Source organism: Benincasa hispida, chromosome 11, assembly GCF_027475165.1.
Source record: "Benincasa hispida cultivar pf3 chromosome 11, pf3_genome.v1.1, whole genome shotgun sequence".
In the NCBI taxonomy this organism is placed as follows: domain Eukaryota; kingdom Viridiplantae; phylum Streptophyta; class Magnoliopsida; order Cucurbitales; family Cucurbitaceae; genus Benincasa; species Benincasa hispida.
In genome coordinates, this window is record NC_143488.1 from 5,499,498 (window position 1) to 5,571,586 (window position 72,089).

The window sequence follows — 72,089 nt, forward strand, 5'->3', positions numbered from 1 at the left end:
AACAAGTTCAAGTAGTCACATTTAAACACTTTCATGGACTGTCCTTAACTTGCACGCATGCATCAAATCTATCTAATTCACCTTTCCAGGTAAGTTCCCAGGTAGGGGTGTTACGTTTCTATCAACTTAAATACCCCAGCCTAGACAGAACCTCGCTTTAGACAAAAGGTCTCTTATAGATAAATTTGCTACACTTTAACCTTTTATTAGCCAATTTAATCCTATTAAACTAATTAAAATATTAAAGCCTTAGGGTTGCTAATCATATTAGAATCGTGATCTTAGGTCTATGTTATCCAAGTTTTAAACACTTTAAAACCATGAATTAAACCTTAGTGAGCATGTATGTCTTTCCTATTTCTTTGTTCTAATTTCTTTTTAGCTTTTAAAAAGAAACAACTAAAACCATTGCGTACAACGAGGCATTTATAACATTTATAAAGTAACCTATGTGTCATGCTTCATGCAATTTCCAATCATTAAACTAAAATCATTGCGTATAACGAGGCATTTATAACATTTATAAAGTAACCTATGTGTCATGCTTTATGCAATTTCCGGTCATTACTATATATAACTTTTATATAATGCGTAACAACCAAACAAACATGCTATCATTCACCCTTATACAATAACAATTATAATATAAAGATGATGTATGTCAATGCTTTTTATGCATGCATAAATATAACTCTTATATTATATGATGCATGAGCATACTCTTACATAATTAAATCATGCTTCTCTAAATTAAAACAATTACAATAAAGAGATGATGCATGATCATTGCATAACCTATGGTCGGATTTACTATATGTGCATACCATATGACATATAAAAATATACATCGCATGTAATAAATAAAGGATTAATGGACCGAGATGAGCCTTTACAAAAACCGGAATGAAATAACCCTATCTATTACATTTTTCATCCAGCAAACTGGTTCACGGGCGAACCGGGTCTTGAACCATCAGGAGGACTCCATCGTGTAGTAAACGTCATGGGTAAATGATCGTCCAGCACGCACTAGATGATAGAAGCAAATTAAACGATTGTGTAGACTACAACGAGGCTGCGAAGCCTGATCATCTATGCGATCGCTTAACGCGACGAAAGGTAAACGATTTACCTTGCGTTACTAAGCGATCATTTATCAGTTACTAAGAAATGAAGCTTTCTGACTTAAACGATCGTCTAATGCGCACGCACGTTAAACGATACACAAGCATCCCATCGTCTACACAACCCAATACTCTACGGTCGCATACCCGATCATCAATACTATTCGATCAACTCTTGATCGCATACCCCATCTTATAACCGATGCGCAATAGCGATCACGTACCCCATTCGTCCGCACAATACGATCAACCGCGATCGTGTACTCTATCGTCTGTATGATTCGATCAACTCTTGATCGCCTCCTTCCTCGAAGAACCACACACTTGCTCAGATCTTCTTCTTCGAACGACTCAAAACTTCAAACAAACTTTAAATACAGACTCGATAATGATTATTAATGCCCAAAAATGCAGGGGTCTTTACAAACAACTGCAAATGTAAAATATTTAAATCAAACCGAGGCTAATCATCCACGAAAACATCCATTAATCCGCATATCCACATCAATTTAACAATTAAACAATGTAGAAATGCACCCACCAAGAACGTAAATGTCATTTCGTTGCAACATATGAAATCGGAGTATTATAATTTGGCTCTGATACCAATTGGAAGATCTCTTACTGAAGAGTTCCATGAGCGTGTTCGGATCGCTCCAATTTCACAGTGATCAAAATATATCAAATAAGTTCAAATGCACAGTTATGCCAAGGAACAGTCAATTAAAGACAAGCTTTGAACAAAAATAAACAAGGGAGAGAGTTCACATACCAGTTGAAGACGGTCTTCAAACTTTGGAACTCCACGTAGCGGATGACCTCTACCCAATCAACCAATGCCCAACAGATGTGACGACTATAGTAGCACGAACAACCGCAAACTCACGTATGCAATGGGGACACCACCAAAAAAGAGCCACAGGTATTCTCGGAGTGAGAAACCAAAGTGTGATCCTTGGTGAATTTGGTAGAGGTAGAAGAAAGAACAGATCCTGTAGATGATAAGCAAGTGGGAGGGAAACGACGCTATCGTATAGCAAGATGCTTATCGTTTAGGAGAAACTACACGATCGTGTTGAGTTTACCGAACGATCGTTTAGGAAAAAAATATATGATTGTTTAGCAAACTCGACACACTATACGATCATTTAGGAAAGCTAACCGATCGTTAGGACTTAGTGTGCGATCATTTAGGTGCTAGGTAGACGATCATTTAGGTGGAGAGCGACTATCGTATAAGCTCTCGATTTTAAACGATCGATTACGATTTCACCAACGCGCTCTTCGATCTTTTTTTTTTTCTGGACCTTCAATTCAAAATGAAACAAATTTCATTTTAATTCATCGGTTACAATAACCGACACTCTTCCCACTATGTACGTCCGAACGTGATTTTGGGTAAATTTCGATAGAATTAACCAATTAAAATATTAATAAATATAATCGTATTATATTTTTAACCTATAGTTTGATATCACATATCTACAATAGTAATTTCTCCTCTACTTGATATAAATCATATTTATATCTAATTTCCTCCAAAATAATGTATCTTATACATTTAGCCAATTATATCATATATAATTAACTAGTCCAATTATATCATATACAATCAAACTTTCTCCTGTCAATTTGAACATTTCAAATTAAACCAAACATTGATTCTCGACTTTATCCAAGCTACTCAGGGGACCTAATGGACGTATGGCTTGAAGGTCCAACAGCCCGTGAATACCTGACTAAACTCTTTAGCCACGAGATCCACCATCCGTTAACTATCAGGCCTTCCACTAAAGACCAACAACTAAACTCTTCTTACCACAGATATATTTCTATGTTCATCGGATATAACCAATCATTCTTTTGGCCCAGTTGTGCTCGTAAGTACAGTTAGGCCAAAATACCGTTTTGCCCCTGTAGTTACATCTCACTCCTTAAGTACCACTGATTTCTTTAATGAACAATACAACATAGTCCAACTATGTTTGAACACCTCTCAAGCCAAGAAATGGTGTGTGGAACCACATCATTGAAGCCCCGGAATCAGCCCTTAATGAAGCTATCTATCTACTTACCCCTGTCTTGGAGAGGGAGTGAATTCCATCTTGTGTAGTTGAGTTACCAGCTCCCAAATCAGACGAATCTCCAAAATGGTAGGTTTGAATCGGCGACTTGGCCACTCGCACCCATACAGATCAAAGAACCGCCCTCTATGGCAGGAGTTCTTAACTCACTCAGAATTTAGGTCATGTTACCCATGGTCATCCTAGTGCAGTGAAGTCTCTGTCATGAACGGTGTTATATAACGAGACTTTAACACTTTGTGGTCAGGTCTTATACAAACTCTTTGTATAGGACGTCCTGCTCGCATGTCTCTAACATAAATGATTAGGATCAGATCATCTGTGATAAGCAACACTTGTGACCATTCCACAAAGCGGGCCGCATCTATAAAGTTACCAAGATAAGGTTTCCTTCCTATATTCATATACTACAGACCATTTTGGTTATCACTCAAGACATGATCCACTTGTATGTAATCACATACATGCTTGAGTCACATATAGATAACCAGGGATTTGATGTTTATTAGTTTGTGGTAAAGTAAATAAAACAAGCAATTGAGTAAAATACAAGATGTGAAGTAAAATATCATATATTATACAACACAAGCGTTCGTACAAACGGTTTATAAACTACAGGATATGAGACTTTAGGGCATCAACCTCAACAAGTATAAGTGTTATATAAAAGGTAGAACTGAATGAATAATGCATGAAGCATGACATTTATGCTGTTTGTAAGCGTTATGAATGCCTTGTATGTGCTTGCTTTGCGTTGTGAATGGTTTTGGTTCTTTCTGTTATAAGCGTTATAATAGAAATTAGAACAAAAATTGACAAGAAAGAGTTGCATGCGGACTTAGGCGAACTCATGTTTTAAAAAGGTTTTAAAATTGGATTGAGATAGACCTAAGTTCAAGGTTCTAATGGGATTAGCAACCTAGTTTAATCTTTTTAAATCAGTTTAATAGGATTAAATGTATTGGCATAATAGATTAAAATTATATTAAATCTATCTATAAGGGACCTTTTGTCTAAGGCAGGTTCTGTCTAGGTTGGGGTACTTAAGCTAACGGAAACGTAACACCCCTACCTGGGAACCTACCTGGAAGGTGAATTAGATATATTTTCTACAAGCATGTGACAGTTGGTCAAAGACTCTATTAAAGAGTTTAATGGATGATGATCAAAAGTTGTTCAACTATCCAAGGTAAAAGTTACTCTTAGACGAACCTGAATGTTCACGCCGTGAGATTCATGTTTAGCTAAAAAGTCACTTAGTTAAAATTCTTAGTCGTGTTTTTTCTAAGTAAACTAAACCCTAGATTATAAAATACTCAGTGGGAGGAAGAGATATATATGATATGTCAATGATTTCACTCACGTTTCTCCCTGAATGTTCACGCCGTGAGATTCATGTTTGGCCTCGTGGTGCCCTGGGAGAATCTCCTTTGGATGGTGTTTGCATGAGTCAATAACAAGGTGGACGAAGAGAGTGTTTATAGTAAGTGGGTGAAGGGTGTGTGTCAACACGTCCTATGGTCTCCTTCATTGGTTCGCACCGTGAGATCATTCTTGCACTCCCTTGTGGCACTCTGGGAGTGTCCCCCTTCGGATGGGTTTTGTGTATTTGGTCAATATCAAGGTGAACTCCAGAAATGGATAGGGTCACTTTAGTTTTTGCCCCAATTAGAATTTTTCCCTTTAGGTTGGCAACTTGGGGCGAAACTCTAGGGCCTAAAATGGCGGGTAACACTTACGGGAAATTGTTAAATAAGTTAATGATTTCTTGACCAAATCAATGATGGCTAGTCGTTATAGGAGCAAAAGTTTTTCTGGTATTAATAACTGGTTGAGAATGTCTCAAATCAGAGGAGGGATAATTTGACCACCCTTCGGCGGCTTTTGTCCTAAACCATTAGAGCATCATTCTGAAACTAGATGCCACACAGGGTTCATGTTAATTTTGCTAAACTGTATTGGATGTTGTATGTTTTTCAACGAGTATTTGCTTAAAACCTAACGTAGGTCAATGTGTTTTTTTTTTCAGCAACATGTTTGATTTTTCATTAAATTCTCTAGTTTGACCGATTTCATATAGTGGAAAGAGTCCTGTAAAATGTATTTCGTGGATGACCTCCAGTTTGTCTGGTTAAGGAGTGTCCTCAAGTCCCGACCCTTCATGCACTGTAAAGTTTTTGTAATGCATATAAGGTGTGTATGAATGCTAATTCATTGGCTTGATTTCACATTTTGGCTAGCATACCTGATGTTTTGGCCAAAAGGGTTGAGAACATGGTCATTGGACATGAGATCATGGACTCGTTACAAGAATTTTTTGAACGTCAGTTCTTACTTTTTGAGCACAAAGGAATGGATGACAAAACCTGTAGTATCAGTTCTTAGGTTAAACTCCAAGAAGAGAAAGCAAGTGTTGCTCACTCTATTAAAGTTCATAGAAGAGAAGTGTTCTTTGAAATGGAACTTAGAGCTTATTTAGGTTCTAATACTGATCCCACTACTCTCCAAAAGAGAAGGATGTCTAAAGATAGTAAATATGATTTATTTGTCTTGGAGACTGATGATAGGAAATTAGATGTCAATTTACTCGACAATTAAAATCCCTTGGACGCAATATGCGCTGCATGTTCTTAAGGTATGCGTTGATAGTCATGCGTCGATGGTCATGCGTTGGAGTGACTATGCATCAACAAATGTATGCAATGACTATGCGTCCTGTCACAAGTTTTCTTGTACTCACGCCAAGTATAACGCGAACACAAGTTTCTCGGGTGATCTGAGGTCAAACTTAGGGACTTGTAGCAAAATGAATGTGGTAATGTGCATGCAGCGGTTTGAATAAAAGAATGATTGAGGGGTTTCTACACTAACACTACTTCTACTCTTAGCTAATAGACAACGCAATGAGAATATGAATGAGAGGTAGAGACATAACAACTCTTGACATGAAACAAATGGATGGGAAAAATAGATAAAATGCAGAGATGTTTTCATTGAAATACTTAAGCGTGACCGCAAGGGCAACCGTAGTCAACGCAAGCCATGCTGTCATGCCACACACACTTAAGCCTAACTATAGTACGTATGCGGTGGGGATGCATAAGTGTCGAGATGACCGCATACACCCACCATATCCTACTTCCTGGACGCATGTAATATCCTATCCGTAGGGTGCATACGCTGTGTGATAGCAAACAGAGCTTATCTCTAAGTTTCCTATTCTTGTCTATGCGTTCCAATCCGCTCTCTCGAGTCTTAGATTTGGATTTTAGACTACTCTCTCAAGTATGCCTAAATGATGAATGATGCGCTTATAGGACAAGGTAACCGCATGAACTTTGCTGACATAAGATTATTTCTATCTCTAGTGAACAATGACTTACATTGCTTAATGCGACCAACCACTTACCCTCCCAGGCAGTTGGTTGTTGCTGACTTTACTCATAGACAAGCAATGCATTAGCCTATAGACAGGTGTTGCCACAACTTTACACTAAGCAAATAAGGTTTTCTCACATACTCACACAACGCACAACTCTCGGTGGTTTGCTACATGCTTCATATTCTTGATCCACATGACTAAGTATGCGATACTCAAACAATCTCACTAAATGATGCAATGAAAGTTAGAGATGCTAAGTAGAGAAGATGGAAATGGAATCGAAGGAAACATAGAAATGTATTGAAAACAAAATGTATTAATTCCTTAATCATAAAATGTCATACAATACAATATAAGAAAAGATAGGAAAATAAAATGACCAACTAGAAGCAAAAACTTACTTCCAGCGGATGTGCGTCAAGGCTACCGGTGGTGCCATGGATGGGCAGTGGAGCTGACTTTCTCGAGATCTAGCTCCGGTCGAAGGCTCCGGTCGTGACTCGGAATGGAGGAAAAAGGTGAAAAACTCTCAAGGGTCTTCTCACGCATTTGTATGGATCACAAGGATCTGCCCTAGGCGAACCTCAGGGAAAACCTTAGATTCAACCTTGGGCGAAAACCCTGGATAACATGAATTTTCGCTAAACGACTTCTCTATATAGAGCCTGGATCACCAACAGCATTAATGGACTGCTCTGATTTTGACATTCGACACGTTTAGTCCTTTCTGAACCTCTGCTGCCAACGACGTGGTAGGTGAAATGTCAACATCATCTTTTGATTTTCTCGAGGTAGATGCGTTGACGTGTTTATTCCACCAACCTTTCATTGATCCTTTTATCATGCGTTATCGTGTAGCCGCAATCATGTAGTGATCGCATTCACTTAATACTGCAACTCTACACGATGACCGCAATCGATTGGCGAGCGCAACTCCCATGTGATGGACGTATGCGGCTGACTACCGCAACATCCATGCGTTGATCGAATGCGTTCGACTTTGCGATGGAGAGTTTCTCCACATGCGAACGTCTATGCTGTGGTCTGGTTTCTGCGTTTGTGTCCACTTCCTGCGTTAGCTACAAAAATAGAACATTGAACACATAATAACACATAATATTGGGTTAGCCGAGATTCTTAATGCTAAACAACGCAAACTCATTTTCTCATGAATTCCCAACATAATTGCTGCATATTTGTCTTATCAGCCCTCATAATTCTAAGTAAAAGGCCTAAGATGACATGCATTTCTGCATGTCATTAGAGACGTATTTGGTAAAGAATGATGATTCTGCCTGGATCTTTAATTCGGGTGCTACTAATCACGTTAGTTCCTTTTACCAAGGATTTGGCAAACATTGCCACAGGGAGAGATGACTTTTCGAGTCGGTACTAGTGAGGTTGTTTCAGTTTTTGTTGTAGGCAAACTGATGTTATTTTTGGACAAGAAGCTTTATTTGTTATTGGATCATGTTTTCGTAGTTCATCATATCAAGAGGAATTTAATTTCGGTTTCTTGTCTTATTGAACAAGGTTAGACTGTCTCCTTTTTTTAGAGTAAAATGTTTATTTTCAAGAATGGGATGGAGATTGGTTTTGGTTCAATGGAAAGTAACTAATATTTACTTAGGTCGTTAGTCATAAAAGCCTTGTTTAACACTAAAATGTTTAGTATGGCGACAACAGCTAAAAGACCAAAGGTTTCTCCTAACTAAAACGCCCATATTTGGCATCTAAGGTTAGGTCACAGCAACCTCAATGGAATTGAACAGTTGGTGAAATGTGGACTTCTAAAGAGTTTAGAAGAAAACTTCTTGCCGGTGTGTGAATCATGCCTCGAAGGCAAGATGACCAAACGACCTTTTACTGTAAAAGGTTACAGAGCCAAGGAAGCCTTGGAGCTTGTACATTATGACCTGTGTGGTCTGATGAGTGTTAGAGCTCAAGGTGGGTATAAATATTGAATCTCTTTCGTAGATGATTATTCAAGGTACGGGTATCTATACCTAATGCAACGTAAGTCTGAAGCCCTTATCAAGTTCAAGGAGTTGAAGGCTGAAGTTAAAAACTTGTTAGAAAAGAAGATAAAAACACTACGATCTGATCATGGTAGAGAGTATATGGATCTCCAATTCCATAACTAGATGATAGAACATGGAATTACTTCCCAACTCTCAGCCCTAGGTACACCTGAGCAGAATGGTGTATCAGAAAGGAGAAACAGAACCTAGTTGGACATGGTTCGGTCTATGATGACTATGCTCATCTTCCAGACTCGTTTTGGGGTTTTACAGTGAAGATTGCATATTATATTTTGAACAACGTTCCCTCAAAAAGTGTTTCTAAAACACCTTTTGAGCTTTGGAGAGACCGTAAAGGTAGTTTACGCCACTTTAGGATTTGGGGATGTCCAGCCCATGTGCTTGTCACTAACCCAAAGAAGTTGGAATCGCGTTTGAAAGTTTTCCTCTTTGTAGGCTACCCTAGAGAAACGAGGGGTGGACACTTTTATGATCTTAGTGAGAACAAAGTGTTTGTTTCTACAAATGCTATCTACTTGGAAGAAGACCACATCAGGGATCATAACCACGAAGTAAGCTTGTTTTACGTGAGATTTCTATTGAGACTAAGACTACTGAAGGTTCAACAAGAGTTGTTAAACATACTGACAGATCAATAAGAGTTGCTGAGGTCAGTACATCTAGTCAACCATCTTAAGAGTTGAGATTGTTTCGATGAAGTGGAAGGGTTATGAACCCACCGGATCACTATATGGGTTGGACTGAAGTCTAGAACGTCATTTCTAATGATGGGGTCGAGGATCCATTGTCTTTTAAGCAAGAAATGGAGGATGTTGACAAAGATGAGTGGATTAAGACCATGAACCATGAGATGGGGTCTATGTACTTCAATCAAGTTTGGGAGCTTGTGGATCAGCCTGATGGGGTAAAACTATAGGATGTAAGTGGATCTATAAGCAAAAACGAGGTGTAGATGGAAAGGTGCAAACCTTTAAGGCTAGACTCGTGGCAAAATATTATACCCAGGTCGAGGGAGTGGACTATGAGGAAACTTTCTTACTTGTTGTCATGTTAAAGTCTATCAGGATACTCTTGTCCATAGCCACATTTTATGATTATGAAATATGAAAAATGGACGTCAAGACTGCCTTACTTAATGGTAAACTTGAGGAGACCATCTACATGGCTCAACCAGAGGGGTTCGTAGTTCCAGATCAAGAACAAAGAGTTTGCAAGCTTAATAAGTCCATTTATGGGCTGAAACAAGCGCTTAGATCATAGAACATTAGATTTGACAGTGCGATCAAATCGTTTGGCTTTAATCAGAATGTTGATGATCTTTGTGTCTACAAGAAGATCATCAACATCTCAATAGCGTTCCTTGTATTGTATGTGGATGATATTCTACTCATTGGGAATGGTGTAGGATTTCTGACTGATATTAAAAAGTCGCTAGCCGCCCAGTTTCAAATGAAAGATTTGGGTGAGGCACAGTATGTTCTAGGGATCCAGATCATTCGAGATTGTAATAACAAGAGGTTAACCTTGTCTTAGGCATCGTACATTGATCTTGATGAGGTATAGGATGCGGGATTCCAAGAGGGGTTTATTACCCTTCAGGCATGGAATCGTCTTGTCTAAGGATCAATGTCCTAGGACACCTCAAGAAGTTGAGGAGATGAGATGGATTCCCTATGCTTCAGCTGTTTGGAGCATAATGTAAGCAATGTTGGGTACCAGACCAACATTTGCTATGCAGTAGGGATTGCCAGTCGTTATCAGTCCAATCTAGAATTAGGTCATTGAATGGCGGTCAAGACGATCCTCAACTATCTTCGAAGAACGAGGGACTACATGCTTGTGTATGGAGATAAGGATTTGATCCTTACAGGATACACAAACTCTGACTTTCAGACTAATAGAGATTCTTGTAAATTGACATCGGGGTCAGTGTCACTTTGAATGGAGGGGCTGTAGTATGGCAAAACATCAAGCAAGGATACATCACAGTCTCCACTATGGAAGCTGAGTATGTAGCCGCTTGTGAAACAACTAAGAAAGCTGTTTGGCTGAGGAAATTCCTTACAGATTTGGAAGTTCTTTCAAATATGGATATGTCGATCACTCTTTATTGTGATAACAGCGGGGCTGTAGCAAATTCAAAGAAACCTTGGAGTCATCATCGAGGCAAGCATATAAAACGAAAATATCACCTGATCAGGGAGATTGTGCATCACAGTGATATGATAGTCACGAAGATCGCGTCAGAACACAACATTGCTAATCTGTTTACAAAAGCTCTGATGGCTAAAGTGTTCGAAGGTCATCTGGAGAGTCTGGATCTATGGAACATGCGACATCTTGTCTAGAGCAAGTGGGAGATGATACTGGGGTATAGAGTATGCCCAGTTTATTGTATATTTTACTTGTATTTATCATGTATTGTACATTAATATCCCGAGGTATTAGAACCAGTGGAAGATTGTTGGGATTGGTGTTCTAATTCTCCTGGAGTCTCATAGTTTGTAAACTGTACACATTGTTATGAATAAAATAAGAGTTATTTTATATGACATTTACTCAGATCCAATAAATAAAGGTCCGTGGTTATTGTATGTAAACTTAAACATGTATATGAGATATACAAGTGGATCATGCCTTATGTGATAACCTAAAAAGGTCTGTAATATAAGGATTACGGAGGGATACCTGATCCTGGTGACACTATGGATACGACTCGCTTTGTAGAGGATTGCAAGTATTGTGAACTACTATAGATGGTATATCCTAACCATTCATGTGTAGACATGCGAGCGGGGGTGTCCTATACAAAGAGTTTGTATAAGACCGGACCACGAGATGGTTCGTCTCTTTATATAACGCCGTTGATACTTGAGACTTACATCTTACCTAAACGACCATAGGTGACATGACCTCAATCCTGAGTGTTTTGGGAACTCCTGCCTTTGAGGGTGGTCCTTTGATTAGTACGGGTAAGAGTGGCTAGATTGCCAACTCAACATGCCTACCTTTTTAGGGATTTTTCTGATTTGGGAGCTGGGAACTCAGTTACACAAGATGGAATTCACTCCTTCCCCAAAGTAGAGGTAAGTAGATAGATTGCTCCCTTAAAGACTGACTCCGGGTCTTGAACATAGTGGCCACAACTTCTCTTTGGAAGAGAGGACTCAGTCATAGTAGGACTATGAATTATGTTCATAAGAGGGATCAATGGTACTTAATGAGTTAGATGTAACTACGAGGGCATAATGATTATTGGCCCAGCTATACTTATGAGCGATCTGTGAAGGGTTATCGTGCTGTTGATTGGTTGATATGAACACAAAATATATCTGTAGTAAAAAGCGGTCAATTGCTGGTCTATAATGGAGTGCCTGACAGTTAACGGATGGTGGATCCTGTGACTAATGAGTTTAGTTAGTTATTCACGTACTGTTGGAGCTTAAAACTACAGGTCTATAAGGTCCCCTTGGTAGCTTAATGGATTCAAGTTGAGAATCAATTCTTGGTGTTGATTTTAAATGTTGAAATTGATAAGAGGAAATTCGATTATATATGATATAATCGGTGTGATGTATTAAATACATCAAGTGGAGGATTAATGTAAATGAGATTTACATTAAGTACCATAGAAAAAGGGATATGGTTTATATGTTTCATGAGATGAAATATTAAAACTATAGGCTACAAATATAATATGGTAAGTTGGTTATCATATATATTTATAATAATATTAATTATTAGATAATTATATCTTTTTCTCTAATAACCAGTTGAGTGGATTGTTATTCTTGGAAAGAAACTCACAGTTTGCTGTCATACGAATTGGATTCATTAAACGATAGCTGAAAGAGAGACTAGATGATTGTGGAGTGACACTATACGATAGTTCACTCAGCTGGTCGTAGCTAAACGATCGCATGGCATTTGCTATATGATAGTTTGCCTTCTTGTACACGATTGAGCATTCGTCTATATGATATACTATTCTCATCTCCCACTTGCTCAATTGTTTACATGATTATTATTCTTCTAGTCTCTTCCTCTGACCAAGTCCACACAGAGCCCACACGTCTGGATTCTCACATGAGAATACCAAGGTAGCCATTGTGGTGGTGTCCTCACTCAACTCGACTGAGTTCGAGGTTTTGGAGGTCGTTCATTGGGTTCATGATCTTGAAGATCGTTGAGTTCGTGTCCGCTGTGATTGTGCTGTTTTGCAGTCATTGTGTTTGAGCGTTTGTGTGTTGTTGTCTTGGAGATTGAACGAGCATTCGTGATCGAGGGAGTTTGAAGCATAAGTCTTCAAAGGTATGATATTCTTATCCTTTGATCTTATTGTAAAGCATGCTATAATTTCATATTGTGCATGACCTGTAAGTTTTTGTTTCTTGACTGTAATTGTTAGTGTTCAATTTCGAATGGAATTTGGAACAATCATTCCGCTACTCATGGAAATCCTCATGTTTGATTTCCTTCAGGTGAGTATAGTTCGAATGAGTTCAAGTATTATTGTTCACAACATGGAATTAGACATGAGAAGACATAGCCTGACACACCACAACACAATGGGATTGTTGAGAGGGTGAATAGAACCATTGTGGAGAAGGTGAGAAGTATGCTTAAAATGTCTAATCTTCCTAAGAAATTTTGGGGTGAAGTAATGCAATATGTCGTGTATTTGATTAATTGATCTCATCAATTCCTCTTGGTTTAGACATTCCAGAGAGAGCATAGAAGGAACATGATTCCACTTATTTGCATCTCAAAGTTTTTGGCAGCAAGGCATACATGCATATGCTTAAAGAAAAAAGGTCAAAGCTTGATTTTAAGACTAATCAATATATTTTTGTTGGATATGGAGATGAAGAGTATGGTTATAAGCTCTACGATCCAGAAAAGAAAAAGGTAGTGAGAAGCAGAGATGTAGTATTCTTTGAGCACGAGAAAGGTGCATATATTCTTAGTATAGGGTACACTTCTACTTCAAAGTTGTGTTTTGATACTACTAATGATTCTACTACTCCTCCTTCTATTATTCAGCCGACAAATGAGAATGTTGATGATGTAACATTGGTGAGTTATAATACGGTGGTAATGTACCAGATCATGTTGATGATGATGATCTTGACGAGTTTTCATCTGATGAAGAAATTCATGAGGAAGATGCATATAAGGAAATGATTCATGGAGAAGTTCATAAGGGGAGGGAGTAATCTATTCCCCAAGTGAAAGATACTCAGGCTTGAAAGTCCACCAGAGTGCGTAAACCTTCAACAAGGCAAGCTTAGAGTTCATTCTAATTAGTGAAGATGTAGAGCTAGAAAACTATCAAGAGGTTTTGTCTCATGATGAAAAAGACCAGTGGCTCAATGAAATGAAGAAGGAGATAAATTCCCTAGAAAAGAACCTATGAGCTAATGAAGCCTCCAAAGGGCAACAAAGTATTGAAAAACAGATGGGTTTCAAGTACAAGAAGGATAGTGAGAAGATAGTGAGGTACAAAGCTAGATTAGTGGTTAAGGAATACAAAAAAAAAAGGACATTAACTTTAATGAGATCTTCTCTCTAGTGGTCAAAATGACATCTATCAGAACAGTGTTGGGATTAGCAGCTATTCTTGATCTTGAGATAAAGAAACTTGATGTAAAAACCACTTTTTTACATGGTGACTTGCATAAAGAGATCTACATGGAGCAAATTGAAGGGAAGAAAAAGGGAAAGATAAACTTATTTGCAAGTTGAAGAAGAGTCTTTATGGGCTTAGACAGGCACCAAGGCAGTGGTACAAGAAATTTGATTCGTTTATGATAAGCAATGATTATAAATGAACTACAACTGATTCTTGTGTGTATTTTAAAAAGTTCCATGTAAGCAACTTCATCATTCTTCTTTTATATGTAGATGATATGTTATAGTTGGACAAGATATAGATATGATTCAAAATTTGAAGAAAGATTTCTTAAGACATTTGACATGAAAAATTTGAGTCCTACAAAGCAAATCTTAGGTATAAAGATTGCTCGTGACAGGAAAGTTGGGAAATTGTAGTTATCTCAAGAGAAGTATATTGAATGGGTGTTGGGAGGATTCAATATGAAGCATGCTAAGCCTATCAGTACACCGCCAACAACTCATTTTAAGCTAAGTAAGAGAGCTTGCCCTACGGTAGAGAAAGAGGAAGAAGTTATGTCATCCATTCCTTACTCTTCTGTTGTTGGTTATTTGATGTATATTATGGTGTGTACTAGACCTGGTATTACACATGCAGTTAGTCTAATGAATCGTTTTCTAACTAATCTAGGTATAACTCACTAGGAAGTAGTGAAGTGGATCTTCAGATACTTGCATGGCACCTCCAAATTGAGTTTGTGTTTTGGAGGTGGCAAACCTATGCTTGGAGGTTATACTGATACAGACATGGCAGGTGATCTTGATAACAGAAAGTCTACCTCAAGTTATGATTTACATTTTTAGGGGGAGCCATCTCATAGCAATCCAAACTAAAAAAATGCATAGCATTGACCATAACTGAGGCATATTATATTGCAGTAGTGGAAGCAAGCAAGGAGATGTTATAGCTTAAAATGTTCCTTCAAGAGTTGGGTTGAAGCAAGGTGAGTATGTAATATTTTGTGATAGTTAGAGTGTTATGGATTTGAGCAAGAATCCAATGTATCATTCTCGTACTAACCACATTTATATTAGATATCATTGGCTACGAGATGTAATTGAAGAGAAGAGATTGAATCTTAAGAAAGTTCACACTGATAAGAATAGTGCAGATATATTAACTAAGACAGTTCCTAGAAGCAAGATTAAGCTTTGTACTAAGCTTTCCGGGATGAGGTTCAAGTGATCATGGATGTAATTGAGTCTGCCCCATGTTGGGTTGGAAGGGGAGATTGTTGTAGGCATCCAGCCCACTTGTTGCACAAGTAAGACTTTATTTTAAATCTGTGTTTTGTGAGTCCAATTGGTACTTGCCCCATCTTGAAAGCCCTAGGCTTTCTTTTATGTGATATGAGGATGACATAAGGGAAAAAAGAGTGAAAATGAGGCAGAAAATTGAAGAGAAAGATAGCAGTTCAATTTTTCAATGGCAACCTCCACAAAGTTGTCAATTTCCAAAGTTTGAATCGTTGGATTGTGCTGACATTTGGTCAGCCTATTCAAGACACATAGGGTGCGTTTTGAATGGTTAGATTGTTATTGAGAGCTTTGGTTTGTTTGTAATTCCTAGCAATCAGAATCTGGTTAATTGGGTGATTTTCATTCATTATTTATTTATTTATTTATTGTATCTCTCAAATGTTGATCTTTTATGTATGATAGTATTGATGAGTAGTGAATCTTTGTATGACTGATTTGAGTTATTTTTCGCTCAATTTTATCATAATAAGAGAAGTTGATAAGGGTGGACTTCTCACAAGTTCCATGATTTTTATTCTTCACGTTGAAGGGGCTTTCCATGTATAATTCATGTGTGCACTTTGTTTTTAGTCTTCCATAGTTTTGTTATTTATTTCTATCCATTGTTGGTTGATTGCTTAGCGAATATTTTATGATTTACTTGTGGTGTTTTGGAGAACAATTATTTAGTTGATTATTTTAAATAGATCCTAGTGGGTTGTTGTTATATTGTTTGGGTCCTATCACATTTGACGAACTACTACATATGTGGCAAGAAGCGATGGTTCTGAAATGTAGATGTGTGATGATAGAGTTAAGAAGAATATTCATTAACAATCCCTAAGCAAATATATAAATTATGTGTTCAAGCACTGCACTCGAAATTATAACTTACACTTCTCAGTATACATAGCTACAGTATCCTATCTCTATGATGTATATGATGAGTGTATAATGCAAAAGATGTTACTTATTTCTAAGGAACTTCTCATCTTGTTTTATGAGTTCTAAATTTTGAGTTCTTTCAAACCGAGATTTAATCTACTTATAGTAATCTTTCGAGTTATCCAAGTATTTCATCAGGTGTACATAAAACAAATAAAATGGATGGTTTAAATATTGCTTAGTTCATGTTAACTAGATGCTTCTCAACCCATAAATAAATTAGCTGCTCATAATAAAAATGGAGAAAATGGATAGATGATGAAATGAGTATGTATTCATATCGAAGAAATGAGTCTTTTCAATGTTTAAACAATACAAATACACTTAAGGAATAGGAATAGAGAATCAAGTCATGGTGCACAATTTCTTGTTTCCTCCGACTTTCTCAATGACTGTTTCACTGCAAGTGTTGAAAGATGGAGTTCCTCTTCTACTTCCATGGGAAATGAAGCTCTCATTAAGGTGTTTTTTTTAATTGTTGTAAGAGAAGAATTTTTTACATAGTTTAATTTTTTCTGCTATGAAAATTTGTATTTTGCATGGCGATTTCATAGCTATATATAGGCGTCCAAGGATAGCTTTTCTTCTCTCTCTCATGATTATGCTAATAAAGTGCATTAAATTCCATACCCTGATGTGTCGCCTGCTGCGCGTTAGACGTTCATTGGCTCTGTAGCAAAGCTTTCTTATCAACCACCAACTAAATCTTTGATTTGACCTCCACCGCTCATGTGTCATTACATGTCTCGTCACATGGAGTAATCGACTCGGTTAGCTATGCAATCATGTGTTAGCATTGAGAATTCTCCTTCGGTCGCATCAGCAGATGTTCTTCACTTAAACAAATTGATTTCAAATTTAAAATAGATATATTAGGCATTGAGTATGTGTGATCGCATGCTGCAATTATTTTTATGAATTTCTTAGCAAATTGTGGCATTTTTAGAGTTTTTTCCTAATTTTTTTTAGATAAAAGAGGCAGAATAACTTGTATTTCTACAAGTTATTATTAATCCTTGATGAGCTTGTTTATGTGTGTCCACATACCAGTAATTGATCTAGTCTCATCCCAAATGTTGTTTGAGCTTTTGTAATGGTCTTGATTCTATTAGTCCCTGAGGTTTGAGGGTAGTGTCTATTTGGTCCCTGAAGTTTCAAAAGATATACTTTAGTCTCTGAGGTTTTGAACATTGTTCTAAGAGGTTCCTCAAGACAATTTGACCGTTAGTTGACTAATGAAAAAATGACATGACATGTTGAAGTGTCAAATTTAAATCACGACCTTTTTTAATTATTTTTTTAACAACTTTACTATTACTTTTTTTTCTGCATCCTTTCATCTTCTTCTCAAACTTTTTGCTTCTCCTCTTCTCTAGTGGAATCATCATACTTCTTCATCCTCCTTCTCTTTTCTTTTCTCTTTTTCTTCTCTACGATTGACGTTTCACTACAAGAATTTTGGGCTTTAATGTCGGTTGGAAAAAGTGAAATCGGATGTATAATGTAAGTTTTATTTTTTTTAAAAAAAATGGATCTTTAATGTTGGTTTTAAACTGACATTAAAGACCCACTTAATTTATCTCACTTCTATTTCCCTTTTTTTTTTTCATTTCCCTCTTCACTCTCCCCCTATTTTTTTTTCCTCTCATTCTCACACTTCCCTTTTCAGACCCTCTTCTTTCTCACTTCTCTCTTCCAAACCCTTGCCATTCGTCCATCGATCGTAGGTGAAGAGGTTGTCGTGGTGCTGATCTGGCCTCTCTGTTCGTCGTGCAACCCACGCCGCTGCACCGAATCGCCTGCGTCTCATCAATCGCCCGAATCTGCTGCGTGCCACCAGGTCCATTCTTGGCCTAGATCTGCTTCGCGTCACATCAGTCGCCCGAATCTGCCACGCGCCACCAGGTCCGTTCTTGGCCCAGATCTGTTTCGTGTTTCATCAGTCGCCCGCGTTTCATCAGTCGCCTAGATCTATTGTGCATCGCCGCACCTAATTGCCCATGTCTCATTCATCGATCGCGTGTCTTTGCCATGTGCATCACCAGGTCCTTTCTTGGCCAGCTGCCGCCAACCCATGTCTGTGCCACCAAGTTCAAGTAGATTGCATTTTATTTTTCTCTTAATTCTTGTTTAAAAAAAATATGAATTGTCTCTCGGTGAAGCTTCTATACAATCTTGAAGCCATCTCTTGTCAGAAGTTTTAATGATTTTTGCCTCAACATTGAGAAACTGAAATAGAAGGGCATCCTGGTTCATGGAAATGCTCTTACGTGTAACCATGTGTTGAAGATCAGTGACTGAACTTGAAAAAAATACAAAGTAACCTTGAATGTAAATATTTTGCGTGGTATTACAAATTCCCTAAATTTATATAGCATGATCTTCAGTTTCTGTGGAAAATTGTGCCAAATGAACCTCTAGCATGTTTCTTTGAGTGGCAATGTTAAGTCTAACAAAGGGGGAAAAATCGAATTATATAAGAAAATACATTAAAAAATAGTTCATATTGTTTTGTTTGCTTTCTTGATTTTCTTCTGCTTTCAAATATATCTTTTATTTTCAAATTTATAAGTTTGGCTATTATATTAAGATGAACCAGGAACTGCAGCTGTTAAAACTGTGGAGCTTGATGCTTCTCTTGGAGGACGTGTAGTGCAACACAGAGAAATTCAAGGCCACGAATCAGAAAAATTCTTGTCATACTTCAAACCTTATATCATACCATTGGAGGTAGGTGTTGCATTTGGATTTAAGAAACCTGAGGAAGAACAATTTGAAACACAGTTGTATGTTTGTAAAGGAAAGCGAGTTGTCCAAATGAAACAGGCACTTAATTTTTCTTTCCAGGAGTTTGTGAATTCAACAGTGTTTCTTCCAGTGACATGGAGTTTTGATGTTTATTTTTGCATTTGGCTATCCAGGTTCCTTTTGTTCGCTCATCACTAAATCATGATGTTGTGTTCATCTTAGACACCAAGGGCAAGATATTTCAATTCGATGGTGCGAATTCTAATATCCAGAAGAGGGCAAAAGATTTGGAAGTGGTCCAATTCTTGAAGGATAAAAATCATGAGGGGAAGTGCGATGTTGAAATTGTTGGTAGGAATAAAAGGTACACTGTTGTTCTAACCCTCTTCTGTTTCAGTCATTCTTTGCCCCTTTCAAAATGAGCCAAGCCATAGTTACAATAGTAGATTTTCTTATATAACTTTTCTTTCTTTTTTGGAAGTTTATAGATTATAAGTATTGTTTTTTAATGTTTGAAGATATCTTGTCTTAGTCTTCTTTTTGTATATGTGTACTGATATTTGCTAACACAGTTGTTATTTTCTCCCTAATACATCCAGGTATTACTTTAAAGCAAGCAAAGGATGGAACAGAGAGTTTAACCTTCTGGTTTGCACTTGGAGGAAAACAAAGTTACAATAGTAAAAAAGTATCTAAGGTTATTGTCAGGGATCCCCACTTGTATGCATTTTCATTCACTAGAGGTGACATGTGTTATCTTTTTAAGTTACAAAAAAATTCTCATTTGGCATTTAACTATTACCATTACTGATTTTTCATTTTGACTGCTTCCATTTTGATGGTTGATCTTCACATTTGTCCTTACAGGAAATTTCCAGGTGAAGATTTGAATTATTGTTAATGAAGAAGTTAAACCAGATGCAGTGTTATGATCTTATATTTATCATGCGTAGGTAGAGGAAATTAATAACTTCTCTCAAGATGATCTATTGACAGAGGATATCTTGATACTTGACACTCAAGCTGAAGTGTTTATATGGATTGGTCAATCTGTTGACCCCAAAGAAAAGAAAAAATGCATGGGAAATTGGTCAAGTAGAAGTTGAGAATTATATTTTGTACACTTCAAAGTTCAATTTTCATTCATGTTGTTTTCGTTTTTTTTGAAAATATGTGGAGATGGCTGCATCTCTAGAGGGATTGTCTCCAAATGTGCCGTTATATAAAGTCTCTGAAGGAAATGAACTATGCTTCTTCACAACATAATTTTTGTGGGATTATACTAAGGCTGTTGTATGTGCTCAAACTATGATTACTCTTTTATTGCCTAATCCTATAAATCTTAAAAACTTTAATAAATTTTATGCTCGGGTAAGTTTTTTAAAAAAAAATAGTAGTTTGAATACTTTAGTGTTGGCCATGAAATTTTGATAAAATGATCACTTCCATTCACTTGTAATTACACACTCCATACACGGTTATGCGAAAGCTAGAGGCCCTATAATCACCGGAAATGAGCACATTAAGATACTTCATATTTAAAAGAATACATTGATATATGAATTATATAAAAGCCCCCCCCCCCACAAAAAAAAAAAAAAAAAAAACACGGAGAGATAGAGAAGAAAAAATAGGCAATCTCCAGTCATAACAAATAAATTTCAAAGAGTAGAAGCATCTAATACACCCTTTATCTTTTAGGTGCAAAATGAAAATTTGGCATGTGCAGAGAATTCATAAAATGATGTCAATGGAACGATTTATTTGAGTTGTCATATGTGAAAAACACTTTTCTCCCTACAAATGGAAATGAAAGAAAATGTTTATATCATGTGGTTAATCTCCTTATCTTTGGATGGAATGCAGGTTGAAGGGAACTCATTCCAAAAAAAGGTGACTTTAGTCTTTGACATTGGACATATTGTGGAGGTAAATCAACTTTCTCTAACTTCAACTCAAGGAAGATTTTGTTCTTGGTATAAGATCAAGAAGTTTAGATTTTGTTCTTTGGACCATATTGGATTAGAATGTAATACTCATTTATGACTCATGGATACTATTTATTTGTAGTTTAGATTTGATTGAAGGTGCTTGAGTTTGTGGGTTGCACTATGGTAGTTTGTGGGTTATTCATGCTCTATGGTAGTTTTTGTGACAACTTTTGAGATTTGAAGTACATTGTGAGCTAAATTTTCTTATTGTTGTATGTGTTCTTGAATATTCATTTTTTGAGAATTCGGATAGTTCTGTTGAGAACAAGTGGGTGTGAAATATTTTTGGGAGTGTGTTTCTTTGAACAAGTTCAAGGTAAATTTTTGGTTTTATTGTGGTAGTATCGTTATGCTGCCAAAAATTTTCCATCGTCTTCGTATCTCATATCTACGTAACCAAGCTTCTTTTCTTCAAGATCTTGAGAAAGAAGATTCTCTCATTTATTCAACTATTGAGTTTTCTTGTTTTGTAGGTGCAACAAAGGAGTAAAGATTTAGTATCGCAACCACTTTATACTTTTTCTTGGGGAACTCTAGATCCAACACATTCAATACAAGAATTTTTCCTTGAACGTACCATTTATGCACATTCCCAATAAACACGGTTAGCTGTATATAAATTTTGATCACATTTTCACTTTTAATCCTTTGTCTTAAACCTTTATTGTTAGTGATCCTTTGAACAACAGTGGTCAGACAAAGATGCTTATAACCAGACATTGCTGAAGTTGGGGGGTCTGTTCAAGAAGAATTATGAAAGGATCCATACTTACTAAGTGGAGAGGGACAGTAAACTCATAATGTTTGTATTACTTGTAATTTGTGTTTTTAAGGCCTGAATTAGTACAACCTTTTAAATTATATTTTTATAGCAGAATTTGCGGATTAAATATAATAGATTTACAATCCATATATGAATAATATGTCATAGCCACAACATTCGTTGATGATGTGTCATGTTATACTTTTTGACCGAAAAATGGACTTGGCAATGGAATTTAAAAAAAAACGGACAATATTTGATAAAACGGACAGATTCTAGGCTTCAATGTCGGTTTAAAGGGCTTCATTTGATTCTTTGGCTTAAGTTGCGATTGACGTTAAAGGGCTTTAATGTCGGTTTCAAATTTCGTTAAAGGGCTTTAATGTCGGTTGCAACTGACATTAAAGACAGTATTATTAAAGCCACTTAATGTCAGTTTAAAACCGACATTAAAGACAACCGATATTAAAGGGCTTTAATAACACTATCTTTAATATCGGTTGTCAACCGACATTAAAGTTTGAAATTCTTCTAGTATTTTTTGGTGATTTCGAGTCGTTAATTTTCTACACTTAGGAGAATCCTAAGGGCTTAGGTGAGTATTAATTTAGAATTTAGGGCAAGATAAAGAATTTAAGGAATTGGTAAAAGAAAACTTCCACTTGTGGTTTGTACAAATAAAGATTGTTCCATAAAAATGGCACACAAAAGGAAATAAAACAATATTGGATAAAATTGCAACTTACAGAAATGGCTTTGCTCATTGCCCCATTATGTGGTTCCACTTCTAGAATTTCTTCCAAACCTCATCTTCCTCTTCCTTTATCCTTTTCCAGACTTCCAAATTCTTCTCTTTTGTTTGTTCTTTAAATCTTCCATTCATAAAATTTTAGATCCAGTTTGGTAACAATTTTATTTTTTATTTTTATTTTTATTTTTTAAAATCAAGTCTATATCATTCACATTTATCACCATGATTTGCATCCTTCTTAAGTACAATGTATGAATTCTTAGCCAAATTTCATAAACAAAAAGAACTTTTTGAAAGCTACATTTTAGTTCCAAAATTTTGGCTCGATTTTTTAAACCATTGGTGAAAAGTAGATAAAAAAAAAAAGAAATTTGAAGGTGGAAGTAGTGTCTATAGGCTTAATTTATAAAAATAAAAATGAAAAACAAAATAGTTACCGAACGGAGCCTTAACAATTATACTTCTTAGTTTTAACATTCATGCAATTAACGAGTTGCAACATTTTTGGAGTTAGGACATGATCTTCAAACTTTCACTGAAACACAATTAATGATAGGATTAGAACCTTTGACCCCATTACAGATATACATTTTTTTTTCCATTTTTGGTTGATTTTAAATTGAGTTACTTGATTTTGTGTGTTCAATAATGCAATTTAATTCAAAGAAGCTGCATCTAATGCACACACATAAAGTTCAAGTAATGCCATAGTTTTAGGTTTTGGTGGAGTTAAATTGTATGGGTAGCTATGAGAATCACAAGCCACAATGGACAAAAAGAGAAAAGGAAAGGATGGAGAAAGAGAATGTAGAAGCCACAATAGATCTTCACATTAATAATCACAATACACTCAGTTATAATGGTTGATAACAATTCAAGAGTCAGGGGAGATAGAATGTAGAAGCTTGAAAATCCTTCTGTCGTTTACCAAAAGGTTGCACGATCATGTATACGATGCACCAAGAACTAAACGATAAGTCAATTAAGTAAACGATAGGAGAAAACGTTAAACGATCGTGTAGATAAAAGTTGACTGAAGTTAGACGATCGTATAGATGACAGCTGAGGAGCGAAATGATCATATAGACGATTGAGCGCGGAGCTAAACGATCGTGTACACGATGCGATAAGAACTATACAATCGTGTAAACGATACTTTAGCAAAATCTAAACGATTGTAGAGGTAAGAAAAAAAGATACAGGAATTTAAGTGATTCAGCCAAAGGCCTACGTCCACTGTGAAAACTGGGAGGTTTTCTTTTATTACTCTTCAAAGTACTATAGAACGAATGCCTTACCCTCTCGACTTCTTATTCACTCTTACATTAATCTCACATTCAATTTCGTTTATATATGTGCAGGCGATTTGGTCAACAATGAAGCTCTGGTGGTTACAACACTTAACAGAAAGAGTTTGACAACCGTTCAACTGCCAACTGCACTATTCTACTTCTTGATTTCGAGTCTTTCTGTAACAGTCTCCACCTTTGTAAGCATCCAGAGTTCCTTCCCTCTTTTCTTCACTGAGTTGACTTGAGTTAACCTTTTTCATGTAACTCGAACCTGAGAAGGTCCAAGCATCTGCCGAACAGGATTTTTTTTTCATTCTTGAGAAAAGAGAAGCCCGCAGATCTGGTGCTAATGGCTTCTTCAATCAAGTGATGTTGTTGTAGCCAAACAACAAAAGAAAGCTTGTTTAATGGAACAATTTTGGTTAGCATATCAACTACATTATCAGAGGTATAAATCTTCACTACCTCGACTTCCCCTTTCTCAATCTCTTGTCTGATGAAATGATATTTGATATCAATATGCTTGGTTCTGTTGTGAAACTACTGATTCTTAGATAGGTATATTGTGTCACACCTCGCCCCGAGCCCGCACTCTTGAGCCTGAGGAGAGGTGTGAGGGACCACAGATGCCACCCTTTTGTGATACCTACTGCCCAACTGAACCTCTTTACTATCATCAGTAAACTTTAAGTCAAGGAGATAACAACAACTGATTAAGTAGGACCATTTTATTACAATGATGTAATGTTTATACAACTCCAAGACTTAACTACAAAGTTTACAACAACCACTCGTAAAACCCTCCGAAAGTGTAAGTGTGGCTTGTGGAAGACCTTGACCTTAGCAGCACCTTGGAACTCTTCAATCTCCGCAAGACATAAAACATGGAAAACATGAGCTACAAAGCTCAGTGAGTGGTAGCTTTAAACAAACATAAGTTTGATTTTAGAAATTCATCTTTGGAAAAACAATTCCACAATCAACAATAATCACATAGCAAAATGTAATCTCCCCAGCCTGTCACCTGGACAACCCTGGCATGATTATGTATTTTTCTCGGGTATTCTTCATGAATAACCTGTGATGACCAACATGGACTCAGGCTCAATACCCTATAACCCGTCGACTGTGCACATGTCGACATTTTTTGTTAGCCATGTTTGGGTACATTGACAATCCCAGTCAGATACTCTGAAAATCCCAGCCAAGCGTCCCACCAAGCATGCTAACAATATCTCGGGTATGAATCCCATTTCCTAATGCAAATATACACGCATTGTGATAACAACACAAATAAAATATCCAGACAAACATATTTCCCGATCATATCAATATTTCAAATACAACCTATATATATATTCATATATATATAGAAATCAACCATACAAACGATGGAACAACCACTCACCTTGGTTGGTTAGGAACTTTCCTCTCTGAAATTCCTTAGGTTTCCTTGGTTTCCCTTTTAAACCCTAAATTCCAAATTCAATTATCAACTTAGATTACACATAGTTCCAGAACTTATATTAAGATACTTCCTTCTGTAGACATGTTCTAAATTGTCTCAGGAAGCTTACCCTAAAATATTAGCTCATAACATCTCATGATTTAGCTGGAATCATCAAAACATCAAGACTGGCCCAAGCTTACCTGACAGCTCGACCCTTCTGTCTTTTCCTCATTCCCCAGCCCGATTCCTTGGAGCTTTTTCTCCAGCCCTACCCTGGAAACTAGACTCTCATAGCTTTCAGGTGGCATTAGAATATCTCCAAAGCACGGGTATTCTGGGAGATATCGTCGTCCTAAGTTGATGCTACTTCCAGACTTCACTGTCCGACAGCATCTCCTCCTCTTGGAACTTCATGACCGACGCATGGTTTTGTTACCAACGCATGCGTTCTTTCATCAACGCATAGTTTCCTCACAATCGGCCCTCACACACTCTTCTTAATGTCCTTTGAAGATAATTCGAGTTATGATCTGAAGAGAAGTCTTTGGCCCTATTTATAAGCATCCTAAATCTCTCCAAGGCTGACACCTCCTGCTTGGCCGCATGTCCAGGTGTCCTTTCTTCACTAAGCCAACGCAACTCCTTGCCACATCAAGGTTGAAGTATTAGCTTCTCTTTAAACCAGCGCAACTTAATTGGTTTTCAAGCTCTTTGGTTCATCCACCTCATTTGCTTGAAGCCCAAGATTTCGCCCTAACAAGTCACATGTCCGGATGATTTGGTATCACCATTGGCACATTCCACATCCTTATGGTCGCCAGCCATCTTGGCCGATCGCTCCCTCATATGGCCTATGCGTCCATCCAACCTCAAATGCATCCTCAAATGCGTCCATCCAACCTTAAATGGCACTCCAATTGACACAACTTGGTCATATATGCTAGATGCTCGCAAAGCTCATTCTAACCTCAAATTGCTTGGCTATGCATGTCCTTTTCTCGGTTAGCCATCATCAACCCATGGCTTTCTCATCAATGCATCACTTGAGTCATACTAAACTTAAGATATCGCATCCCTGGCCATATATCCTTCCTCTCCTACATGGCTTACCTTTGGCCTATGCGCTCAACTAGGATTATGACCAACACTCTTCCAACTCATACTTATTTGCCTTGTCCTATGCGCCCATATGCCCTCGGTTGTCCTTGGTACATAGCACATCACCAATGCATAACAACCTTTAGGTCAAGCTAGGTCTCAACTCAACGCCTCATGGTATAGCTTATCATCGCCTAGGCTCTTGCTAATGCATCCCCCATGACCAATGCATGTATGTCCTTGTTTTCCAACATCCTTAGTCTCTTATTCAAGACCAATGCAAACTAACCTCATAAGCCTTATGTATTGCAACCCTTAGCAACACAAAGACATTTCACCTGTGTTCATCATGGCTTGTCGTATCGCCTAGCTCATCTAGTAATGCTGCCGCATAGCACCATCATATAGCACCTGCGCCTATTCCATAGCACACCACCTACCACACAGCTCTTGCTCATCGTGTGGTGCTGATGCCCATCGTGTAGTGCATAACGACCATCACCTAACATTGATACCGACCGTGCAGTGCCAACGTCCTATCGCTTAATGCTATCGCCCATCGCATAGCGCTACGTTTAGCACAACTCTCCGCAGTTTCTAGCGTCGCACCGTTCCACACGATCGCCTACCACATCGTTTAGCTTCACCCATTTGCTACACGATCGTCCAATACTCGCCTACACGATCGCCTACCTCATCGTGTAGCGCTGTTCACTTACTAGACGATCGCATACCCCATCGTGTAGCGCTGTTCATTTGCTACACGATAATTTACCTCATCATGTAGCACTGCTCATTTACTACACGATCATCCAGCGCGCGCAACTCCAACGCCCAGCACCCATGTCTGTGTAACTTGAGGTTGCCGCATGCTTTGCTAACCTCTCAAGACATTTGCTGCAGCATGCTTGTCCCCGCATAGCCTTTCCTCTCGGCCACACTTTAGCCTCTTTCAATGCTCAAATAACCTCTCAAATGTTCATGCCAACGCATGGCACAACACCAACGCTTAGCACAAGTCCAACATATTGTCTAATACTTAGCTATTTTTCTAGCTTCCAACGCATGAGTTATACTGAACCAAATTTTCACTAGTTAAGGCTTATTTCAATGCTAATAAACAGTCTATTTCAACACTTAGAATTTTCATTCTCTTTAACACAAGATTTAACTTACACTTAGTTAATTCCCTTAATTACCTACTTAAGTAGGGAAAATGGAAATCCGGGTTTCACATATTGTGCTCTGGTTATCACAATAGATTCTGACTTTTGTTTGTATTATGTCGAAATCGTTTAGTAAACCTTTCAACCACAAACCTTCCTTCACAAGCTCAGACAATGCGATGACTCAGCCTCTGTTGTGGAAAGGGCTACAACAGGCTACAATGTAGCTTTCCAACTGATCAAATTGTTCCCCCATAGGAAAACATAGTCTGATAGGGAACGTCTTCTGTCTAAGTCCCCTACATAGTCTGCATCTACATAACCACAAACTTCATCATTGGATGGCTCATTCTGTCAATATAAGACTTTTGCCTCCTTTGATGAATATTAGTGACCACTTGACTAACTTCTAATGTCTTCTACTAGGATTTTCCATTTACCTACTGACCATACTTGTTGCATAGGATAGGTCTTGTCTTATAGAAGTCATAAGATACATAAGAGATCTCACTACTTGGAATGAGGGACAACCTTCATATTGTTCAAATGCTCTTCATCTGTGCTCTTTGGACTATCGTCAGCTGAAAGCTTGAAATAAGGAGCAAGAGAAGTACCTACTGGCTTAGCATTCTCCATCTTAAAACTCTGTAATATCATTGAATGATAATCAGATTGGCTAACAAACAATCTGCCCTGTTTTCTGTCTCTTTCTATTTTAATGCCTAGGATCCTCATTGACTCCCCTAGGTTTTTCATATCAAATTCTCTCTTAAGAAGCATTTTCACTTGCTTCAATTCTTCTTTGGATCTCCCGACTAACAACATGTCATCTACAAAGAGAAGTAGATAGATCGGTTCCTTGAAACTACAAGTATTTGTGTAAACACACCAATTAAATGAGCTTCTTTTGAACCCCATCTTGGAGATCACCTCATCAAACCTCTCATACCAGCATCTTGGTGACTGTTTTAGGCCATACGTGGACTTGTTCAACAAACACACAAGGTCTTCTTCTCCAGTTTTAATTTAGCCTTGAGGTTGTCTCAGGTAAATTGTCTCATTCAATAGCCCATGTAGAAAGGCTATCTTTACATCCAACTGGTCTAGCTCCAAATCTTTTTGCACACTTAGAGAAATGAGCAACCGGATGGAAGTATCCTTCATGACTGGAGAAAATACCTCATTGTAGTCAATGTCTTCCTTTTGAGCGAACCCCTTAGCAACAAGCCTAGCCTTGAACCTACAATTTTGTACACCTGGAATCTCTTCTTTAATTTTGTAAATCCATTTCCATGAGATAGGTTTGTACCTTTTAGGCAAAGGTACTAATCTCCAAGTTTCATTTTGATTGAGGGACTTCATCTCATCATTCACAATCTCAATCCACTGTCTAGCATCCGGGCTATTTGTTCAAAGCTGGAAGGTTCATTATTACTCAAAGAAATGGCAACACTCAATGCTACACTAGCAAAATCAGACTCTTGGTACCTTGCTGGTGGTACTATTCTTCTCCTCGGTCCATCTATTGCTAATGAATAGTTGTGCAAGTCCCCATATGTCTCAACTTTATCACTTGACACATGCTCAATGGTTTCAGCAGCCCCATCATTTTCTTGTTGGGGTTTGTGCCCTAAAGTCTTGTGTCCTATAGTTTGTAAACAACTTTGTAAGAACATTTGTGATGTATAATATATATGATATTTACCTTACTTCTTGGCTTTGCACATTTAGATGTTTTTTATTTTACCACAAACCAATAAACATAATATCCATGATTGTCTTTATGTAACTTAAGCATGTATGTAGTGACATACAAGTGGATCATGTTTTAAGTGACAACCAAAAGAGTCTGTAGTATATGGATATAGGAGGGAAACCTTATCCTGTAACACTACGAACGCGGCCCGCTTTGTGGAATTGTTACAAATGTTGTGACTTGTCACAAATGGTATGATCCTGATCATTCGTGTAGTGAACATACGAGCGGGAGCGTCCTATACAAAGAGTTTGTATAAGATCTAACCTCGAAGTGGTAATGTCTCGTCATATAACTCCGTTCCTGACTGAGACTTCACTTAACTAGGATGACAATAGGTAACATGACCTCAATCTTGAGTGAGTTGGGAACTCCTGCCATTGAAGATGATTCTTTGATTTGCATGGGTGCGAGTGGCTAGAGCGCTAACTCAAACCTACCACTTTGGGGATTCACCTAATTTGGGAGCTAGGAACTCAGCTTCACAAGATGGAGTTCACTCCTTCCCTAAAGTAGGGGTAAGTAGATAGATTACTCTCTTAAAGACTGATCTCGGGGATTGAACGATGTGGTGCCACATACTTTCTCATGGCTCGATAGGTGTTCACACATAGTAGGACTATGTTGTATTGTTCATTAGAGGGATCAGTGGTATTTAAGGAGGAAGATGTAATTATAGGGGCAAAAACGAAAAATTGGCCTGCTGTAATTATGAGTATCTGTGAAGGGTCATCGTACTGATGATTGGTTATATCCAATGGACATAGAAATATATCTATGGTAAAAATAGTTCAGCTTTCGGTCTTTAGTGGAATGCCTGGAAGTTAACGGATGGTAAATATCGTGATTAAGGAGTTTACTCAGCTATTCACGTACCGTTGGAGCTTCGAGCCATAGGTTCAAAAGGTCCCCTTGGTAGCTTGGATACAAGTTGAGAGTCAGTTTTTGGGTTAGATTGAAATGTTCAAACTGACAAGAGAGAGTTTGAATATGTATGATATAATTGAACTAGTTAATTATATATGATATAATTAACTTTATGTATGAGATACATTAATTTGGAGGAAATTGGATATAAGTATGATTTATATCTAGTGGAGGAAAATTCTATAATTAATATATGATATTAATTTATATGTTATGAATATGATGAGATCACATTCACTGGGCGGTTAAAAGGGAAATGGGACGACGTCTCTTCTGTTTTAATAACGGATGAGTGAGTTGAAAGATCACTTTGAGACGCATCAATTGCTCACGGTGTGTTAAGCATGAGATGCATGGACATTGTGTTAAAGAGTATATCATCGCTTAGAAAATCAATGGCTATACAATAGTGCCTGCACCATCACTTACCTATATGATATTGCTAAGCGATCGCTTACCGATTATACCCTCGCGCGCTATTTACTAAACGATTATTTACCTTTTCTTAAACGATCTTTTAACTTTTCCTAAGCGATCGTTAAGCTCCCGATATTTATAAACGATCGTATAGACGATCACTTAGTTTTTCCTACACGATTGTTTAGATGATCGCTTACCCTTTTCCTACACGATCATTTAGACGATCACTTACCTTTTCCTACACGATCGTATACTTCACCTAAACGATCAAGCATCTTATCTATATGATAGACGAGCTCATTTCTTACTTGCTAGATCGTTGTGTACGATCTCTCTTCCTCCTCCCCTCTACTAAATCCGAACAAAGCCCACACTTTGGATTCTCACTCCAAGAATATTGAGGGCTCTGAGTGGTAGTGTCATCTCCGTTTCCTTCTAATCGTGTGGTGATTGTTTGAGGTAGACGATTGGGTTTTAGATTCGCTGTGAAGAAGAAGTCTTCAACTGGTATGGTCTCTCGATCTTTTTAGCACTAGGAATGCATATTAGTATGTTTGAATATATATATGGTAATTCTATCACAATGAATTGGAAAGATCCGCTTCCGCTCGTAAGTACTCTTGAATAAGAGTTCCTTCATTTCTAACTCTTGATTTTGAGAGGAAGTAGAAGCTCCATTATCATTATGAGGCTCCACCTCAAATCTAGTGCTACTAGCCTTTGTAACTGTAGAAATGGTTGTTCTGACATCATGAACATCTCATTTTCTCTAAAGATCACATCTCTACTATTCACACACCTCTTTTCAACTGGATGCCATGCCTAAAGCCTTTTACTCCTGGTGTAAAGCCTAAGAACATGCACTTCACAGCCCTTGGTTTCAACTTCCCTTGGTTGTGGTCCATGTAGCCTACACAACCAAAAACTTTTAGTTGTTCCAGCTTAGGTGGCTGCTCTGTCCACCTCTCTTCAGGAGTCTTCAGCTTTATAGATTGATGAGGGCATCTGTTAAATGTGTATATGGTGTAGGAGACAACTTCAGCGCAGTATTTTTTAGGCAACAAGGCATTGGACAACTGACATCTTACTTTTTCGAGTACTGTTCTGTTTAATCTTTCAGCTACTCCATTTTATTGAGGTGTGTACCTCACGGTTCTATACCTTACTATGCCATGCTCCATGCAATAAAAATTAAACTCCTCTCCACAAAACTCTAAACTGTTATTAGTTCTCAAATGTTTAATTTGTTTAGAGGTATGCTTCTCAATCAAGGTCTTCCATTCTTTAAATCTACTAAATAATTCATCTTTGGATTTTAAAAAATAAACCCAACTCTTCCTTGAGTAGTCATCTATAAATGAAAGAAAGTACCTTGCTCCATTAAGAGATGGAGAATGAGCTGGCCCTAACAAGTCTGAATGCACATATTCAAGGATTTCCTTTGAAATGTATTGTCCTTTGGGGAATTGTTGTCTTGTTGCTTTGCCCTATATACAATGTTCACAAAATTTAAGGTTATCTCTAACACCTCTTGGTAGTATTCCCTGTTTAGATAGCACTTGCAGCCCCCTCACACTGATATGAGAGAGTCTTTTGTGCCACAACTCATCTTCAGTAGGTTCCTCATCAGTTGCTAACAAAGTCGAGTGTGCCATTTGCACATCCTTGATGACATACAAACCATTTACCTTGGTTGCCACAAAAAACACTTTAGAATCCTTAATAATTTTAAAGGTGCCTCCCATACCTCTATATTCACAGTTGGAACATGCCTCACGTTTCTTATCAATTTGACTGAACCATCCTGCATCTTCAAGGACACAGACTCTATTCCCATAGCTCTGCATGTATTATTGTCTCCCATATAGATCAGCCCACCATCCTACTTCTTATAAGTGAAAAACCATCCCTTGGATGGTGTCATGTGGACTAAGCAACCAGAATTTAACACCCAATCTTGAGTCTCCATAGTTTTCTGGTCTTCACCTTTTTCAGTAACAGCTAAAGCATCTGAATAGACTAGGGAATTTTGTTGGTTCAATTTTCTCTTCAAGGCATAACAGTCCTTTTTCATGTGCCCCATTTTGTGACAAAAATGGCATTTTATCTTGGACTTGTCACAATTGTTCTGTTTGCCCTTCTTATTGTTCTTGTTCTTCTCTTTTGAGAACAAGCCTTCACTTTCTGGTTGATCCTTCTTAGTCATTTGCAATTCAAGCTCTCTGACTCTTACAGCTGATATGATAGCTTATGTGGTAATTCTTTCTCTACCGTATTTCAATGCAATCTTCACATCTTTGAAAGATTCTGGTAGAGAATTCAATAGTATGAATGCCTCATTCTCTTTTCTAATATTATCTCCAATCGATCTGAACTCAGAAGACAGCACTTAAACTCATTAAGATTATCCGTGAGGGACTTTCTTGGATCCATCTTATAAGTGAAGAATCTTTCCCTCAAAAAATCTTTGTTGGGCATATTTTTGTTGAGATATATCTTATTCAACTTATTCCATAGGGCATAGGCAGTAGGCTGGTCGACAATTTTCCTTTAAACTTTGTCTGTGACACTGAAAACAATGGTTCCATATGCATTCGATTCAATAGTCTCTTTGTCTGCCTCAGAGAGTGTTTCAGGGTACCTCGTAGGGTCCATAATGGCCAAAAGAGACTTTTGCTGCCCCAGAACTGCTTTAATCTTTGCTTTCTACAGTTCAAAGTCTGTCTTGCCATCGAATTTCTCAATCTCATATATGGTAGTAGCTATTCTTGGTCTTCAAGGTTGACTATTCTGAATCAAGAATTCAAATCTTAGAGCTGTCTTGAACTATTCACTGATCTCTGATACCACTTGTTGTCTCAGATGACTAGATCTTCACATTAATAATCACAATACACTCAGTTATAATGGTTGATAACAATTCAAGAGTCAGGGGAGATAGAATGTAGAAGCTTGAAAATCTTTATGTCGTTTACCAAAAGGCTGCACGATCGTGTATACGATGCACCAAGAACTAAACGATAGGTCAATTAAGTAAACGATAGGAGGAAATGTTACACGATCGTGTAGATGAAAGTTAAGTGAAGCTAGACAATCGTATAAACAACAGTTGAGGAGCTAAACGATCGTATAGACGATTGAGCGCGGAGCTAAACGATCGTGTACACGATGGGATAGGAACTACATAATCGTGTAAACGATACTTTAGCAAAATCTAAATGATCATAGAGGTAAGAAGAAAAGACACAGGAGCTTAAGTGGTTTGGCCAAAGGCCTAAGTCCACTGTGAAAATTGGGAGGTTCTCTTTTATTACTCTTCAAAGTATTACAGAACGAATGCCTTGCTCTCTCAATTTATTATTCACTCTTACATTGATCTCACATTTAATTTCGTTTATATATGTGCAGGTGATTTGGTCAACGATGAAGCTCTGGTAGTTACAACACTTAACAGAAAGAGGTCAACAACCGTTCAATTGCCGACTGCACTGTTCTACTTCTTGATTTCAAGTATTTCTGTAACAAAGGTTGGAGAAGAAGAAGTTGAAGAGAGTGAAAGAGAAAATATTTGAAAAGAGTTAAAAGAAAAGGCCATGTAATCTAAAATATAATATAAGTTTAATAAAGGGACAGTTGCAAATATAGACATTAGACCCAAAGTATTAGCAGATATAACATAATGTAAAAAAATTACAAATATGACCAAATTTAAATAGTCTATCAGTGATAGACAATATTATTGGTAGGAGTCTATCAGGGATAGACCATATCATTGGTAAGAGTCTATCAATGATAGAAGTCTAATGCTGATAGACTTGGCTATATTTGTAATTTTTTAAAAATAATGTTATACTCTTGGTTATTATTCCTAAAAATGCTACCAATTATAATTATCCTTTAATTAAAGGTATCCACCTCAATTAAAATTTACACATCAACATATCATTCTATTTTTTCATTAGACAACTAACAGACAAATTGACTTGAGGGACCATTTAGAACAATTTTCAGAAACTCGGGGGGCTAAAGTGTATCTTTTGAAAGTTCAAGAATAAAATAGAAACTAACATCAAACCTCAGGGATCAAAAATGGATTTTGTGCGTTATTTTGGTTGAAGAAAATATCATTTTCGTCCTTATACTTTTGGATATGTTCATTTTTAGTATATGTGCTTTCAAATACTCAAATTTAGATTTTATACTTTCAATAAATCCTAAATTTAGTCTCTAACTTACTGCTAGTTTATTGTTGTTATTTATTTATTTTTATTTTTTATTTTCTATTAGTATTTTCACTCTAAATTTTGGACACAAATTCACTTATTGTATTTTCATTCATGAGAAATTATTAGGGTCATTGTAATGGGTAAGCCTTCTAGGATCAATAATTAAGTGTATAGCAACACTTTAAAAGAATTGGAAATATAGCAAAATCTATCAATGATATACTCTATCGCATATAGACTTTTATTAGCGATAAGATCTATCACTGATTGACTCTGAGATCTGTATCATCTAAATTTTGTCATATTTGAAGATTATTTTGCATTATGCTATGTTTGCTAATATTTTAGGCTTAATTATTTTATTTGTAACTGCCAAAAATTATTATAATTATTTAACCAAATTCAATAATAAAAAAAAAAAAACTTTGAGAGACTAAATTCAACATTTATTGAAAGTACTAGGATTAAAATTAGAGACTTAAAAGTACAAGAGAACTAGTTGAACAAATTCCTAAATATAAGAACAAAAATGGCATTTTAACCAATCTTCTCATTTTTAATTTTAAATATCATACAAGTAATTTTACTGAGCGCTTTTCTCTAACATTTTCTTCTTTGTATGCTTCTCACATAATGTTCATCACTATATATATTTATATATAATCAGTGCTAGCTAGTTTCTCTTTTGACTTTATGGCTTGTCAAAGATTTTGCCAGTTCTTCTCCCTTACATTTGCAAGATCACCTAACCCCCTCTTCAAATGGTTAAATTTTGATACAACAAATTTTCAAAAGATAAGACAAGAGGATGCGAATTTCAACCAACTCCCTTTGATTTACTTTCATGTGAATTTGCAATATTTCTGTATCACCAACTCATACTCACGGGATGAACAGTTCTAAATAATTGTCCATTATTCATAGAACAATTCCCATGGTCCCATTGATTGAACTAAAAGGAAAAAACATATATATCTTGCAAAAGGGTGTCTAACTAAAGCAAGAATCCACAAATAATAATCTGATTCTATTGAATAATCATTTCATTTTTGGTTTTTTGAAAATAGCACTTATTCTCTTACAATTTCTCTACAATAGTCTTCATCTTTCTTAAGACAATATTTGAATTGCGATAGCACCGAAAATGTGCTATCTTGCTCCACTTAATTTGAAATTGTTCTTGGATTTTATGTGTTTATTTGGTAATTTTATAGGTTTCGAGCATTTAAGAGGTAGAGCTAGGCGTTAGTGACGAAAAGAAGATAAAACGAGCCAAAATGGAGCTTAATTGCATCAATCGAAAAAAAAACGCAAAAACTACAAGTTTTGCCCCTGCTTGCACGACGTTGCGACACCCTATGGCCCCATACTCAATGTTGTAAGACAGAATGCCTCAATTTCATGCAAAGTACACAATAGTGCGACGCTCTAATGTAGTGTTGTGGCGTTGCACCCTAGTGCCACGGCACCTGCACGATTATAAATAGAACGTTTTGCCGCCTGGGGTTTGAATCTTCGATCCCAACCAATTTTTATAAGTTTTCTCTCTATTTTTTTTTTCTGATTTTCTGATTCTTGGATGTTCTCGAACAATTGCTCGATGTCTATCTTGAGGATTATGAGCTAAGGTTTCTTAATCAGCTTGGATTTTAGGATTTTTTTTTCTCTATTTTCATGTATTTGTGAGTGTTCGAACCGAACTTAACTGTGTTTGTTAGATTCAATTATGATTTCATTCTATTATGATCATATTATCAAACCATTGAGGACTTCATAGTTATTGTTTTAGATTAACGTTTGATACGTGATATTTTATCTTATGTTTAAGAAGCGATAGGTTAAGTTAGCTTGTGAATCGAATAAGATAGATATTGTTCTAACCAACCTAGGATTGAATCAAACAAATATTTGATTAGGTGCTTGAAAATTAAATATTCCACCTAATGTTTCCTTAGATCTTAATTCAATTAGGACGAATTTTAACTTGTATACTTTTCATCAATTCGATTTGACTAGTTAGTTGATTAGGATGATTAATTAGTTTTCCTAATTAATTTAGTTAGGTGTAAGCAAATAATTCCCATAATGAGAATTCAATGATCAATTACTGAATAGGGAAATGAAGTAATAACCCAAGCTAGGTCTTCCTCATATATTTTCTCAACTTTTACTTTGTTGCATTTATTTTATAGAATTTAGTTTTTTTTTCTTACAACCAACCAATTTCAAACTCCCCCGGTTACCTTGGACTGTAAATCATATGATGAGACATTCTTTGGTTTCTTGTGTTCGACTCATGCTATCACTACTACGAAATTTGGTAGAAATGGTAAATTTATTTAGTCCGGTATTAGGCAATGAATTTTGTTCGATCAAACTATTAGTCAAATTAAAAAGGAAGAAGAAGAGAAGAAGTGCTTAAAAACAGTTTTTTTTTTTTACTTTATAAAACACGAGATGGATTTTGAAAACAATGTTAGAAAATATATGACAACACAAAGAATGTCATGCGTGAAAGTAGTGTTATTAGCTTAATTATTATTACTATTATTTGAAAAATGGAATATTTCATTGAGTTGTAGTTTCTAAACAACTTTGAGATCATATAGACTTAATTCTTAACAAATCAAAAAAAAAAAAAGAACGATTGTCAAACGGATTCTTAATAATGAGATCATTTAGTGTATGATGCTTCCATTTCTCATATGATATGTATGATAGTTTTGTTTTTTTATCATTCATCCACCAACTTTGTCATCCTACCAATTGTTGCATATCGAGTTAATTATGATGAAAATATAAGGTGTTTTGTTTGAGAATGAGTTAAGCAATTGTTCTCAAACTAATTTGAATAGTGAACTTCAAAGTGTTTTGAGCTGAGTTATTCTCTAGATAGTCATTTAACTTATTAATTAAGTATACATTTATTTTCATATAAATAAATAAAAAGGAAAACACCACCAAAGAATGAATAAATCCTGGATTGATTAATGTGATTTTTTTTTCTTTACAATATCGCACACTTGCAGTTAAAAGATTCGTAGTTGGACCTTAAGTCGGGAAGATGGGTCCACATAAAGAGGATAAATTTGATAATGGAGATTAAATTTAAACTTTAAATTCCCTTCAAAAAAGTAGAGATGCTATATGGTTGATACCAATGATAAAAGAAATATATGATTATTTGATCCCATAAAAATAAACCTACACAAATGAATATTTTCAAGAGGATAATATATTTGATTAATTTTCATTGAAGAGAAACTCAAACCACACAGGGACAAACACTAGTAATACAAGGAAAAAACATGCAAGCACATACATTAAGACTTTTATAGCTGCCAAACATGTAAACCAAAGACATGCATAATAAGAGCAGTAAAGAACATTAATCAACATGCAAGCACATACATTACGACTTTTTTAGGGACATTGGAATCCACGAGGAGTGTTTCTGCTGCAAACATTAAGCAACAAGCTAAGATTAATGGGGAGGTTTATGTTGAGGCCTAGAATACTTGCTCTGATTGCAGTGCAAAGACAAATAGCTGCTTCAAGGTCCGCTAGCCCTTGAATTAATGTGCAACATGGAGTAACGGGTGGTGTACCAATAGTTGCATTTACTAGGTTAAGCACTCTAGCACATACACCTATCTTGACGGCATCTCTAGGGCAAGTACCTCCTCCAGTGCCTGGATTATTGCCACCTGAACCCGGACTACCACCAGAACCAGGACTGCCACCGGAGCCGGGGCTTCCACCAGAACCGGGGCTTCCACCAGAGCCAGGACTGCCACCGGAGCCTGGACTACCACCGGAACCAGGACTTCCGCCATAACCGGGTTGACCACCGGAACCGGGGCTTGGCCTTGGCCTTGTTATGGGGTGAGAACATGAGCCACAAGCAGTGACAAGGGAAAAGAAGAGAAGGTTGAGGCAAAAGAACAAAGCAATTGAGGTTGTGGTTTTGGGAGAAGACATGTTTGAAACCCTTGAGATTTTATATCCCTTTGTCTACTTTGAAGAGGTTCTTGAGCTGAGAATGGATAAAGAAATGTGGGGATTGGGAAGGTTTTTATAGTGTTTAAGAAGTGGGTATTGAGCTATTGGGTAAATGGGACAATAATTTGAAATGCTTGAAATAAAAGCCATAAACCCCATTGCCCATTTGGACTTTTAGGCTGGCAGATCAATCATACTAACCTAAAACTTCTTTGGGACATTTGCTAGGAATGAGATTGATTCTAAATTTGGTTAAAAGATATGTCAAACTTAAATTCATTCAATCAATCAAATGATACATTTATCTAATTTAAACATATTCTTGACTAGGAAGTTTATTTACATTTTCCAAATCATTAACTTTTAAAATTTCCATCAGATAGTTAATTTAATTTCTAGTTTATTTTTTTCCACTTCCAAAGGAAAGAACATCTTGTTTAATAATTGTTTTTTGTTTGACTTTTTTGTGAGTACTTTTTGTTTGATTTCTTGTTACCTCGCATTTTTTACTGGGAAAAATCTAAGTCTTATTTGAATTTTTTTTCTTAATAAAATATTCACAAATATTATTTTATATCTAATTTTTGGTTTAAATACCATTAAATTTTGATCCCTATATTTCTAAGTTTACTCAATTTTAGTCTTTATACTTCAAAAAAAAAAAAAAAAAAAAATTAAATTTAGTCCTTACCACTTATTTATTGTTGATTTTTTTTTCTTTATTAGCATTTTCACTCCAAATTTTGTTAATATATTCACATAGGATCGATATTTCTTTGCATAAAAATTATTATTATCGTTTAGTGAAATTTCGATTAAAATTAAATTTGTGGGAGTAAATTTAAGATTTATTAAAAGTACATATATGGTCTAAATTTAAACATTAGTACAAAGATAAAAAATTGAACCAACTTTAAAATATAGGAACAAAATAACGTTTTAACTGTAATTTTCAATCTCAGTTTAGCCATATTATACGTAAAAGGAATTATACCATCTATATCTTTTACAATTTAGAAGCTAAAACAAAAACAACTAGACTTCTATGTGTCCAAAATTTGAAATTTTAAAATTTGCAAAATTTCTAAAAAATGAAAACTAAGAGAAACTTGCTCAATTAAACAGTTCTAAAATCACAAAACAAACAACAAACGACTTCTAACGTCTCATGCAATTAACAATACGAAATAAGTCATCAATAAGGACCTTACTTGATCATCAATGAAGCACTTTTGTTATCACCTTTAAAAAAAAAAAAAAAAAAGAAAAAAAGAAAAAAAAAAAAAGAAAAAAGAAAAAAGAAAACACCCTAGTCATTTGGTTTACAATTTAGTCAAATCTTTGAGTCCAATAGAGAAAATCTTTGAGTCATTAAGATCTATCCTTGAATTGGAGCTATAAGTTCTAAGATCCATATATTGAGTTAAGTTAAAAATTAAATACCCATTTCATAGAAGATTCCAATTAGAATCTTCAAATAAGGATTTACAAGCTTACGAATCAAGAGAGAAATAGAAAAGGGTCCCATTTGGTTGCAGCTAGCTTCACATGTTTTCAGTCCCTACCAAGGCCTTGGCATAGCCTAATAATTTATGATTAGTTCTACTCTAAAGAAAAAGCCTTATGCATGTCACGGGAGTTTCTTATCCTTATTTTATTTTATTATTGTCTTTTGAATCTCTTTAACCCATTTCCTCTACTTGAACAGCTATTGGTATCAATCTAATTCTTGTCTTTCATTGGATTTTTCATTCCTATAATTTCATCAATGACTTTTTGAAAAAATCAATTTGATTCATCAAGGTTTGGTCGATAACTATTTTGTTCTCTCTTTTTAGTTTTTAAAAGTTATGCTTGTTTTCTTACAACTTTTTTACAACGCTTTTTCATTTTCATAAACACTTTTTTTAAAAAACATATTTCAAAAATTGGCTTGGAATTCTAAAATAATCCTATGTTTGTAAATACTTTGAGCCTAATTGTTATACTTCCAATAGCCTCTAGATTCAATTTAGTGGAAACTATCCATTTTTGGTGGCCGTACTTTGTTTTGGCGTGCTATTATTGGTGATGACGGTTAGATGTCAAAAAGTGCATGTTTTTACCAACTATTTCGTGACTTTTTCTTTAGTAAAGGTGGTTCCTATATGCATGGTATTTCCTCTTAAATGGTTTAAATTTGCTAAAATGATTAAATATAGGCCCTCTAATATTCTAAAGTGTATTTTTACTATTTTGGGTTGATTTTATAAGCTTCTGTCATTGATTTTAATGTTTTGTAGATTTTGCTTCAATGCGACCACATCACCTGAAGTCACTATGACTGCATCAGAAAACCTATTTTTTCAAATTTGTGCCTAGTCATTCTGATTGCTATTTTTCTCAATCAAATTTGTTATTCATTTTGGGTGAACGTTCAAAATATGATTTTATGTCATTCATCAACCAATTTGACCTATAAATAAAAAAATGAGAAGCTTCTCTTTTCAAGCATCCACAATCCATCCACGAAATTCAGCCCTCCTTGGACACAATCTCACCATTCCCAATCAGAAAGCTTCAAGAAAGTTCCTTTAAAATATGAGAGCTCTAGGTCATTCTTGTTGGGGTTGATACCCTGAATCTCGTAGGGTCCTGTAGTTTGTAATTATATTGTACAACAATTTTATTTATTTAATAAAATATGAGATAATTTTATTTGACGTTTAGTATCATTAAATCCACAAACTAATAAACTAACATCCAAGGTTATCATGTGTAGCTTAAACATGTATGTAAAAACATACATGTGGATCATGTTTAAGTAATAACCTAAATGGTCTGTAGCAGATGGATAAGGCTGGATAGCTTATTGTGGTGATACTACGAATACGACGCACTTTGTAGATTTGTAATTGTTGTAAAGTGCTACAAATGATCTCATCCTGATCATTCATGTGGAGACATGTGAGCGGGGGCATTCTATACAAAGAAGTTTGTATAAGACCGGACCACGAAATGACTAGTCTCATTATATAACGCCGTTCATAATAGAGACTTACATTTCACCAGGATGACCATTGGTGACATGACTTGAAGAGTGAGTTGTGAACTCTTGCCTATGAAGATGATCCTTTGATTTATAGGTTGCCGACTTAATAAGTCTACCATTTTGGGTATTCGTCTGATTGAGGGGTTGGGAACACAACTACACAAGACAAAATTCACTATCTCCCCGACGTCGAGGTAAGTAGATAAATTTCTCCCTTAAGGGTTAATTCTGGGACTTGAACAATGTGGCGCCACTGTTGGGGTTGATGCCATAAACTCTCGTTAGGTCCTGTAGTTTGTAAATACTGTATTGAACAAACGCTTATGATGTAATAATATATGATATTTTCTTCATTGTTGTCTATGAAACATTGGATGTTTTAATTGCTTTACCGCAAACTAATAAACTAAGATCCCTGGTTTTCGTTGTAACTTAAGCATGTACGTGGAGACATACAGGTGGATCATGCCTTAAGTGATAACCAAAATGTGGAGACATGCGATCGGGGGGATCCTATACAAAAGAGTTTGTATAAGATTGGCTACGAAGTGTTATAGTCTCGTTATATAACGTCATTCATGACAGAGACTTCACTTCACTAGGATGACCAAGGTAGTATGACCTTAATACTGAGTGAGTTGGGAACTCCTGCCTTTGAGGGCAGTCCTTTGATTTGCATGGATGCGAGTGGCCAAATTTTCGACTCAAACCTACCACTTTGGAGATTCGTTAGATTTGGGAAATCAGCTACACAAGATGAAATTCACTCCTTCCCCGAAGCAGGGGTAAGTAAATAGATTGTGTTGGGATAAATTTAGGAATGGATTTTGTTTTATTTTATTTAATTATTAAGGACGGATGGGTTTGAACATGAAATCATGCGTTAGACATAACTGATGCATTTGATCCCATGCGTCTGAGGTCATGCATCGGAATGATGATGCGTTAATCTTAGCATGCAATGACCACGTATTCCTATCACAAGTTTTCTTATGCTTGCGCCAAGTATAACACAAACGCAAGTTTCTCGGGTGATCCGAGGTCAAACACGGGGACTTGTCACTCAATAATATTTGTGAAGTGATGCGTTTAGGGCGAGGAATAAAAAAATAAAGCAAAGAAAATTTAAATGACTTATACACTACTTCTGCTCCTAGCTAAACAGCTTGAGCACTAGGAGGTTTACAATAAGAATAGGTAGAAACACAACAACCAATAATGCATAGTGATCTTAAATCGTCCGAGTTATCCCAGCTCGTTGCACTAACGCATCACACCTCTCGATGGTTAGCCGCATGACTATATCTCTATAGTGCATGGTTGCGTTGAGCATAAGATTGTGCTTATCTCTAGAAACAATGCGAACCTTGCTTAGTGCGTTCCATCTCTTACCTTTTCAGGCAGTTAGATGCGGCTACTTAACTTATAGACAAGCAATGCAACATCCCATAGACAAGCGTTGCTACAGCCTTTTACCAAGCAAAGAGGATTTACTCACTATACTCGCACAATGCACACCTCTCGATGGGTTGCTTCATGTGTCCTATCTCTAGGCTAGCATTCGATTGACTTTGATAAATAAACGCTGAAGAAAAACTATGATAAAGATGAAGATGATGAAGAAGACGATAATAAAGGAGTTAAGATTTGCATTGATCACAAAATATCTTAATATCTCAAGCTAAAATGTAATACAATACAGAGATTAGAAGGGAGATGAAGAACTCTGCGTCAAGGCTGCCGGTGGTGCCATGGTCGAATGGTGGAATGTCTCTCTCGAGCTCTATCTTCGGCGAAGGCTCCGGTCGTCACTCGGTCTGGTCTATGGAGGTGAAGAACTCTCATTGAAAATCTCGTTCAAGCTCTCATCTGTGATCACAAACTTCTGCCTTGAGGCAGAAGCTCGGATGGTGTAAAATGAAGGTCCCAAGGGCTATTTATAGAGTTTGGACGCCGACAGCTATCATGATGACGGTATGGCTCACTGCTACTTTTGTCGCGCTATGGGCATTTCACATCGCCTTATCTTGTTGATATTCCCAAGGTATGCGTCCGAGCTTAATTTAGTTGAAGTCATCAACGCGTTCTACCCATCTTGCGATCTTCTATTATGGCTATCACTTCGTGGCCACAATCTCCATTTGGTCACCGCAATTCCCATGCGTTGGACGCATGCGATTATCACAACTTCCATGTGTTGGACGCATGTTATTACCGCCTGCGATCGCTTAGCTCATGCGTTTGTCTTTATGATCGTCTGGCTTCAGCGCATGCGTTTGTCTGCGATGGCTTATTTTAAATGCATGCATTTGATTCCTGCGATAGTTACAAAAATAGACATTTTTGCATGGAGTAACGCATAATATTAGGGTCAGTGAGGATTTAGGTGCTAATTGACGCAAAACTCAATTTTTCGTAAATTCTAAATATTATCACCTCATTTTATACTTCTTAGCCCTCATGATTCTAAATAAAAGGCTTATAAAAACTGGTATTTTTGCCAGTTATCACCCCGCCAAACATAGAATCATGTTTGTCCTCAAGCATGCGTTATACTTAAGAAATTCTTAATTCACCTTCCGACGTCTCTTTGTGATGACCATCTTCTCAGAATATAATTTACTCGTGCCTCTAACTACGGACGCAGTGCTCTCCTCTACTTTGGTTGTTTCTCCAAAGAGATCTTTTCTAAGTTAAATTTGATAAGCCTTTGCACAAAAACTTTTTATTCATTCTCCGCAACTTTGCGTTGAGCTCATGAGAATGCGTTCGTTCAAAATAATTCAAGCTTATGCGTTTACTTATTCGAATGCGGCGTTGAACCTGATTACGCTCTTCGTTTTGGCTTACCCCCACGTGTGTCATGCGGGCATCCAACTTCGGTTTCGTTCCATGTTCAACTCAACTCATGTCTTGCATAAGTTGGCTTGCGCCAGACAGAGAAATTGCGCTTATGCGTTGATCCTGGCGACTTATCTTCGTTTTGGCCTGCCCCCATGGGTGTCATGCGGACATCCAACTACGGGTAAGTGCCTTTCACAACTCAACTCTTGTCAACATGGGTTTCCACATTGCGTTGGCAGTGGAGTTGTTATTTTCAAAAGTTCTCTCTCTTTCTTTTTTTTTTTAAAGGAAATGACCGCAATGTTATGAACGCAATTCTCCGAGACTGCTGTCACCCCCCAAACTTAGAGGGTGGCAGCATTCTCACTGCAAGCTAAAAGCAAACTCAACAGGAATATGATAACAAATGCTTGAGCAAAGGTTTGCACATAATAAAACTATAGACTTTCACAATTTGAAGAGGCTATTAAAAGTAAGAGGTGCCTTGCGATACTAATTAGGGGATGCGGTGAATTATTTGTACCCTTATAGATGCATCGCAAAGAACCGCAGTCAAACAAGGAGAATTTTAAAAGGATAATGCATAAAAGATAACAAGAAAAGAACCTTAAGTAGAAGAATGCATGCGACAATGCGTTGGAGTTCATGCGATTGAAGCCATGTGTTGAAGGATGTGGAGGATTCTTCTGTTGTAACTGTGTACCGAGAAGAGTTATTATCGCACCTACAAAGAGCAAACGCACCACAACCAAGGAAGCAGCCGCATATCCAAAATAACAATAAATAAAAATAATATACTAAACTAAGAAAGCAATGTAAAAGATAGAGTAGAAGACGTCCCTGGAGAAATTGGAGTGTTGTCACGGGAACTTTTCACTCAATAATATTTTTGAAGTGATGCGTTTAGGGCGAGGAATAAAAAAATAAAGTGAAGAAAGTTTAAATGACTTATACACTGCTCATACTCCTAGCTAAACAGATTGAGCACTAGGAGGTTTACAATGAGAATAGGTAGAAACACAACAACCAATAACGCATAGTGATGTTTACTATCTTAAATCACCCAAGTAATCCCAGCTTGTTGCACTAACGCATCATACCTCTCGGTGGTCAGCCGCATGACTATATCTCTATAGTGCATGGTTGCATTGAGCATACGATGTATTCTTAACGCAGTGATGCATTAGAGATGTGCAATAGAACGCACGACACTCCTCTATTGACGTTCAAGTTTTCCTAAATCAGACCCAAGTATAAATCCAATTTAGGTTCCTGGTAAGTATAGGGTCGAACTCAAGAATTCAGATTAAGCTAACGCAGATCTTGCGTTGTAGCTGTTGTAGGGATTTCCAAAATGTATGGAGAAATGTGTTATTTACACTAAGGTATTGTGTGTGTGCAAGTAGATATAAAAGGGTTGAGTAGAGAATGATGGGTCCTATGAAAATGGATTTTAATGCAAGTGGTATGCATTGATCTAAGTTGAATGCACACGAACTAGAATGTGATGTGAATGAGATGGCTTGCTTATCTTTATTTATGCGTTAGACTCTTATTCAACACTTCTCAATGTGAATAACATACAAAACCTATCTCTAGGATGCATGTGTCAAACACAGAATGCAATAAAACACAAGTAAATCTATCTCTAGATGTACTACGCATTCTAACTTGATGTTGGCTTATTTATTTTCTCGAATTGTCTAAATTAAAGATGCTCTTACCAATTAATCAAGTTGGCTTAAGCGTTTGAAATAAAATTTTGCATGAAGTATTGATGCATCCAACATAAACAAGAAATAAACAATAGCAAAGTGCGATGGATCAAATATATGAATTTATAAAGAAGCAGATTGTCTTTACAAAAGCAACACTTAATCAGATGAAATGATGAAAGCGATAAATGAAATGAAAGGAAATGAGTCAAGCCGCAGAGTACAATCTCTTGTATCTATTTGGCTCAATTATAGTTGTGTACAATCACTTGTATAAGAATTGGACGAAGTGTCTCTCTCAAGCTCGGCTTCCTCCACTCCTTGATCGGCGGTGGTTGTGGTTCTCTTCCCTTCTGCTCTTCTTGGCACCACAGCACAACTCTAAAGAACTAAAACTACGACTAAGCTAATATTGAGAGTAAGAACTTGAAATTTTTCTGAACTTCAAACTCTGGAGGGATTTCTTCTATTTATAGGCGTTGGTCATCTCCAGCTTGATGATGGACAGCATTAAAGTCCATGCCCTGGTCAGCCGCCTGACACTCAGAAGCTTTTTAGACGCCGCCTGCTGCAAGTGCCCATGCTTGCAAGTGGTGATTTGACACAAACAGCCTGAATCAGTGAATCTTCCTTGCGTTGAATCCCTCCGACGCATGGCCCATGTGGAACTTTGCTTGTGACACTTCGTAATCATGCAATATAATGCATTAGTGCCGCAATATTTTGGTAATAAACATTCTTTTGCATGAGTTTGCTAATGTTTGAGTAATTCCATGCGTTTCTTCTAAAAATGAGGAGAATTTATCATTAAAAACCTTAGTTGTTCCAACTTAAGAGCCAAAATAACTTGTATTTCTATAAGTTATCAGCTCCCAAGCGATTTTTGTGTAGTTTTTCATGTAATTTCAAACTTTTTTGTACTTTTACTTAGGGTGTCAAAATTCGGACGAATTTTGCTATTTATTGAATTTTACTTTTGATGTATGATTAAACTTTATATGTTGCATGTCTCAATAAGCATGTCATACATTTTTTTAATATCGGTGTTATATTATATGCTAGCATACTTATTATTTTAGTTAGTATTAATATTAGAGTTATATTAATTAATGAAAAGACATGAGCATGCATCATATTTAAATATAATAATTATATTTAAAGTTTAGGTTAATTCATAAAGTATGTACATGCATGATTATACAATATAATTTGCATGATTATAATATAAGTGTTATATTATATGTTTTAATGTTTGATTAAAAGCATATCTTACTATATAGTTATTCATTAACATTAGTATAGGAGTTATATTATGTATGCTAATAAATGTGATATACATGAGATATTTTTTTAATTTGTTTATAATTATTATATTCAATTTATAATACCACGAGATGCATATGTTTTGGTAGCATGCTAATCTCATGCGATTAGGATAAGGTTAATTAATTTGGTCTTAAATGGTTTAAAATTTGTTTTAATTAATCTCCAAATATTTTATTCTTTTAATAGGATTAAAATGAGAAAAATAAAAGATTAGATCTATAAAACATTCTCCTATAAAGGACCTTTGTCTAAGGAATGTTCTGTCTAGGATTGGAGTATTTATATTGACGGAATGGAACACCCTTACTTGGGAAACCGACTTGAAAGGTGCATTAGTCAAATATTTTATAAGCATGTAATAGATTATTAGAATTTAATTAAAGTATTTAATAATTAATAATCATATATCTTTAAACTAACCAATATAAGATTTATATTAGGCAAATTTAACAAAACTTAGACAAATTGTTTCAGCTTAATTTACCTAAGTAACGAACCCTCAATTTAAAATACTTAGTGGGAGAAAAAGAAATATATGCTATGTCATTTTTCTCTCACACTATCATGATTATTGCTCGGCCTCTTGGCACCATGGGAACGTCTCCTTTGGAAGGTATGTATGGATCAATATTAAGATAAATGGAGAACGTATTTATAGTAAGTAGGAGAAGGACGTGTATCAACATATCCTACGGTCTCCTTAATTGGTGGACAATGTGAGGCTTCATGCTCGACCTCGTGTCGCCCCAGGCGTGGCCTCCTTTAGGAAGACATTGTGCGTGGAATCAATATCAGGGTAAATTCTAAAAATGGATAAGGTTGCTAAATTTTTTGCACCAATATTGTCATTCCCTCAGGTAGGATTGTTGGGGACCAACAGTTTATAGATGTTGAATAATATAACTAAAAGAGTTTAATTAAATATTCAAGTACCATTAGAGCTTCAAGCTACAGGTGCATAAGGTCCCCTCTATAGCTCAATAGGGATTAAATGAAAATCAATTTTGGATTAATTTGAATTGTTCAAATTAATTGAGGGAATTAATTATATGTGATATAATTAATTTAATTTGATTATATATGATATAATTGCTATAATGTATTTGATATATTATAATATACGTTTATTTGAGAGGAAATATTTGAATATGATTCAAATATTAATTATATGAATTGCATTAATATAATTAAATTTAGTATAAATAGGATTTATATTAAATATCGTGCATTAATGAGAGAATGAAGATTATAGGTTATATTGTATTTGATACAATACTAAACTATAGGATGTATGTGATATTTGATATAACATATAGTTTAATATACATTATTTGATAAAGTGGTTATCATATAAATATATAAAAAAAATGTTTTATTAAAATAATTTGTCTTTTATTTATTTTAAATTTTGAAAAATTATTTTGGGAAGGAGTTGGAACTCCCTCCCCTTTTTTTTTCTCTTTACTACGTGAAAGTGGGAGAGTGCAGATGGTTACCATCATTTTCTTCCCCATTTGAGTTTGACAGAGAACAATCTCTGCAAGAATTTCTATGAGAAAAGTTCTCAAGCTCTCACTCTCCTTCCTCTCAAAATAAAACTCTATCATTCTCTTCCAAGATATTAAGAACTCACAATTCCTTGGATTCTCATCTTAGAGAATACAGTGGAAGCTTTCAAGGTGGTGTCGAAATTAGGGTTTCGAGTTCGTGACCTTTTCGAGAAAAAGAATCATACATAAAAATAGGATCTTCAAGGGTTAGTATTCTTAATCTGTTTATCCCTTTTCTCTTTTATTCATAAAGAGCATGTTGTAAAAATTTTTATTTTGATGCATTATAATTCTGTATGATTCTGTAAATTTATAATGTTTTGTAAAAATTGGGATTTGGGTCCGATCCCCGCTTCTACTCACGAACCTGAACCAGTTTCTTCAATTGGTATCAAAACCAGATTTTTTGTCCAAATTTTTCTAATTTTTCAAAATGAGTTTTATAGTTTCTTGGTGGGATTTTAGCCTATATATTATGAATGTGTGGAATGATTGTTTACAATATTAGATAATTTCAGGATTGGATGTAGTCATTATAGCTTTTAATTTTACAAATTTGATTTGTAAGGGCCCATGTTTTGGACATAATTCATGTTATAGAGTATGTATTTAAAGTTTATTGAGTCGTTCGTGACAATTCCAATCGAATTCTAGAGAAGACTGTGTCAAAATCGGAGGAGTTTTGAAGAAGATCGTAATTGTACAGTGCATTCTTGATAGCACAAAAAATGTGCTATCTTCCTCCGTTTAATTCGGGATCTTTAAGCTATTTAATGTGTTTAAATTGATGGTTTTGTAGGATGCGAGTTTATAAGAGGTTGATTGAAGCCTTCAGGATAAAAAGACGTTAAAATGGCAAAGATAAGAGCTAAATTGCACAAATGAAGAAAGTAGGCCAAAAATTGCTTATTTTGCCCAGTCGAAGTGTTGCCATGCTCGAATTAAGTGTTGTGCGACGTTGAAAGATAGTAGCCAACCATTCCATGAAGAACAGGGCAACGTTGCAACGTTACAAACATAAAGGCGGACGTCCAGACACAGGGCAATGTTGCAATGCTGCGACAACCGCTATAAATACATCGTCAGGCCGAGCTTAGGTCACACACACCGAAGCATACAACCATCATTCTATTTTTACTCAATTTTTCCCTCTCCTCTGACTTGATTATTGGTTTTTTTCTTGCCCTTTTTAGCACCATAGAACTTGAGGATTAAATTTAGAAGATGATTTGTGGCTAAAGGGTAGGTATTTAGCTTGGGTTTCGTAGTTTATTTCCATTTTGTTTTGTTCTCGAGACTCGGTTTTTAATTCTATTGAGATTACTTTGTTTTTTATGAGAACTTATCTTGAATTGATTATACAATCTGTCTTGCATGGGATAATCTTACAAATTGGCTATGTTTGCATGATTGATTGCTTTGATTGGCCCTAATGTGTAATCTTAGGTAGTAATCACCTAGAAGTAAGGATTGACAAAGTTTGTGATGTTAAATTGGGATTCCATTTAATAAACATTACTTTAAAATCTAAATAATTCTCGCTCAAATAAGTGATTAGGTAATGGAAATCTATTGTTTGGCTTAGCATTGCCCTTAATCTTAATGCTTGTTGATTTATAGATTAGTAAAGGATTATCGCTTATCTTTAATTCAACTTGATTTTATAGACTACCAGTTAAGATTCTATACAAGTTGGCTATGTTTCATGTGGAAAATCTCATATTAACTGTATGAGTTCATGGCTCGGCTGGTTCCTGTCCAGTTCGTTTGGCTCGAGCGATTCTTAGCCGATTTGGGTGCTGGGCGGTCCAGTTCGTGTGGTTCAAGACCCGGTTCGCATGTTTTGAACTGATTGACCAATACTTTTGTAATAGATAGATATTTTGATGAATTAAATTAATATAAATTTTATATTAATTTAATTAATTGTTTAAGAGTCCAATCTCGATCCAATAGTTATTTTTTGAAATATGCATTGATGTATGATTTATTTTAATATTATATATGCCATAATGTATGTCATATAGTGAAAATCCCACCATAGGTTATGCATTATTCATGAATCATTATTTACATTATAAATGTTATAATGTATATAGTTGCAGGATTTAATTTTTATAGTATGCTCATGCATCATATATTATAAGTGTTATAGTATATGTTTACATGCATTAATTGAAGGAACTCTTATACAAGAGTACCTCTAAGCGGAAGCAAATCTTTCCAATTCATCGTGACAGAATTTCCACATATACATTCACACATGCAGATATGCATTCAAACTACTAAATTATCGGCATGCTTAGAGATAAAGAAATAGAAGAACAAGTAAATTTACTAGTTGAAGACTCTCTTCGCAGCAAATCTTACTTTCGCTGGAACGGCAAGCTATCGTACAGCAACACCCAATCGTCTACCACGAACAGTCTCCACACGAACAGATTAAAAAAAGGGACGACACCACCACTTGAAACCCTCAGTATTCTTGGAGTGAGAATCCAAAGAGTGGGCTCTGTTCAGATTTGGTAGAGGGGAGGAGGAAAAGAGATCGTATACAACGATCAAGCAAGTGGGAGAAAGACTCATCTATCATATAGACAAAATGCTTGATTGTTTAGGTGAAGTATAAAATCGTGTAGGAAAAACTAAGCGATCGTCTATACGATCGTTTAGTAAAGCTTGGACACTAAACAATTGTTTAGTAAAAGATAAGCGATCATTCAGTAAGTAGCGTGTGCGAGTGTATGCTATCGTTCAGTAAGTAGCACTATCGTATATGCTTTGATTTATTAAGTGATGACCCTCTCAAAACACTATGTGATCAAATACTTAACACACCGTGAGCTATTTAAGCGTCTCAAAATGCTTCTTCATCTTACTCATCAGTTATGGAAATAGAAGAGACACCGACCAATTATCCTATAACTGTCCAATTAATAAATAATAAATATAATCACATTATATTCATAACCTATGGATTAATATCATATATTAATCATAGTATTATTCCTCCACTAGATATAAATCATATTTATATCCAATTTCCTCCAAATTTGTGTATCTCATACAAAAAGTCAATTATATCATATATAATTAACTAGTTCAATTATATATAATCGAACTCCCTCTTGTCAATTTGAACATTTCAAACTGACCCAAAAACTGATTCTCAACTTGTATCCAAGCTACCAAGGGGACCTTATGAACCTATGGCTTGAAGCTCCAACGGTACGTGAATAACTGACTAAACTCTTTAGCCACGATATCCACCATCCGTTAACTGCCAGACATTCCACTAAAGACCGACAGCTAAACTCTTCTTATCATAGATATATTTCTATGTCCATCGGATATAACCAATCATCAGTAAGACGATCCTTCACAGATGCTCGTAAGTACAGCTAGCCCAATTTATCGTTTTGCCCCTATAGTTACATCTTACTCCTTAAGTACCACCAATCCCTCTAATGAACAATATAACATAGTCCTACTATGTGTGAACACCTCTCGAGCCATGAGAAGGTGTGTGGTGCCACATTGTTCAAGCCCCGGGATCAACACTTAAGGGAGCAATTTATCTACTTACCCCTACTTCGGGGAAGGAGTGAACTTCATCTTGTGTAGCTGAGTTCCCAGCTCCCAAATCAAACGAATCTCTAAAGTGGTAGGTTTGAGTCGGTGTTCTGGCCACTCGAACTCAAGAAAATCAAACGACCGCTCTCAATGGCAGGAGTTCCCAACTCACTCAGGATTGAGGTCATCTTACCTATGGTCATCTTAGTGAAGTGAAGTCTCTGTCATGAAGGGGGTTATATGATGAGACATTAACACTTTGTGGTCAGGTCTTATACAAAATCTTTGTATAGGATGCCCCCACTCGCACGTCCACATATGAATGATCAGGATCAGACCATCTGTGACAAGTCACAACACTGGTAACTATTCCACAAAGTGGGCCGCATCTACTACAGACCATTTTGACTATCACTTAAGACATAATCCACTTATATGTCACCACATACATGCTTAAGTTACATCAAGAAAACTAAGGATTTTAAGTTTATTGGTTCGTGGTAAAGAAAATAAAACATCCAAATGTGCAAAATCAAGAAGTGAAGTAAATATCATATATTATACATCACAATGTTCGTGCAAACTGTTTACAAACTACATGACACGAGACTTTAGGGTATCAACCCCAACATTAATAATATAGTCATGCATCATTTATATTATAAGTGTTATAATATATAATTTATGTATGGATGGATGGATGTTATTAATTATTTCATTAACTTATTGCCTAAGTATTATATATGGTTAGTAATGAAATGGAATTGCATGAAGCATGAAACTACCTTAGTTAATTTATAGTTGTTATAATTTACTAAGCATGTCAATGGGTGCAATTGTATGATTTCAATTTATTTCATTTATTTTAAAGTTATAATTAAATGAATTTAGAAATTAAATTCAATAATTCATAATTGCGTGCAAACCTTAGATTAAAATGATTATTTTATTAGTTTTAAAATATGATTCGCATAACGCTAAGTTCACTTTTCTAATAAGATTAGAAACTAAGTTTAATTTTTTAATCAGTTTAATAGGATTAAATTGATTTATAATTAAAAGATTAAATTTGTAACAAATGTATCTATAAGGGACCTTTTGTCTAACGCTAGTTCTGTTGGCTGGGGTATTTAAGTTGACGGAAACGTAAGACTCCTACCTTGGAACTTACCTGAAAAGGTGAATTAGATAGATTTGTTATAAGCATGCAATGGTTGATTGAAGTTTATTAGTGTTTAGTAAACATTAATCAAAGTTGTGCTGAATGACCATATTTCCTACACACTTGGCATGTAGGTTTGTTGCTACGCCCTTGGCCATGGCCGCGACCACCATTGTTGGTATTGAGCAAGAAGCGGGCAGGCATAGGTAGCCGACAGCAGCAATCGACCATCTTGAGCAGCAAGAGAAAGCAGGACCAACTACTATCAAGGAAAAGAAAGCGGGAGTAGCAAGCAGACGCAGGAGGGACAAACCTCATTTTGATTTCATCATTGGTAGAGATGGAGCACAGACAAATGAAGGAAGGAACCATGGAAAGAAGGGGCACCACAATCAAGAAATTCATTCTTCTTACGCTAACTCATGCGTATTAAGGCTACTTCCTCCTCCATGTTGACTATTGAAGTTCATTTGACTGTTATGCTCATATTGACTACCCATTTGTTTTGAATCGTTTGAGTTTTTGTTTTGAGTCATATTTATTGAAGCAGTGGGAATGATATTACCTAGATTTCTCTATGAGTTTTGGTATTCTAGACGTTTTTTGAATATAAGGAGCTCCAATTGCATATTGAGCCACGAGATATCAAGCTTTCCTTGAATCACTGCAATAACAGGGTTGTACACATCTTCCAAGCCTAAGAAGATCTGAGAAATCAAGGAATGTCGAAGAACGGAATTGTCAGCTTGACGCATGTTGCCAGCATTAGTTTTCATTATGCGTAAATAATCCTCCATTTTTTAGTTACCTTTTCTAGTGGTTTGAAAGATGTGAGGAAGAAAATCTTCTTTTGTCCTTGACTGGACGCCAGACAGATCTTGTGTTGCTTCCCACAGATCTTTTGCGTTGTTGAACCCCATCAATTTAACTTCTACTTCAGGCGTCATCGAGATGTATAACTAACGAAGTAGCAATAGATCTGTTGTAATCCACTGCTCAAACTGTGGGTTACAATCCTTGACAAAGCAAAGCTTGGTGACACACCTCCAGCTTCTTCCGTCGTGCCTTAACTCTGAGATGACCCAGTTCTCCTATTGGTGTTGAGATGAAATTTGAGGGATAGGGTTTTTCACCTATGAGATGCCCTTCCAGCTTATAGCTCTTCAGAATTCGTAGGGCTAGGGTTTTCCATAGTAGATAATTGCCTCTGTCGAGTTTTATGGTGGTAATTTGATTCAGCAGCTAATTTAATGGAGGGTAGCTGAAGCTGGTGGATGAAGAACCTGAGAAAGCGGTGTGTGCCATAATAAGCTTTGATACCAAAATAAGGTTTGAAGATCTTTTAGAGTTTTAGGAGAAATGTTCTTAGATTATCTATATATTTCAGCAATGGTGAAGGGTGCAATTTATACAAGAAAATCTCGTAATTTTGGAACAAAAGAATAAAGAAAATTAAAATACAACATTAATATAACAATACAAATGTACACAGATCATTAGATAAAATAATATTCATTCTAACCAAAAGCTAACAGACCAGGCTTCTAGGGATGTGTTAGAAAAAAAACGTGGAGGAAAAATATGAAAAATGAGAGATATATTTTCCATTCAACTAAGCGTGCCTTTATATAGGCTTACAAACATAACCATAGGAATGCCAATGGTTTAAAGCTATAAATGTCATCAAATGCTCATAATTCACATAACTCTTAGGAGTTAAAAACTCATTATTAGTTACAAAAAACCAAAAGTCACATAACCCAAAAGTCACACTAAATGCCACAAATAAAGTTTAATAATGATAAACTTTTCAACATCCCCCATTAAACTTGATTTGTTACACCAAGTAAACTTCTCATTTTGATAAAAGTCTTCAACTTAAGGGGCTTTGTGAAAATGCCTGCTGCTTGGTCTTGTGATTTGATATATTTGAGTTCCACTTCTTTCTTCATAATGCAATCCCGAATGTAGTGAAATCAGGTATCAATGTGTTTGCTCCTCCCATGAAATACCAGATTTTTGGCTAAGGCAATGGCCGATTTGTTGTCAACAAAAATCTCCATTGAACCTTCCATTTGAAACTTCAACTCCTTCACTAAGTTTCTTAGCCAAATTTCATGACATACACATGAAGTTGTTGTGACGTATTCTTCCTCGCATGTTGATAATGTGACTATGGGTTGCTTTTTTGACATCCATGTGAACACCGTTTCACCAATAAAAAAACACAAATCTCGTAGTGCTCTTTCGATCCTCAAAATCACTACTCCAATCACTATCACAATAACCAATAATATCAAAATTTCTAGAAGAGACATAGGAAAGACCATACCCAATCATCCCTTTGATGTAGTGAAGTATCCTTTTTGCCTTTTTGCAATGTGTTGCTGTCGGTTTCTTCATAAATCGACTAATAATTCCAACCGAATAAAGAATATCCGGTCTTGTACATGTCAAGTATCTCAAACTTCCAACCAAGCTTTTGAAATATGTAGAATTTACCTTCTCTCCTCCATCTTGCTTGGTGATTTTGACTCCACATTCTATCGGTGTTCCAACTGGATTAGCATCATTTATATTGAACTTATTGAACACTTCTTTAGCATAGTCCACTTGGGATATAAAAATCCCATCTTCACCTTGTTTGACCTCGATCCCAAGATAGTAACTCATGAGACCAATGTCTGTCATTTCAAACTCCTTTGCCATCTCTCTTTTGAAATCATCAAACATGCTAGAATTGTTTCCGGTAAATACTAAATCATCAACATATAAACAAATGATTAGTATGCTTTAACCTTGCATTTTGATGTAGAGGGCATGCTCATAAGGACACTTCATGTACTTCTTCTCTTGAAAGTACTTGTCAATCTTCGAATTCCATGCTCTTGGTGCTTGCTTTAAACCATAAAATGCCTTATTCAATCGAAGCACTTTATCTTCTTTACCCTTGACTTCATAACCCAATAGTTGTTCCACATAGACCTCTTCCTCAAGCATTCCATTCAAGAATGTCGATTTTACATCCATTTGATGTATCTTCCAATGATTATGGGCTGCCAAAGCAATAATCAGACGAATAGTTTCAAGGTAAACAATAGGGGAAAATACATCATCATAGTCGATGCCATGTCGTTGGCTATACCCTTTCACCACTAGTCTCGCCTTGTGCCTCTCAACATCACCATTGACTTTTCTCTTTGTCTTGTATACCCACTTCACTCCGATCAGTTTGTGCCCTTTTGGAAGCTTGGTCAACTCCCATGTGTCATTTTTCTCTATCGCTCGAATTTTTTCATCCATTGCATTCTTTCATTTCTTGCTTGCAATGGCTTCTTGGAAACTACTAGGCTCATAATCACCAAAAAGACAATAGAGAATTATGTCATTTTGATTTTCATTTACCTCATTAAGTTCCCGTAGGCTTCAAGTTCCTCTTAGGCCAATTTTGTTCTCCGAATCGCTGGATGAACCTTCAGATGATGATCGATCGGTCGAATGAGGTGGCACTGGAATGGGCAAACCTTCACCCATTTCATCCCTGGTCGGCTCATTTTCGTCGTCTTCTTCAAAATATCGAAAGAAATCATATTCCTCCTCTTGTATATTCCAATCTCAAGAGGCTTTCTCATTAAAAACAACATCACGACTAATCATTACCTTCCCATTCAAAGGATTGTAAAGACTATAACCCTTTGAACTTGCATCATAGCCAATGAAGATGAGTTTCTCGCTTCGATCATCGAGCTTGGTCCTTTTTTCTTCCGACACATGAACATATGCAATACTCCAAAACACCTTGAAGTGACCAATCCCGGGCTTTCTTCTATTCCATGCTTCTTGAGGCGTCTTGTCAAGCATACTTTTCGTTGGTACTCGTTTTGTCAAATAAACCACACAAGCTACAGCCTCCGCCCAAAATTTCCTCGGCATCTTCTTTGTCTTTAGCATGCTTCTTGCCATGTTCAAGATTGTCCAATTCTTCCTCTCCACCACGCCATTTTGTTACGGTGTCCTTGGGACTGTTAACGAATGTTGGATGCCTTTTTCATCACAAAATTGTTTAAACTCATTTGATGTGAATTCACCACCTCAATCGGTTCTCATGGCCTTGATTGTAAGGTTTCTTTCATTCTCCACACGTGCCTTAAATCTCTTGAAGATTTCAAATACTTCTGATTTTTCCTTCAAAAAGTACACCCATGTTTTTCTAGAAAAATCATCAATAAAGAAAAAGAAATGTTTACTTTTACCATGAGACTCTGGTTTGATCATTCTACATACATCGGCATGGATGAGTTCTAAAGGCTTCTTTGCTCTTGTCATAGACTCCTTCGGAAAACTACTTCGATGATGTTTGCCAAACAAACACCCTTCACACACTTGGTTTGGCTTGTGAATGTGTGGTAAAACTTGCACCATCTTCTTCTTCGACAAATTTTCTAGACTTCCAAAATTGAGGTGCCATAATCGTAGATACCATAGCCAAGAGAGATCTTCATAATATGTCTTCAAGCATTTTGGAACATCATTGCATATATCCAAATGAAACATTCGGTTTTTGGTCATAGAGACTTTAACAATAAGTCTCTCATGATTATCCCTTAAATACAAACAATTGTTTTTCATTTGAACTTCAAAACCTTTCTCTAACAATTGTCCTACACTCAATATATTATTTTTTATATTAGGAATGTAATAAACATTTGTGATATATTGATTTTCTCCATTTTTTAACCGAATGAGAATTTTACCTATTCCTTTGATGGCGGCCAAAGAATTGTCTCCAAAGGCAATATTACCTTTCTCCATCTCGTTCAACTCTACAAACATCTCGCGTTTTCCACACATATAATTCGAGGCTCTTGTGTCAAGATACCACATACTATCTTGACTCTCTTCTTCTCCCTTTGAAACCATAAATAAGGTTTCATTCTCCTCTACATAATTGGATTGCCCTTGATGTGCTTTTGATGTGCTAGCAGTTGATCGGTCCTGATGCTTTCGATTTGACTCTGTTTGAGATGAGTAACACTCATTCGCATAATGTCCATATTTGTTACAATTATAACATTTTACCTGAGATTTATCTCTCCTGGACCTTCCACCACGTCTTCCACGACCTCGACCTCCTCTTCCTTTTGAGGATTCAAATGAGTTTTGAGAAACATCGGTGTTGGCTTCACCTCTTCCACCATGGCCTCAACCACCACGACCTCTTCCACGTCCACGACTATTCTCCTCCTTGATTTTGAGTTGGAGAAGTTGTTCAACGGTCTCTGTTTGCTCCATCCTCCTTTTCTTTTTCTCGTCATAGGCTTGTAACGAGCCTATCAATTGTTCAATTGTCATGTTCTCGAGATCCTGTATCGATTGGAGCTTCGTAGAATCTTCTCTATGACACGAACATCGGTGATTTCTTCACCATTCCGTCTCAATTGGTTGACGACAGCCATTACTTTTGTGTGATATTCCGCTATCACCTCCGCCTTCTTCATTTGTAAAGATTCAAACTCACCACGTAAGGTTTGCAACCGTACCTTTTTCACATGATCGGCTCCTCTATGAGTCGATTGGAGCTTGTCCCATGCCGCCTTTGACGTCTCTGCATTGGCGATGGTCTCAAACGTATCTTCGTTCACCGATTGATACAAGATATAAAGAGCCTTCTTGTCTTTCTTTCTTGTCTCCTTTAACACATCTCTTTTCGTTTGATCGGCCCCAGCTTCTGCCTCTTGGAAACAGTTCTCCACGATCTCCCACACGTCTTGTGCTCCTAGTAACACTTTTATCTTAATGCTCCAATTGTCATAGTTGAGCTTGGTAAGCATTGGTAGTTGAAGTAAACCTATCCCATCGTTGGCCATTTTTCTCTCAATATTTTCTACTAGCTCTAATATCACTATGTTAGAAAAAAAACATGGAGGACGAATATAAAAAATGAGAGATATATTTTCCATTCAACTAAGCATGCCTTTATATAGGCTTACAAACATAACCATAGGAATGCCAATGGTTTAAAGCTATAAATGTCATCAAATGCTCATAACTCACATAACTCCTATAACTCAAAAATCACTATTGGTAAACTAAAAGTCACAAAACCCAAAAGTCACACTAAGTGCCACAAATAAAGTTTAATAATGATAAACTTTTCAACAGGATGATGACTTGGCCAATCTGTTTGATGATTCATTGACACCTCAGCGAATGTTGGCTGCTTTCTGTACTGGCCGTGTGATATTTCCCCCTAATGATATTTACCACATTAAAAATTCTTGATATAACCCGTGGCACAAAACAAAGGGAATATCAGAAATTAACTCGGGCTCATCATCACAAAAATCATCAAAAGTCCTCTGAGTGAAGGCACAACATTATTGTGTCCTTGCCTCACAATTCGTTATAACGTCAATATAATTTAATACTTTGGTGTCACTTGGAATTGGTGGAAGTTGAGCAATGACAAGGGGAAAGAAAAGAATGTCGTGATAGAAGAAGAAGAAGAGAGTAAATGAACACCTAAAGAATTTTGGGCTTTAATGTCGGTTTTAAACGGACATTAAATGGCTTTAATATCGGTTGACAACCGATATTAGAGATAGTGTTATTAAAGCTCTTTAATGTTGGTTTCCTTTAATGTCGATTTTAAACCGACATCACAATCTTCAATGTTGGTGGCAACCGACATTAAAGCTCTTCAATGAAATTTCCAATCGACATTAAAGGGCTTCAATGTCGGTTGCAACTGACATTGAAGCCCTTTAATGTCGATTGCAACTGAAGACCAAGAATCAAATGAAACCCTCTAAACTCACATTGAAGCCCAGAATCTGTCTGTTTTATCAATTATTGTCCCTTTTTTTTAAATTTCGTTGCCGAATCTATTTTTTCAGTCAAGAAGTTAAAAACGACATTATATATCTCGTGTTGGGTTAGGAAATATCCGTCATTGTTTTTCATTAAAAAGTATAAAACAATTTGCATAGCAAGCCATCAATATTTGTCTTCCACCTATGGATATCCACAAACAAGAATCAATATTTCCAATCCATTACATATACTCATCAAAATATGAAAGAAACACAATAATCACCAACATTTGCATAACAATAACAGACTTTCATAGAATATTTACACCAAGCCATCATTTCTCTCATTCATAAATATCAATTAATACTAATTCCATGAATACTTAACACTAAATATCCTATGAACACAAAAATATTATACATAAATCTTCCAATAAAAAGATCATGGTTAGATAAGTTCGCATTCATTCTAAGATAGTATTTACATTCTATTGAGACAAAAAAACAAGAATTACATTCTTACACAAATCAGCCAATAAAACATGCCCATTGGGTTCGAATTACGTCAATCTCTCCTTGGGTATATGTATTTTTTTGTATTGAACTACAAAGAGGAAAAAAAAGATAAATTCAACATAAGTTTACGTCCATTTATTAAATTAAAGCTGGTATATAAAAAATAAATAATTTATGTACGAGGCTAGTAATAGGAGTAGTAGGATTATCCACTATTTCGTGTTTATACTTTTGCACATATTACCTGCATCCTACAGAATCTAATTGATGGGGGTATTGCATATAAAGAAGTTGAAAATAATTATTCTTATGTTCGAATGAACATAAATTGTTAAAAAAAATGAATGCAAATTTACCTTTACAGGTTTCCATTTTGGAGAAGACCGATGGTGTTCGAGATTGTGCTTGGCTTGCCATGTTTTCAATCCATGTTTTCAATCCATTAAATAGTTTGAAAACATTAGTTAAATATAAATACTTCAATTAAGAGCTAAGAAATTTCAATTACACTTGCATGTTTATAACTCCATGAAAATCCTCTTGAACCTTACTTCGAAGAGAGTCCAAAACATAAACACAATTTTCTTGTAGATCGATTAGAATCAATATCCAATAATAACTATAATAAGCAACAATTTTGAAATATTAGTATGTGTATAATGCAAATTAAAAATAACTTAAGAACTTGTATTTACTTACCCTGTGTTATATGAAATAAGGACTAATTGGTCTAAATTAGCCAATTCTAGTTGATTGGCTAAATTTATGGATCGAATATCTTAAGACTTCACGTGTGGCAATATTCTTGCCCGATCAATTATAAAAAAACTTCTTCGTAATATCACGACCACATTCATCCCAAAGATACCTAAACAAAGTAAAATTTATTATTTAAACATGAAACAAAGTATACATGAGTGAATCTAGATGAGCAATACTTACGCAATGTATGTCAAAATATACATGTAGCCTATTTCAACCATATTTGCAATATTGGATCAGATCATCGTGGCCTAAATAAATAAATTTATCTCTTCCAAATATATGCTCGTCCAAAGTGATACGAATCATGTCTACATCGTTTATGTTATGCATGACATGTCCGTTCAAGAGTTTGATGGTACCAATGGCGTCAGTATATTTAGAGGACTGGCTGAAGCTCTTAATTGTTGAATGGTCCAACCATAACCAAAATTACAAAAATTCAAATTAGGAAAAATAATAAAGATCCAAACTCATATACTGAAAAAGAGACATACTTTTCTCTCGTCAACCATAACTACAAGTTCACGAGGCCATTTTACGAAGTTGCCCATTGCTTGATTTAAGGACTCTATTTTATCCTTCACAGGAATTGGTACAGGCAAATATTCTCCAAGGACAATGTCAATAAGAACTTTAACAGTTAAGCATGACACATCATCATCAAATGTTGTGGCTACTGCAACAATATTATCTACAGTTCCTAAAGCCAAGTGACATGGTGTCCCCTTAACAAATTTAAAAGAAGTTATGTCATGCATGGTTAAGCATGTACAATATGATTAAAATTTAAAAGTCACAACAAATAAATTACCTCCTTCTTTAGGAATCTTCTCAGTATCTTCTTCTTCAGATGCACTTAGTGCAACACTTCCAACAGATGATTTGGACTGATGAGATTGTCTGTTGTGAGTTCTTTCTCTTGACACTTTACCATGTCGAACATTTTTTTCACTAGAGTCTCCTTCAATTTCTTAGCTCATTGAGGACTTCGGTTTTACTAATTTGAAATATTGGGAATGGGAAACAAAATCACCCATTCCTCTAACACGTCCCCAATGTTCCTCTATACCCAATGCTTGGGTCAAAACATCTTCACCTTCATAGACTTCAGCCAGTTTATCCTGTAAAACATATTACAATTTTCACATAATATCTATATCATCACAAGTTCCAAACATTATATATATGTCATCTTAAACTTTGCACAATATAAACTTACAATCCGATTGGCACATTCTCGAGTAGCATTATCAAAGTATTCGTTATCTTTTCCTTTTCTTACTTCTTTCCATAAAGTCACCCGATAAGAAGGATCATTCAATATGTTCTACATGAACATACATATTTAATTAGCATAAACATATTAGAATAAAAGATTTAATTTAAGTCGAAAAACTTACTAATTCTTGAGCAAGATTCGCATAACCCTTCCGAGAAATGTGATGCTTATATACACATTTCGCATGTCTTTCTTTTTTAAGACGACTGATTTCCTGTACAACAAATCTAGTTGAAGTTACCTATCAAAATAATGATAATGTTGACATTTAATTTATTTTGAATGACTTACATCCCATTCTGCACTTAATCGTTCATTTACAAACAATGTCCACTGATCTTGCTCTATATGAGAATATTGTTGCGGAGGAAATTGCAAGACCGAGGGTTCATCCTTAAATGGAAGTATGAACTTTTGAGTCAATGTTGTCTTGAAAGTCTGAAACTTCCTAGATGCAGACATGAGTATACAATGTTTGGACTTAGAGTCCACATCGAACGACATCTGCACAATGAAAAAAGTAGCTAAACATTAAACTAATAAACTACTATGCACATGAATAAAAATTTTAGAAAACATACAGCTACATAATCAAAAAGTTTGTCTTTTAAATGGTTTGGAACTTTTTTTCAAAAATTATACGTTATAAGTATTTGTTGTCGAACACAAACTCCTATATAACTTTGCATCTTCTTTGCCCCAAATCCATTCGGTTGTCCATGTTCATTATAATCAATGGTCAATCGTTGCCCAGATGTTCTTATTTCTACCAATTCAGACATTGTAGTTGGGCCACGTGGAATACTTATTCTGTTATGTTTTTGTGGGATCATATTTCTATCATCCTCGATGCTACTTGTTGAATTTTCCATGTCAATCTATAAATATATATATATATATATATATATATATATATATATATATATATATATATATATATATATATATATATTACTCACACAAAAAACATATAATCGTAATATTTAAATACATATAACCATAGTAAATGACATACCATGTTTAATATATTATACCTATCTACCCTCACAATCACTTCTAATGTATGTGGATGTTGTATCATCGATCTCAATAGATGTATCAACATCGGGCATTCTTTCCATACCTCCATAACCACACTCTTGTAGCATATCTCATATTTCATCTTCATAAAAATCATCCTCAATTGTTCATTGTGGAGATGTTAAAACAATTGACCAACCCGAATTTGCGGGGTCTTTTACATAGAACACTTGTTTTGCTTGGGAGGCTAAAATAAATGGGTCTGATTTATGTCCAATACGATTGAGGTCCACAATAGTAAACCAAACTCGTCTATTTTGACTCCAGTTCTATTCTCAACCTAATTACATTTGAATAAAATAAATGATAATCCATGATAGTCAAGCTTCCATATTTCTTGTATTACACCAAAAAGGTCATCATATCTGACATGAGGGGACTTTTGTCCTTAACACTAGAGACTTGCATTGTGATAGCCGTTATACTAACTCCACTATTTTGAACCCTCCTAACATATATAGATGATGGCGGGGTAGAAACTTGCGATGCCCGAGATATGCCATCTTCTTCACTTTTGGTAAATAAGTGGATGAAGTTTTCTCTCTACAAATTGGACATGCATGATATCCTTTATCCGTACAACCACACAAGTTACCATACGCAGGAAAATCATTAATAGTCCATAATAAAATAGCTTTAAGAATGAAACGTTGGTCTTCATATGCATCGTAACATTCTACCCCATCTTTCCAAAGTTTTTTCAAGTCATCTACTAACGGAGCTAAATAAACATCTATGTCATTTTCCGGTTGTTTAGGACCACATATTAGTGCAGTCAACATAAAAAATTTTCGCTTCATGCACAACCGTGGAGGTAGATTGTACGTCACTAACATCATTGAACACTTGAAGCTAACAATTCGAGGTTAGTCATGGTATCCTCTACCCTTTTAGACTCATTTTGTATATAAATTTCAAAATCAACTCTTAAAATTTCTTGCTTTTGAATTTTATTATTTAGAGTATCATTACATAGACATTTTAAACTAGCTAATTGGTTTTGTGAACTGTATAGTTGTGTCTTTTCATTTGGCTACAAGAGTTTAGTTATTTTTTTCATTGATTTTCTTCACGATTTTGTTATGGAGACATATATTTTGATTTCTTTTTCAAAGTTGTAGGGGTGATTGTCTAATTCCAATATTGTTTCCCTACGTCCTATTCTGTTGTTTTCTAAAATTTTCCTTATGTTCTTCATTTACTAATTTTAAAATGGAAAAGAATATTTGATTTCTTCCATCATGCAAAACAATCAACATGCCAAATTTACCATGTCAGCAAATTTGTAGCCAATGATTTAAGGCCATTTTGGAATGTTTATACCCTGCTTTTAAGAAATCCCTCTCCTTATTTATTTCTTGATCAATAAAATCAAGTCATCAAGGCATTGATTGACGTTGAGTTCATTCTTTTATAAAGCCTTGTTATTTTGCTTTTCATTACAATTACGAATATGCTGTCATTTTGTATACTAACAATAGATCTTGTGTTATTTGATGGGTATATAGTTGGAGAACTTGTAAAGAAATGATATGAAAATAAAGAACTATGAGAATTATTTTTTTTTTATTGAGGTTTGATTTATTAAATGCTTACCATGCCATTAAAAAGGTTTTATTTGTGGACCTTTTCTTTCGTTATGTATGTCTCTACTTAGCTTTACTATCTTTCGGTTGGTGTGAAATTGTTGTAATTGTTTCTACGTTGATTTACTGTTTGCTCCCTTTTCTTGGGTGTTTGTATCGTTTCTTCCTTTCTTTAGGAGTTTGTATCATTGAACTTTTTTCTATTCTTTACAAGTAAATAAAAGATTTGTTCTTTCTTTCTCTAGTTTTTACATTTGGGTTACGACAGAGGTGGTTTCAAACTACTCCAATCATAAAAATGGAATGCATATGTGCTGATAATAAATGCCATGATGATGCATAAGTACCAAAAACTAAAGTTTTTTCTCACTGAGATTTTCCTTTCTTATAATGTTTTTCTCTGTTGTTGGCTATCTTTCTTTTTAGGATTATGATTAACATCTTAAAATTATTTTTGGGATGTTGACAAACTATTACTACAGTAGAAATCAATGACATAACTTATAAAGAGATAGTTTGAGTATGTTCATTTTCTTGCCATCGTCACTATATTGTGTATGGAAGGAAATTATTTCAATAATTGTAATATGTTTATTATTTTTTTGATGAATATTGTACAAATGTAGTTTTAAGTGAAATTTATTTGAAATGATTTGAATTACTTTGTAATATTAATGTGTATAAAATGCAATGGCTTTTATGGATATTAGTTTGGCTTTAGTGTTGTCTATTGATCCTTTACAAAATTGTTTCCAAGATGGCATATATTTCCTTGACATTTATACTGATTGAAGATTTGTTCTCATTTGTTCAAGGTTTGAAGGAGCTATTCATATTTCCAAATATCAATAAAGATATAATGAGCTCTTGCAAAAGGTAAGATGTTATTTTTGTTCTTGTTTATGCAAGATTTGGAGGAATTTCAAATATCAATAAAGAAGTAATTGAAGATTTTGATATAGAGATTTTGAAAAAGGAGAAGATGATTTTGCAAAATAAATAGTTTTTGTTCTATTTTATTTTATCTTTCGAAGTTAGTTTGCAAGCTAGGTTCTTTTTTATTCTCCAAAACCTAATAAATTATGCATTTTTTTTTAAATTCAATTGTGCTCAATGAAACACTAGCAAACCAAGAACGGAGCTTGCTAGGTCAACTAATGAAATATAAAAAAAAAATGTTTCGAAAGAGGTCTAGTTGATCTTATTTCCTCCATTTTTTTGTTCAATATTTTGTTAACCTGTAACTTTTGTCTTATTTATACTTACTAAGTCTTAGAAAAAGTTGTTATGAGTGTTATATGTTAACCTGGGAGGTGTTTTCATTATCATGTCATTGCCATTTGACAGTCAGCCAACTATTTGTTCTCATTTGTGGATAGGAAATAACTGGAGCAGTTCTGCTGATTAAGATCTCAAGACCCTTTTCATATACGACTGAAATACTTGAATGGTTCACATTTTCTGATAATGTATTAGCTTCATTTTTCTTTAATTAATTTTTGTTTTCTTGACTAATCTCTTGATTTTCCTACCAATTCTCTCCTTTACAAACTCATATTGTTTGGGTTGTTAAAGATATGCTCATTGATTTGTATATCAGTAGTATGCATGGTAGGGTAGTTATTAATTTTATCTGACGGGTAAGTATTTATTGTCTATTGATTGAGTTGGTGGTAATAATAATGTTTGATAATATGTAGTCATAGCTTTGAGTTTTTAATTAGTGGGAAATCCTCGACTTTTGTTAATGATATAAAAATCTATTCTTAGGTTACAGGTTTTTTTTTTTTTTTTTTTTTTTTTGCGTGATTCCAAATTTTTGTTGTTGGGATATATTCAAAGTTTCTAGAGTATCAAAAGTCTCCACCTCTTTCTGAAGTGAGTAATTTTTCTTTGATGCTCACCATGAGTGGTGATGTAGATTGCTTCATCTATTCTTATTCTTGTAATGTTCAACTAGAACTTATTTCTTTCTTTGTCGCCAAATTCAAATTTATTGAATGAATAGGCTAATGCATTTGTTAGATATGCTACTTTTATTGAGTCTTCTAGTCATGGGGCTCTGAATTTGGTGCTTTCTTGATTACCGTCATTCAAACAAAAATCTTATTGAATTGACTAAGTAATGTTTAAGATGATGAGGCTCCTCCATGTTAAAGTTAGATAACATGCAGCGGAAGTATCAAGGATCCATAAGCATTCAAATTCACTAATTTTGACAGAAATTAAAACATTCTCTTTTAAAAAGAGGGTTTTAAGATCATACCTTTGAAGAACTCTTCAAAAACTTGATCAGCCGACAGTAGTCTTCACCAAAGTTCACCGTGAACCACCTCAAGATCTTCCCCACTATCCTCTTGAAGCTTTAGACCGAGTTATGAGACTCAAGAACAGCTTGAAACAATGAAGAATAGTAAAAAAACTCACAGCAGCTCATTTTGAAGAACTCTTTCTTCTCACTGAAATTTTCTCTCAAAATTTATGTGTTATACATACCTTTAATTCACTTCAATCCTCTTTATTTATTACAGATGAACATGCAAAGAAGAGAAATGCATGACTTGTAGCTCATGCTTGGAGTATTAATGAAGAGAAGAAAATGGATTTTGTGTGAGCATGAAGAAGATGATATTGGAAAATCAACATTTTTCATTTTGTAGCATGCAATACGATTTTCCAATTTTCTTTTAAAATAAAAAATAGATTTCAAAACCATTTTGATTTATAAAATTGAAAGTTGATTTTCTAAAATTAATTCCATAAATTAATTAAAAATATTAATTAATTTAATAGCAAAAATTAAATTATTTTTTTGCACAATAATCATCTTCATATATATATTCTCCTATTCCGTTTAATTTGAATGTTTCAAATTAATTTCTCAAGTTACTCTAAAGCTTAACCATTTACGAGCTAATAGGGGGGGATCTCGCGGACCTATAGATCATGGGCTCCAACGATTCGAGATTAATCGGCTAAACTCATTAGTCCGATCTAACCCCCATTCATTAACTAATGAGACCTTCACTATAGCCCATAGTTGAACTCTCCTCACTGTAGATATATTATGTCCACTTAATAACCATAATCAGTAAATCGATCCTTCACAAGTTGTTCGTAATCACGGCTAGGTCAAAATTACCGTTTTACCCTTGCGAATACATCTTGCTCCTTAAGTTCCTACTGACCCTCTAATGAACAATTCTGATTCATAATCTCTATGAATCAAATCTTTTCTCTATCATGAGAAGGCGGGGCCCTAATTGTTCATGACCTAGAATCAGTACCTAAGAGAACAACCTATCTGCTAACCCTAAATAGGGTAGGAGTGAATTCTATCTTGCAAGGCTATGTCCCCAGCTATTCATCTGGTCTTATCCCCAAAATGGGAAGCTTATTGAGCAGTGTTGTTAGACTACTCTCACCGTTTGTAGATCAAAGGATAATCCCGAACAAACAGGAGTTCATAGCTAGTTTCCGATTAAGATCGAGTTAACCTAGGTTATATGATAAATGAAATAGTCAGTTTTAACAGTAAACGGTCGTTATAAAGAAAAGTGACGCTTTTCGTGGTCCAGTCTATATGTAAACTCATTTCATAGGATGTCCCCACTCACATGTCTCAACATGAACGATTTATGGATCACATCGTTTGTAGCACTTTACAACTTCTTGTAACAACTATAGAGTGGGCCGCATCCAACAGTATTACCTGGATGAGACACCCAATTTCATCCATATACTTATTAGACCATTTAGACATCCAATAGTGTAACAATGCACAGTACGTTTGCGAAGGCATCTTATTATGATAACATAGAATTTACAATCATTTTGTGAATTTGCACTAACATAACTTGTGGCCATTTTGTGAATTGACAATAACATAGAATTAGTGGCCATTTTGTAAATTTGAACTTATAGTGCATACGTAGGGACATTAAGTATAATATTGGTTGGTCTTTTTGTGAGTATAGTGGTTGATGGTCATTCTGTAAATATGGACAATATATTGCCAAGTTATATGCATTGCGAACCATTTCAATTTTTAAAGCTTTACAAATATTTTACATGTATATTCAATATATAAATATAAATGCTCTCTTTATTCTCACTCTAACTATCGCTATGCAAGCTAGTTTTTTTTTTTTTTTTTTTTTTTTCCGGGTTGTGGTCACTGTGAACCATTTGGATTTAAGAGCTTGCTACATTCGAATACAATGAAGTCAATGTACATGTAAGTTGTCTTTAAATGTTAATTTAGATAGAAAAATATTATATATATAATATCATCTCAATGTTTTATGTCTTAGGAATTAGATAAGCAAAAAATAGGACTAACCATTGGTATGAAATCAAGAAGACCTTGTACTGCAACACAAACATTTGAATGACCATAATTTGATTGCACCTTGGTGAAAACATCATACAGATTCATAGTCATTCAGTATGGACTTAACATAACTAGGTAGCTCGGACAAGGAGGCCGAGGAAGAGGATTCTCATTAAACAAAGAGCATAAGAAGAAAGATTATAGATGATACAGATCATGTCGTCAAGTTTGGTATAGAGAGAAAGATTAGGAAAACTTCTCCTTTTTCTAACCCATTTCACCACAACAATAGGGATTCTTCATCTGTTACTACTTCAATTCCATCCCCACATGTTAATGAAATTGTTCATCTTCAATCTAAAAGGCCGTAAATTAACCCATTAGATTCCCTTGCTACTCATACTAGATCCACAGTTCATAAATTACCCACTGAAAAGGTTCAAGATCGATTGGAGGAAAATGTTGTTGAAGTTTATACAAAGGAATTGGGCACCAAAAAGACAAAAGGTCGGACCAAAATGTAAACAATAGCGGTGGAGCCAGAAATGAAATTAGATGTAAGATACAGTGAATATGGACAACCTATTGGATAAACATCGGTTGGGTTGTCCTCATTTTTGGGTTCACTTGTCAGAGAAGTGGTGTCGGCGACTGTTGAAACTTGGAAGAAACTTTCAATGAGATAAAAAGAAGTATTGTGGCATTCTATCCAAGTATAATAAATAATTATATATTTATATAATGAATATAATTCAAACTTTCTTACATATCACTACGTGAATGTTTTTATTCTTTAGACAAGATATAATGTTGATGGAGAATGACAGAAGAAATATTTGTTTCAAAAGATGGGTGAGCTGTGGAGAGCAAGCAAATCTCGCCTAGTGAGTAAAATTGGACAAACTTCAAATGATGATGAGCTAATTAAACTAAAGGCAGATAACATTTCTTCAATACATGGTTGGAATGACTTTATAAAAAATAAAACAAATGCAAAATTTAAAAGTATGTGATATAATTGTTGGGTAAATTTATTTATTTGATTCAAGGTATGAAAACAGCTTTTAGTCTTTATACCTCTGTTCGATACTTTGTTTGAGTATGATTTAGGCAAAAAGTAAGAAATTTAAGGAGATAAAAAAAAAAAAAAAAAGCAACTTCCACACACATGTAGTCATAGAGGCTATGCTCGACTAACCGAAGATTTGGTAAAAATTTACGTAATGCTAATAACATTATATAATTAGCACTAGAGATAATATATAACTAAATATTTTTTTCTATGTACAAAAATTATTCTTCTTCAACTCCAATTACTCGAGTAGATGTTTGGACAAAAGCACATGTGAAGAAATATGGAAAACCCATTAACTCTCAAGTGGCCAAAACTGTGGTTATATTATTTTTTGTATTTTTTCTTAATTTTTTTATAGATCTT

General features: G+C 35.5%; 2 protein-coding genes and 2 pseudogenes across 3 annotated transcripts; 2 read left to right on the forward strand and 2 right to left on the reverse strand.

Moving 5' to 3' along the window:
* The first annotated feature begins 15,052 nt into the window (after positions 1 to 15,052).
* On the forward strand, positions 15,053 to 20,343 carry LOC150032336 (villin-3-like). Its single transcript, XM_090306871.1, has 5 exons — positions 15,053 to 15,059; positions 19,080 to 19,315; positions 19,411 to 19,601; positions 19,837 to 19,885; positions 20,191 to 20,343. Exons 1-5 carry the CDS (start codon positions 15,053 to 15,055, stop codon positions 20,341 to 20,343), a joined length of 636 nt encoding a protein of 211 aa, XP_090162997.1.
* Positions 20,344 to 38,294: 17,951 nt separating this feature from the next.
* LOC120090211 (14 kDa proline-rich protein DC2.15 pseudogene) lies at positions 38,295 to 39,318 on the reverse strand (annotated as a pseudogene). The gene has a single exon (XR_016524871.1). The product of XR_016524871.1 is annotated as a 14 kDa proline-rich protein DC2.15 pseudogene (transcript).
* Positions 39,319 to 59,628: 20,310 nt separating this feature from the next.
* Positions 59,629 to 60,147, reverse strand: LOC150032337 (uncharacterized). Its single transcript, XM_090306872.1, has one exon. It carries the CDS (start codon positions 60,145 to 60,147, stop codon positions 59,629 to 59,631), a length of 519 nt encoding a protein of 172 aa, XP_090162998.1.
* Positions 60,148 to 71,196: 11,049 nt separating this feature from the next.
* Positions 71,197 to 72,089, forward strand: part of LOC150032338 (uncharacterized) — a 2,377-nt pseudogene continuing 1,484 nt past the window's right edge.

What these genes read in the sequence shown, in the direction of transcription:
- LOC150032336 (XM_090306871.1), top strand. An exon ending in GAGTTGTCCAAATGAAACAG is followed by an intron (nt 19,316 to 19,410) that starts GCACTTAATTTT and finishes TTGGCTATCCAG; the next exon opens with GTTCCTTTTGTTCGCTCATC. An exon ending in ATTGTTGGTAGGAATAAAAG is followed by an intron (nt 19,602 to 19,836) that starts GTACACTGTTGT and finishes TAATACATCCAG; the next exon opens with GTATTACTTTAAAGCAAGCA.
- LOC150032337 (XM_090306872.1), bottom strand. Translation starts at nt 60,147, where the DNA reads ATGGCCAACGATGGGATAGGTTTACTTCAACTACCAATGCTTACCAAG.